The sequence below is a fragment of the Nicotiana sylvestris genome, chromosome 6, assembly GCF_000393655.2.
Source record: "Nicotiana sylvestris chromosome 6, ASM39365v2, whole genome shotgun sequence".
In the NCBI taxonomy this organism is placed as follows: domain Eukaryota; kingdom Viridiplantae; phylum Streptophyta; class Magnoliopsida; order Solanales; family Solanaceae; genus Nicotiana; species Nicotiana sylvestris.
This window is the reverse complement of record NC_091062.1, coordinates 111,542,512-111,614,600: the sequence shown is the minus strand read 5'-3', so window position 1 is coordinate 111,614,600 and position 72,089 is coordinate 111,542,512. Positions and strand designations below refer to the sequence as shown.

General features: G+C 38.1%; 1 protein-coding gene, 1 long non-coding RNA gene and 1 pseudogene across 2 annotated transcripts; all 3 read left to right on the top strand.

Annotated features, from left to right (window-relative positions):
* The first annotated feature begins 14,716 nt into the window (after positions 1–14,716).
* On the top strand, positions 14,717–56,790 carry LOC104242477 (bifunctional monodehydroascorbate reductase and carbonic anhydrase nectarin-3-like; annotated as a pseudogene).
* Positions 56,791–57,590: 800 nt separating this feature from the next.
* Positions 57,591–59,708, top strand: LOC138870020 (uncharacterized). Its single transcript, XR_011400192.1, has 2 exons — positions 57,591–59,077; positions 59,397–59,708. It is a non-coding gene; the product is annotated as an uncharacterized lncRNA (long non-coding RNA).
* Positions 59,709–60,835: 1,127 nt separating this feature from the next.
* LOC138871103 (secreted RxLR effector protein 161-like) lies at positions 60,836–61,600 on the top strand. Its single transcript, XM_070148958.1, has one exon. The coding sequence runs from the start codon at positions 60,836–60,838 to the stop codon at positions 61,598–61,600; it is 765 nt and encodes a 254-aa protein (XP_070005059.1).
* The last annotated feature ends 10,489 nt before the right edge of the window (positions 61,601–72,089 follow it).

Below are 72,089 nucleotides of genomic sequence, written 5' to 3'. Positions count from 1 at the left end.
GGAGTGAATAGATCAATTGTGTAGGAAGCAATGGCAACAATAGAGTAGGAAGACGGAGTAGGGAAAAGAGAAGTGAGTAAAGAGAGGATAAACATTTAGGGACACTCGCATGCCTGGCTAGGATTCTTGTACAGTTTTTATTGGGTATCGGTGATAAATAAATCTTTATGTTTCACCAAAAACAAAAAAAAAGGAATTTGAACTTCATAGCTTGAAAGAAAATACTCTTTTTTTTTGTTGAAACAAAACAGAAGTACTTTTTCTACAACATGAAAAGAAAGTGTTCATTTTATTGAAGTGAAAAAAAAAATACTATCTCAACAATATGAAATGAAATTACTCTTTTTGTTGAAATAAAAGAAAAAAAAATTCTACAACATGAAAAGGAAGTACTAATTTTGTGAAAAGAAAATAAATTTTTTACACCATGAAAAGAAAGTACTTATTTTGTTGAAATGAAAGAAAATACTTTTCTACATCATAAAAAGAAAATACTCATTTTGTTGAAATAAAAAAAATACCCCATCTACAACATGAAAAGAAAGTACTCTAAATAATATTTCTATTTAGGGTGGGGGTGGGGTGAGGGTTTGGGGCAGGGTAGGGATTGGAGTAGTGTGTGGTGGAAAGTTCTAATTTTATTATTTTTCTTATTATTCTTATCATTGTTAGTATTATAAGATAAAAAACTATCAAATAAAGTTCTAAATCTAAGTTGAGGAAAGAAATCATTAGGCATGAATTAGTAGTTATTTCAAAACATAAGAAAGTTGAGAATATTACAATGATTTGGGTCAATTTGGGCTGGTTGGGTTACGACCTATTGTTTAGCCCATCTTGACCCAGCTCATCTTAACCCAAGTGAACATTGGGCAGGGTTGGACAATAACTCATTTAATTAATCAGTCCATCTTGACCAGCCCAAATACAGTCCAAACAGCCCATTTGCCACCCCTAGTCAAAATCATCTTTTTTTGGGAGGGATTTTTTCATTCTTATACACTATTTGAAACTTTATTATCCATATTGTCCATGTTTAGTTAATTACCCGGCATAAACAAGTTTTATTTACAAAATATATATAATCCATCTTAAAAGGCTTACAATCCATTGTATGTCTTCATATAATTACGCCCATTTCCTTTTAAGGGAGAAGTGGTTTCAGGTATCTTTGATTGGCTGTGGTCCACACCCTCTGTTACGGAATATATGCTCTACTTATCAAAGCAAAAGGCCGACCGTTCTCGAGAATATTACAGAGTGTTTTTGCAACTTGATATTGTGAAAATGTACTTTGTATAGTATGAATAAGATATCACCCTTGTCAGCTGCATCCATTTTTTCATGAACGGGAATAGAAGAAACAAGGTTGAAGTTATAGACAAGCACAAAATTCTAAATTAGAAAGAAAAAAAGAAATATTGCACCTTTATTTCATAGCCTCACTTTCATTTACCGCCTGGATTTCTTAATCTTTTTCTCTTTCAAGGAATATGTATTTTTGCTATGTTCACCACTCTATAAATTGTATTTACTTTCTAGAGTTTTCTGTGAGCTACCAGAGATAAGCTGTGTAGTGAATATGAAATAGCAGCTTCCTTGTTCTGTTGCAAAGGTAGGAACTGGTACTTGATTGATAATTTAGTTATCAAGATTCGACAATTCTAAGCAATAATCCTAAAGTTGTAAAAGGCAAAGGATAGGAGAGCTTCTTTATTTGTTTTGTACATTGTGTAATGAAGGTTGATCAGAAGATAGGGTTCCGGAAGCAAGTCATTTTGCAGTTTTGTTGTAGTTTACTGTAGGCATACAAATTAATGTGCATTTGAACTCACTTGATTAAAGTGGCATGTTTCCGAGTTCGATATCTCTACACACGAAGTTCAGACTTTACCGCATGACCATTTTAGCATTGGCATACGTCAAACATGCCCCTCAAAATGCGCCTTTTGAGTAATACAGTAAAATGATTACCACCTCAGACAAAGATAAGACTTTAAAATTGAATCAGTATTCCTTCCAAAGCAATAATAATACAGGAAATGATTTTTGTTAGGTTTCAATTTATAAAATCAGTTTTATCTGTCTCTAACTCTCTATCTGTACAATTTATTTTGTTGTCAGTTTGTTAACATATTATAAATTCGTTTATATGCACACAATTTATTTATGGGAATTTTTTCGTACACTATCCAGCTAAATATAACTACAATAACATACAACTTAAATACAAGCTTTATATAAAATTTATACAATATGTCTTTTGTATATTTTGCATCTGATTTATACATAGTAAAAACAAATTTCATACAACTAACTATATATTATAAAATTTATCTACAACTTATCTACAACTTTCCCACATTATTTCTACCCAGTTAAATACAACTATAATAATATACAACTTAAATACAAAATTTATACAAAATTTATACAATATATCTTTTGTATATTTTGTATCTGATTTATAAATAGTAAAAATAAATTTCATACAACTAATTATATATTATAAAACTTATCTACAATTTATCTATAATTTTCATACATTATTTCTACTCAGTTACATACAACTACAATATCATAACTTAAATATAATTTTTATACAATATTGGTCAACTTTCATACAATAGTTAAATAAAAAAATATATAAACAATAGAATAAAAATTTTCTACAATTTCGTAAATATAATGTATATCATGTCTTCTTCTCCGAGTTTCAATTTGAAATTCAGCCAAAATCAAGTCTAATCTTCACCAAAATACCCTCAAAATTGAGATATAAACTCCAAATCATAGTCCCAATTGTTTGCAACAATACCCAATCCAAATAAATAATGGTTTTTGAAAACCCAAATTCGAATTCAAAGCTTCAAAGCCTTTTAATAGTTGTCAATGGTGGAATTGTTGCTCTTTTTTCCTTTGCTTTACATTACTGAAATTAGGGATTGAGAGATAGAGAGAGACATAGAGAGAATTCCCAATTCTTTGTAACAACACCCAATTCAAACAAATAATGTTTTTTGAAAACCCAAATTCGAATTCAAAGTTTCAAAGCTTTTTAATGGTTGTCAATGGTGAAACGTGGGTGAGTGCAAGATACGTGGGGGAGGGGGTGGGATGTGGAGAGAGAAACGTGGAGGAGTGGAAGATACATTAGAGTTATTTTAGGACGCTAATTATTATCATTAATTCCCTTAAAATGTACATAAATGGTAATTAGGTATACAAAATATAATTATAATAAAACTTGAGTAGGGAGGATAATATAGTTTCATATAGTGTATAGGAATGTAAAAATTCCTTTTTTTTGAGCTTCACATTACCTTAATCTCCCTATAAATTGATCGAGGAGTTCTCAGAGTTTGCTGTGATGACCCAAAGAGGGTCATCACCTGTTTTCTTACCCATTATGTGCTTCTGAGGCCTTAAAAACCTCTTTTTTAGTCGTTTCGAATTGCGTGCATAGTCCGGACACATAGCCGGAAAGCTTAAATATGAAATTCTGTGAAAAATGCTAAAATTTGATATTAAAATGAGTAAATTTGACTCCGACCAATATTTTGTGTAAACGGACCCGGACCCGTGATTTGACGGTCCCAGAGGGTCCTTAGGAAAATATGGAACTTAGGCGTATGCCCGGAATCAAATTCCGAGGTCCCAAGCCCGTTTAATGGATTTTTGAGTAAAATTGTTTTTCTGAAATTTATAAAGAAAATTGAAATGAAAATTGGTTAGAACGTGTTGGTATCGGGCCCGTATTTTGGTTCCAGCGCTCGGTACAAGTCTTATATGTAGTTAAAGATATTTCTATGAAGTTTGGTTGAAATTGGACGTCATTTGACGTGTTTCGGACTTAAAACTCTAAATTTGAAAGTTTATGAAGTTTGAAGAAAAACTAATGATTTTGAGGCTTGATTCGTTGTTTTTGATGTTATTTTGGCGAGTTGATTGCACGGTTAAGTTCGTAGGATGTTGTTGAGTTAGTGCATGTGATTGGTTAGGAGCCCCGAGGGCTCGGAAGTGTTTCGGAGGTGTTTCGGAGTAGTTTTGGACTTAGAAAGATTGCAGGTTTTTGGCTTCAGCAGTTGCAAGCCATTTCTACTTCGCATTCGCGACGCATCATCCGCGTTCGCGAAGCTCTGAATTTTCCTTTCATCGCGTTCGCATTCCTGCCTCGCGTTCGTGTAGAGTTATTTGACTCTGAGGACTCAGCTTCCTTTTTCCTCTTCGCGTTCGCATATACACCCTCGCGAACGCGTAGTCTTGCAGATCCCTTTCATCGCGTTCGCATGAAGGTCCACGCGTTCGCGTAGCCCAATTCCTGGACCCCCTGCCTTTTCTCTTCGCGTTCGCACTCTTCTTATCGCGAACGTGATGGTCTGCCAAGTTAACCCTTCGCGAACGCGATCTTCCTTCCGCGAACGCAAAGGGCAATTTTGCCCAGTTATAATTTTTAATCCCAGAACAATGTAGTTGCGGGGTTTTCATAAAAACACACGAACTCCTTCCTCTCCAAGGTCCTTAGGCATCCATTGAAGCTCTCTTTCACCAACACTTCTTGGGTTAGTAAATTTCAACTCATTTTCTTCATTTTCCATCAATATCTATTGAATTTCTAAGCCTAAAACATGTAATTTAGGGTAGAATTGGGGGAATTGGGTATAGTTAGGGCTTTTTACTTTTTCTTGATTTAGACCTCATTTTGGGGTCGAATTTGAAAATAAAGTATATATTCGGGCTCGTGGGTGAATGGGGGATATGCATTTGGTCCGAACCTTGTGTTTTGACCAAGCGAGCCCAGGGTCGATTTTTGAGATTTTGGGAAGAAAGCTTGGAAATCTATAATTAGGCATTGGGTTTGTTTTGTTTAGCATATATTGATATTATGAAGTCATTATTATATAGATTTGATTGAGTTAGAGCCGAATTCGAGAGGGAAAGCGGTTGTTGTGGATTGATTTGGCCGTGGAAGTTGAGGTAAGTGTTTGGTCTGACCTTAGCTTGAGGAAATAGGAGTTGAGTCTTATTTGCTACTTGCTAATTATCGAGTTATAGGCATGGTGACGAGTATCTATACATTGGTGGCTAGCATGACCTTGAGTCCTTATATTGCAAATATCCTGGTTTTGTTATAACTTCCATACTTAAATTGATGATTTCTATATGTGGTAAAGAGTATGTGAAAGGAAATTGTGATCTTTGAACTTCGTGGAGCGTTGGCTCGAGTTGAAATACAAATTGTGAAGGTATATGAGATAATTAAATTTTTGGAGCATTGGCTCAAATGATAATATGAACTATGAGATGAAAGTGAAATAAAGAGAAAGAGTTATTGGTTTATTCCCTTCCTGGGACGTTCCGTTGTTTTGTTGATTTTCTCCCTTGCCGGGATATGGAAACTCATTGATATTGTTCCCTTGCCGGGATTTAACTGTTTAATTGCATTCCCTTGCAGGGATTTCTATCATTATTTGTTTACTTCCTTGCCCCTTATTTGTGATTGTTGTTTGGGTAAGGAAGAGTGATAAAGCACGAAGGGTGATGTCGTGCATTGTTTGATATTGTGAGGAAAGAGTGTAAATCATGAAGGGTGATGCCGTGCACTGCTTGATATTGTGAGGAAAGAGTGTAAAGCACGAAGGGTGATGTCATGTCGTACGATATACCATTCCATACGGATATTCATTGATTATACTGTGAGGAAAGAGAGTAAAAGCATAAAGGGTGATGTCGTGTACATGATTATTGATACGATTGATTTGGTGAGGACGAGAGTAAAGCACGAAGGGTGATGTCGTGCAAGTTTGTGATTTCTGATTCTTATTGATATTCTGGCCTTGTTGTTTCTTTCTTTATCTGAGATTACTTATTTGAAACTGTTATCTCCCCACAGCATGTTCCCCTTCCTTTATTAATTGGTTACTTCCTGTATTTCTTTTCCGTTGTATATATATATATATATATTCGAACTACACAGGTTTACTTGGTTGTCTGGTTCTAGCCTCGTCACTACTTCACTGAGGTTAGGCTGGGCACTTACCAGCACATGGGGTCGGTTGTGCTGATACTACACTCTGTGCTATTTTGCACAGATCCAAGTTTTGGACAGCAGCAACAGTAGCGTGGGAGCAGGCCTTCAGTCTAGCGAGACACCGAGGTAGCCTTGCAGGCGTCCGCAGGCCTGGCGTCTCCCCTATCTTTTACTTTAGACTGTTATCTCATTGTATTTGAGACAAACAGATATATTTCTTTCAGACAATGTATTTAGTATTCTTAGAAGTTTGTGAGTATTGTGACACCAGTCTTGGGTAGAGGCTTATGTTGAATTCTTCCGCATTTCTATTCAGCTTTTCGTTAATTTAAGACTTCTGCTTATTTAGTTAAATCGGTTGCTTTTATTTTAATGCTGATAATTATTAAAAAGGATTATGTTGTTAATGATAAAGTAAGTAATGTTTGGCTTGCCTAGCTCCCAATAGTAGGCGTCATCACGACTCCCGAGGGTGGGAAAATCCGGGTCGTGACAAGTTGGTATCAGAGCTCTAGGTTACATAGGTCTCACAACTCACGGACAAACTTAGTAGAGTCTGAGGGATCGGTACGGAGACGTCTGTATTTATCCCCCAGAGGCTATATAGTTAGGAAACTTCACATTTGTTCTTTCCTATTTTGCGGTTTTGTTTCTCAAATACTGATTGAATTTCTACTCTGTTCTTTCGTAGATGGTGAGAACACGCGCTTCCTCATCTACCGCTCAGCAGCTCGAGCCCCCAGCAGAAGCTCCCGCCAAGGGCAGAGGGCGAGGTCCTGTTAGAGGCTGAGGTAGGGGCAGATCTCAGCCCCGAGCAGCAGTACCAGTGGCGGAGCCTCAGGTTGATTTCGAGGAGGAGGTTTTAGCCCCAGCAGTTCCGGTGGGCCTGGCTCAGGTCCCAGAGGGGTTCATTGCCACCCCAGTTCTTTAGGACGCTCTAGTCCGATTAGTAGGCCTTATTGAGAGTGTCACCCGAGCGGGTTTGCTTCTAGTAGCACCAGCCACTTCTCATGATGGAGGAGGGACTCAGACTCATGCTACACGCACTTTGGAGCAGGTAGCTCCCCAAGTTCAGGTTTCAGTGGTTCAGCCAGCTATGGCAGTTCAGCCGGGTATAGTGGCTCAGGTCGGAGATGGAGCGACTATGTCCGCCGATGCTTTGTGGAGTCGGGACAAGTTCACCAAGCTCTTCACTACTACATTCAACAGTGCTTCTTCTGAGGATCCCCAGGATTTCTTATATAACTGCCACGAGGTTCTTCAGAACATAGGTATTGTTGAGACCAATGGGGTCGATTTTGCCGCCTTTCGCCTATCTGGATCCCCCAAGACTTGGTGGAGAGATTATTGTTTAGCCAGACCAGCAGGGTCGCCGTCTTTGACTTGGGAGCAGTTTTCAGAGTTGTTCCTGGAGAAGTTTCTCCCCATTACTCAGAGAGAGGCTTTTCGGAGGCAGTTCGAGCGCCTCCAGTAGGGTTCCATGACGGTCACTCAGTATGAGACCAGGTTCATTGATCTAGCTCGACATGCTCTTGTTATACTCCCCACCGAGAGAGAGAGAGTGTGGAGGTTTATTGATGGTTTGATCCAGCTGATTCGTCTCCAGATGGCTAGGGAGACTGGGATTGAGATCAGCTTTCAGGAGGCGGACAACGTGGCCCGCAGAGTTGAGATGGTTCTATTACAGGGAGGTGGTCACGGGTCGGATAAGAGGCCCCATCATTCAGGCAGATTCAGTGGTATCTCGTCTGGAGGCAGAGATTCTTATGGTAGAGGCCATCCTCCTAGGCCCTTTCAGTCGGCTATCCAGGTCTCTCATGGTACTTTAGGTGGTCGTGGTTCTCAGCCACATTATTCTGATCAGCAGCCTTACAGTGCACCACCAGCACCTATCAATGCACCGCCGCTTCAGAGTTTCCGAGGTGGTCATTCAGGTCGACAGGGTCAGTCTCAGTTTCCTCAGCAGCCAAGGTCTTGCTATACTTGTGGTGATCCAAGTCACATTGACAGATTTTTCCCTCGAGCACCAGTAGTTCGTAGCATCAGGGTTCTCGTGCCATGGTACAGGCACCAGGTGTTCCACAGCCCGCCTAGCCAGCTAGAGGTGAGGGTAGAGGTGCTAGAGGTGGAGGTAGAGGTCATAGAGATAGAGCTCAGGCCGCCAGAGGTGGAGGCCAACCAGCAGTCGGCGGTCCTAGAGAGGCAATTCAGGGTGGTGGGGCCCAGCCCCGATGTTATGCTCTTCCAGCCAGGCCAGAGGCTGAGTCTTCAGATGCAGTCATTACAAGTACTATTCTGGTTTGTGATAGAGAGGCTTTAGTATTATTTGATCCCGGGTCTACGTATTCGTATGTGTCCTCTTATTTTGCACCGTACCTGGTTCTGCCTAGTGATCCACTGAGTATTTTTGTTTATGTGTCTACACCAGTGGCTGATTCTATTGTGGTCGATCGAGTTCATCGTTCCTGTATTGTGGTGATTGGGGGTCTTGAGACCCGTGTTGATTTGTTGCTTTTAGATATGGTCGACTTCGATGTTATATTGGGGATGAACTGGTTATCCCTGTATCATGCTATCTTGGACTGCCATGCTAAGACCATGACCTTAGCCTTACTAGATTTGCCCCGTTTAGAGTGGAGAGGGACTCCAGGTCACTCTACCTGTAGTGTTATTTCGTATGTGAAGGCTCGGTGTATGGTCGAGAAGGGGTGTTTGGCTTATTTGGCTTTGGTGCGCGATTCTAGTGTTGAAGTTCCCTATATTGATTCGGTACCCGTGGTTTGTGAATTTCCTGAGGTCTTTCCTTCAGACCTACCGGGGATGCCATCCGACAGGGACATTGATTTCTGCATTGATTTGGCTTCGGGCACCCAGCCCATTTCTATCCCGCCGTATCACATAGCCCCGCTAGAGTTGAAAGAGTTGAATGAGCAGTTGCAGGAATTGCTTGGGAAGGGTTTCATTAGACCCAGCGTTTCGCCTTGGGGTGCGCCGGTGTTGTTTGTGAAGAAAAATGATGGTTCGATGAGGATGTGCATTGATTACCAGCAATTGAATAAGGTTACAATCAAGAATAAGTATCCACTGCCAAGGATTGACGACTTATTTGATCATCTTCAGGGTGCCAAGGTATTTTCAAAGATAGACTTGAGATATGGTTACCATCAGTTGAGGATTAGGGCATCCGATGTCCTTAAGACAGCTTTTCGCACTCGGTACGGGCATTACGAGTTTTTGGTCATGTCGTTTGGGTTGACATATGCCCCAGCAGCTTTTATGGACTTGATGAACCGAGTGTTCAAGCCTTATTTAGACTCATTCATGATAGTTTTCATTGATGATATATTGAAATACTCCCGCAGCCAGGAGGAGCACGATCAGCATCTTAGAGTGGTTCTTCAGACTCTGAAGGATAGTCAACTATATGCAAAATTTTCAAAGTGTGAGTTTTGGTTGAGTTCAGTTGCATTCCTGGGTCATTTCATATCAGTAGATGGTATTCAGGTTGACCAAAAGAAGATTGAGGCAGTCAAGAACTGGCCTAGACCAGCATCAGCTATAGAGATTCGAAGTTTCTTGGGGTTGGCAGGCTACTATCATCGGTTCGTGGAGGGGTTCTCATCTATTGCAGCCCCGATGACCAGGTTGACCCAGAAGGGTGCCCAGTTCATATCGTCGGATGAGTGTGAAGCGAGCTTTCAGAGGCTCAAGACAACTCTGACTACGACACCGGTATTGGTTTTGCCCACAGGTTCAGGGCCTTATACAATCTATTGTGATGCTTCCCGTATTGGGCTTGGCGTAGTGTTGATGCAGGATGGAAAGGTTATTGCCTATGCTTTGAGGCAGTTGAAGATTCATGAGAAGAACTATCTAGTGCATGATTTGGAGTTGGCAACCATTGTTCACGCATTGAAGATTTGGAGGTACTATCTGTACGGCGTGACGTGTGAGGTGTACATTGATCACGAGTCTTCAGTACTTGTTCAAACAAAAGGAGTTGAATTTGAGGCAGAGAAGGTGGTTGGAATTGTTGAAAGATTATGATGTCACCATTTTATATCACCCGGGGAAGGCCAATATGGTGGTCGATGCTTTGAGTAGGAAGTCAGCTAGTATGGGCAGTCTTGCTTTTATTCCGGTCAGTCAGAGGCCGCTTGCTTTGGATGTTCAGGCTTTGGCCAATCGATTTGTGAGGTTTCTGAGCCTAGTTGGGTGTTAGCTTGCACGGTCGCTCGTTCTTCATTATTGAAGCGTAACCGTGATCGGCAGTTTGATGATCCCCATTTGTGTGTCCTTAGAGACACGATGCAGCGTGGAGGTGCCAAGCAGGTTACCTTAGATGATGATGGAGTTTTGAGATTGTAGGGACGAGTTTGTGTGCCCAATGTTGATGAGATTCGAGAGTTGATCTTAGCGGAGGCCCATAGTTCCCGGTATTCGATTCATCCGGGCGCCGCGAAGATGTATCAGGATTTGTGGCAGCATTATTGGTGGCGTAGAATGAAGAAGGATATTGTGGCATATGTGGCGCGGTGTTTGAATTGTCAGCAGGTTAAGTATGAGCATTAGAGGCCTGGTGGTTTATTTCAGAGGATTGAGCTTCCCGAGTGGAAGTGGGAGAGGATCACTATGGACTTCGTTACTGGACTTCCGTTGACCCGGAAGAAGTTTGATGCAGTTGGGGTCATTGTTGATAGGCTGACCAAGTCAGCAATTTTCATTCTGTGGCAGTCTCCTATTCATCCGAGAGGTTAGCTGAGATCTATATCTGGGAGATTGTTCGCCTTTATGGTGTGCCGGTATCTATCATTTCGGATCGGGGCACGCAGTTTACCTCGCGTTTCTGGAGAGCAGTTCAGCGAGAGTTAGGCACCCAGGTGGAGTTGAGCACAACATTTCATCCTCAAACGGACGGGCAGTCCGAGCGGACTATTCAGATATTGGAGGATATGCTCCGAGCTTGTGTTATTGATTTTAGAGGTTCATGGGATCAGTTCTTGCCTTTAGCAGAGTTTGCCTACAACAACAGCTACCAGTCGATTATCCAGATGGATCCTTATGATGCTTTATATGGTAGGCAGTGTCGATCTCCGGTTGGATGGTTTGAGCTGGGAGAGGCTCGGTTGTTGGGTACAAATTTGGTTTAGGAGGCCTTGGACATGGTCAGGATCATTCAAGATAGGCTTCTTACGGCTCAGTCTAGGCAAAAGAGTTATGCAGATCGCAAGGTTCGAGATGTGGCTTTCATGGTTGGTGAGCGAGTATTGCTCCGAGTGTCGCCTATGAAGGGTGTGATGAGATTTGGGAAGAAGGGCAAGCTTAGCCCTAGGTTCATTGGTCCGTTTGAGATTCTTGATCGAGTGGGAGAGGTGGCTTATAGACTTGCATTTCCGCCAAACTTATTAGCCGTAAATCCAGTTTTTCATGTGTCCATGCTTCGGAGGTATCACGACGATCCAGCACACATGTTAGATTTCAGCACTGTCCAGTTGGACAAGGACTTATCTTATGAGGAGGAGCCGATAGCTGTTCTAGACCAGCAGGTTCGTCAGTTGAGATCCAAGAGTTTCCCCTTTGTTCATGTTCAGTGGAGAGGTCAGCCTCCCGAGGCATCGACCTGGGAGTCCGAGTCTGATATGCGGAGCCGTTATCCTCATCTGTTTCCCGACTCAGGTACTTCTTTCTTCTGTGCGTTCGAGGATGAACGGTTGTTTTAGAGGTGGAGAATGTGACGACTCAAAGGGTCATCACCTGTTTTCTTACCCATTCGGAATCAAATTCCGAGGTCTCAAGCCCGAGAAATGGATTTTTGAGTAAAATTGTTTTTCTGAAATTTATAAAAAAAATTGAAATGAAAATTGGTTAGAACATGTTGGTATCGGGCCCGTATTTTGGTTCCGGCGCCCGGTACAAGTCTTATATGTAGTTTAAGATATTTTTGTGAAGTTTGGTTGAAATTGGACATCATTTGACGTGTTTCGGACTTAAAACTCTAAATTTGAAAGTTTATGAAGTTTGAAGAAAAACTAGTGATTTTGAGGCTTGATTTGTTGTTTTTGATGTTATTTTGGCGATTTGATCGCGCAGTTAAGTTCGTAGGATGTTGTTGAGTTAGTGCATGTGATTGGTTAGGAGCCCCGAGGACTCAGGAGTGTTTCGGAGTGGTTTCGGACTTAGAAAGATTGCAGGTTTTTGGCTTCAGCAGTTGCAGGCCATTTCTTCTTCGCGTTCGCGACGCATCATCCGCGTTCGCGAAGCTCTGAATTTTCCTTTCATCGCATTCTCATTCCTGCCTTGCGTTCGCGTAGAGTCATTTGACTCTGAGGACTCAGCTTTCTTTTTCCTCTTCGCGTTTGCATATACACCCTCGCGAACGCGTAGTCTTGCAGATCCCTTTCATCGCGTTTGCGTGAAGGTCCACGTGTTCGCGTAGCCCAATTCCTGGACCCCCAGCCTTTTCTCTTCGCGTTCGCACTCTTCTTATCGCGAACGCGTTGGTCTGCCAAGTTTACCCTTCGCGAACGCGACCTTCCTTCCTCGAACGCGAAGGGCAATTTTGCCTAGTTATAATTTTTAATTCCAGAACGGTGTAGTTGCGGGATTTTCATAAAAACACCCGAACTCCTTCCTCTCCAAGGTCCTTAGGCGTCCATTGAAGCTCTCTTTCACCAACACTTCTTGGGTTAGTAAATTTCAACTCGTTTTCTTCATTTTCCATCAATATCTATTGAATTCCTAAGCCTAAAACATGTAATTTAGGGTAGAAATTGAGGGAATTGGGTAGAGTTAGGGCTTTTTACTTTTTCTTGATTTAGACCTCGTTTTGGGGTCGAATTTGAAAATAAATTATATTTTCGGGCTCGTGGGTAAATGGGGGATATGAATTAGGGCCGAACCTCGTGTTTTGACCAAGCGAGCCCGGGGTCGATTTTTGAGATTTTGGGAAAAAAGCTTGGAAATCTATAATTAGGCATTGGGTTTGTTTTGTTTAGCATATATTGATATTATGAAGTCATTATTGTATAGATTTGATTGAGTTGGAGCCGAATTCGAGAGGGAAAGCGGTTGTTGTGGATTGATTTGGCCGTAGAAGTTGAGGTAAGTGTTTGGTCTGACATTAGCTTGAGGGAATAGGAGTTGAGACTTATTTGCTACTTGCTAATTGTCGAGTTATAGGCATGGTGACGAGTATCTATACATTGGTGGCTAGCATGACCGTGAGTCCTTATATTGCAAATATCCTGGTTTTGTTATAACTTCCATACTTAAATTGATGATTTCTATATGTGGTAAAGAGTATGTGAAAGGAAATTGTGATCTTTGAACTTCGTGGAGCGTTGGCTCGAGTTGAAATACAAATTGTGAAGGTATATGAGATAATTAAATTTTTGGAGCATTGGCTCAAATGATAATATGAACTATGAGATGAAAGTGAAATAAAGAGAAAGAGTTATTGGTTTATTCCCTTCCTGGGACGTTCCGTTGTTTTGTTGATTTTCTCCCTTGCCGGGATATGGAAACTCATTGATATTGTTCCCTTGCCGGGATTTAACTGTTTAATTGCATTCCCTTGCAGGGATTTCTATCATTATTTGTTTACTTCCTTGCCCCTTATTTGTGATTGTTGTTTGGGTAAGGAAGAGTGATAAAGCACGAAGGGTGATGTCGTGCATTGTTTGATATTGTGAGGAAAGAGTGTAAAGCATGAAGGGTGATGCCGTGCACTGCTTGATATTGTGAGGAAAGAGTGTAAAGCACGAAGGGTGATGCCGTGCCGTACGATGTACCATTCCGTACTGATATTCATTGATTATACTGTGAGGAAAGAGAGTAAAAGCACGAAGGGTGATGTCGTGTACATGATTATTGATACGATTGATTTGGTGAGGACGAGAGTAAAGCACGAAGGGTGATGCCGTGCAAGTTTGTGATTTCTGATTCTTATTGATATTCTGGCCTTGTTGTTTCTTTCTTTATCTGAGATTACTTATTTGAAACGGTTATCTCCCCACAGCATGTTCCCCTTCCTTTATTAATTGATTACTTCCTGTATTTCTTTTCCGTTGTATATATATATTCGAACTACACAGGTTTACTTGGTTGTCTGGTTCTAGCCTCGTCACTACTTTGCCGAGGTTAGGCTGGGCACTTACCAGCACATGGGGTCGGTTGTGCTGATACTACACTCTGTGCTATTTTGCACAGATCTAGGTTTTGGACAGCAGCAGCAGTAGCGTGGGAGCAGGCCTTCAGTCCAGCGAGACACCGAGGTAGCCTTGCAGGCGTCCGCAGGCCCGGCGTCTCCCCGATCTTTTACTTTAGACTGTTATCTCATTGTATTCGAGACAAACAGATATATTTCTTTCAGACAGTGTATTTATTATTCTTAGAAGTTCGTGAGTATTGTGACACCAGTCTTGGGTAGAGGCTTATGTTGAATTCTTCCGCATTTCTATTCAGCTTTCGTTAATTTAAGACTTCCGCTTATTTAGTTAAATCAGTTGCTTTTATTTTAATGCTGATATTTATTAAAAAGGATTATGTTGTTAATGATAAAGTAAGTAATGTTTGGCTTGCCTAGCTCCCAATAGTAGGCACCATCACGACTCCTGATGGTGGGGAAATACGGGTCGTGACATTTGCTCACCTAACTTACAAAACATTTCAATAGTTGAAGATACAATGAGGATGGCAGTAAAAGCTAAAATGTTGTTCATTTCGTTTCTTTTCCTTTCAAGTGTATTTCTTGCAAGATCTGGAGAAGTTGGTAGGTTAAGATCACTAGAAATAGCATCTCCTGTGTCTTTCCAAATCTGTTTTTTATTTTTAGTTTTAGCGCATGCCTTTTTACTTTGGAATATAATTAACTCATACAAATTGAGAGTGTAAATAATTTTTGCACTATCAATATACTTAACATATCTTATATTTTTAGGCTACTAATGCACACTTTTTATAAACAGTTACTAGTAGTTATTATCTTTTAGATCGATGACCACTTAGCTAGTGCAAAAAATATTTATTGTGTTAGTGTACAGAGTTAAAACTTTGTTTATGTTTGGGCAATTGTAGATGATGAGAGTGAATTTAGTTACGATGAAAAAAGCGAGAATGGACCAGCTAATTGGGGCAATATTCGTCCAGATTGGAAAGACTGTAGTGGCAAATTGCAGCCTCCTATTGATCTTTTTGAGTTAAGGGCTGAAGTAGTTTCAAAGTTGGGAATACTTCAAACGGACTACAAACCATCGAATGCCACCCTCTTGAACAGAGGCCATGATATAATGGTAAGAAGAAAAAAGACTACTAGCTACGAGTATATAATAATTGCATATTGTGAAAACAACACTGCTCATGATGCAGTTGAGATGGGATGATGGAGGATACTTGAAGATAAATGGAACTCAATATCAACTCAAACAATTGCATTGGCACACACCTTCTGAACACACTGTTAATGGAGAAAGGTACGTACTTCCTTGCAGGCCCTTGCTTATGCATATATTCTAAGTTTTTTTTTTTAAAAAAATCTTATTTTCATGACAATTTCATTTATATTAACAAATGCAGGTTTAATTTGGAGTCTCATTTGTGGTACATGAAAGCAATAATGGAAAGTTTGCTGTTATTGGAATCATCTACGAGATCGGATTATGGCCTGATCCCTTCTTATCTATGGTAAACAAGAATTATATTTTATGTAACACAAAAATATTCAAGGACAATATTTTATTTTTTTAATATAAAATAATTTAATTTGTTGTAGAAGGTCACTTGCTTTATGTTTCAGATTCTTAATATTGCTTTACTTCTGATCACAGATAGAGAATGATTTGAAAGTTCCTGCTGATAAAAAAAGGTATAGAGAGAGCCACTGGAACTATTGATCCAAATCAAATAAAATTGGATGGCAAACAATATTTCAGGTATATTGGCTCCCTTACAACACCTCCTTGCACCGAAGGTGTTGTCTGGACAATTGATAGAAAGGTAATCAAGTGTTGCCTTTCTCCTTATCTATCTCGATCTATATCTATGTCTATCTATCTTACATAAAGTATACAAATTATTTATAAGGTAAAAGAAAAATTAAATAATTAACGAAAGATATTTTAATAACAAGAATAATAAATTCATTTTAATACTGATAAATCGTGCAAACGAATATTTTATACGTAAATATTACTAAAACATTTAGATATAATGTGTTCGAATAATTAAGAAATCTATATCTATCTATGTATATATTAAAGCAAGAAAGTTACCATATATAATTGACATTATGGTTAAGCCAAGTGGCAAGCTAATAAAATATCAATAGTTTATGGTAACTTTATTCTATATTTGACTATTTTAGTTATATATATATATATATATATATATATATATATATATATACATACATACATACATACATACATACATACATACATACATACATACATACATACGGAATTTGAATTAAAAGATAATTTTAAATTTATAGATAAATTTCTAAAATTCAAATTTAATTAAAAATAAAATTTATCTTTTTTTTATCATGTTATCATACTTAATTCGGTTAATGATCATATGCAATCATGTTAGGAGCTTTTTTATTTTTTATAATTATTTAAATACTACTTTGCCTCTAGCAAAAAAAAAACTACTCCATATAACTATAAAACTCTTTCACATTTAAAATCTTATAAGTATAGTTCTTTGAAACACTGTAGCTAGATTTGAATAAAACGAAATTCTTTTAAAATAAATATAATATACAGGGTACACGTCTATGTTTATCTAAATAACAAAAAAGAGTTTACAAAACCAAATAAAAGTTTACTTACATATATAATAAAATAAACATACATGCTGGAGAAAGAAATATCACAAAATCAGTCAATATTAAAAAAATAAAATTGTTTCTTTTTTCTTCTTGAAGAATACTTGTTTGAAGAGTCAATTTGTATAAATGAACATCAAACAAATAACAAAACTTTGGCTATACAATTGCAATCATTAATTTTAATTTAGCACATTCAAGGAATTGAAGGGTATAAGCTGAAAGCCCTTCATTTAGCTGTGGTCAAGCCAATATTACAAGGGTATAATATTTTTTTTGTTGAAGAATATTAGTTTTGAATCATTAGATTATGTGAAAGGTTTTTTTTCAAACTCAACAAGAGATAAATTGATTTCTAATTGATAGATTCTATAGCGACTTTTAAGTGTAACAAAGAGTATATATAAAGAAAAAATTGGTACAACGTGATATATATTTTTTTTAAATGTAAATAAATTATTTTGATTTTTTTTTGATTTTTTTAATTCAAAGATAATAAAAAGACAAGATATTTTTGAATATTAGTAGGTAGTTTTAAAATTATTATAATAGAAGTTATATCATGGATAAACTCAAAAAACCGAAATCTTATGGAATATTTACATAATATCCGGCCATATTTATTGTTTACTTCTTATAGCTAATATAAATAGATGATATACCGACAACACACGATTATACACATATTATATATGAATTATATATAAATAACACATCTTTCAATATTTTTAATTTAAGTGGTCAGGTGAGCACCTATTTAGCTGATTAGATAAAGCCAAAAGAAAAATATGAAATAATTTCAACCAAAGACTAAAAATATAATTAAAGTTCATATGTAGACAATTTTTATTAAAACTCATCCTTTTATAGTGAAATAAATTATTTTTTTGTAACAACAGAAATAATGACATAAAAAATAAGATAAAAGAAAATAAATATTGAAAAAAATATTAGAAAAATCTAAAAACGAGAAATAAAAGATGACAACAAATTTCTTCTTATGTTTCATCTTTGTTGAGTATAAAATTTTTTAAAGTTAATCTCATCGATTTCAAATATATTTTTTTCCAACTCAAATATATAGATTATAAGATAAGGATATTTTCGATTTTTTTTTAATTTACATTATGTGTCGTTTTAAAAAAATCACTATTACTAACAAACTCATATGATATTTGAATTTGAATTGGAATGCAATTTGAGTAGTTTGGATTGAGGTCAAGCCAAGTATGATGTCGAAAGATAAACTACTCGACAATTTTAAGACAATATATGCAATGTTTTATAATAATAATCAACTAATTTAACATTTAATAATTCAAAGAATAATTTATATACATATATATATATATATAAAGAATAAATTTTTTGTATATATAGGATATTAAAAATTCAAATTCTGGGGCTAGAGATATCGATAAACTTAAAGTGGAGTCATACTGAAATAAATACGGTCAAAGAATCATTTAAATTTTTAGATAGCTGATTAAAGTGAATTTTAAATTAAGAATAATATCTTCACTTGCATCATTATAAAGATAATTATTATTATAATATATATAAAGTTTTAGAAATTGAAATTTCAAAATAGAAATATTTTTTGAAAGATAAAATCATTCCAACTAAGAGTTCAAGTCATAGTATAAGAGTCAGGTCGTAATCAAAGAATCGTTTATATCATGTCAACCTTTGTGCTTTTCCATAAATATGAGTTACTATTTCACTTTGTGGCTATTTTTAAGTTCCAATGACACCAATGAGAATAGTGCAAAAATAAAATTATCACTACGAGAATTGAGAAAATGTTTGTGTTTTTTCATATAGTGTTTCTTAATTAATATCTGACGATTATCTATAATTATTTAGAAGGTTTAAATGTTAAGGTTATTTACATATAATTCAAATAACTCAGATATTTAACATGGTTAATGTCAAATATCAAAATAAATTAAAAAAAATTCACTAGCTAAAGAATTTTTTTATATTTTTAGATAGCCAACTGAAATGAGTTTTGAATTAAGAATAATATTTTCAATTACATTATTATAAAAATAATTATTATTGAAAAATAATGTTTTAGAAACTAAAATTTTAAGAAAGAAATATTTTTAAGAGATATCAACACACCAAATAAGAGTTCAAGTAGTAGTAAAAGAGTTCAGTCTTATCCAAAGAGTCATTCATTATCTCAACATTTGATTGTTTTGCCATAAATATAAGTTATTATTTTGCTTCCTGACTATTTTTAGGATCCAATGACACCGGCAAGAATGATATCAAAAAAGAAAAATAGAAGAAATTGTTAAATTTCTTCATGTAGTTAATATCCAATGATTATCTATATTTACTGAAAAAGTGTAAATTTTAAGATTATTTACATACAATCAAAATAACTTAAATATTTGACATGAATAGTGTCCGCGCATCCACGCGGGTACTAATACTAGTCTATATTATATTAAAAGGAGAGTAGTTTGCAATGTGGTTAAGCCAAGTGACAAGTTAAAATGAAGTCACTTGGCAATTTTAAGACAAAAAAAATGGATTATAAATGGAAAAATATTTAATGAAAGTAGTAGTCTAAGATTTTCTGTAAAATGAATTTCATTCTTTAATAAATCAAAGCCAATTATTTGAATATTTAAACTAAAAATATTCTATTTTTGAGAATCCGTTGGACGTACACAAAGAGGGATGCAACTTTCATTAAGCAAACAAATATATTATAGCTATAGGTATCTTTACTTAAATTTGTATATAATTCAGTTATGTTAGGTATCCTTTTTTGAGAAAGAATCAACTAAAAATTTCGTTTTGTATCTTACACATTAATTTTAAGTTGAAATAATAATTCTATATTTAGTACAAGCTTTGTACTGACCTTATTTGCGAACAATATACATTAATATAGGTATCATATACATTAATATAAGTATTTTTAATTAAATTTTGTGTATAATTTATTATTTTTTAAACTAAAAATGTTCTCTTTTTGAGAATATGTTGGACGTATACAAAGAGGGATGCAATTTTCATTAAGCAAGCAAATATATTATAGCTATAGGTATCTTTACTTAAATTTGTGTATAATTCAATTATAGTAGGTATCCTTTTTTGAGAAAAAATCAATTAAAATTTCGTTTTGTATCTTACACATTAATTTTAAGTTGAAATAATAATTCTATAATAAGTACAAGCTTTGTATCTGACCTTATTTGCGAACAATATACATTAATATAGGTATCATATACATTACTATAAGTATTTTTAATTAAATTTTGTGTATAATTTATTCTTTTTCAAACTAAAAATATTCTCTTTTTGAGAATATGTTGGACGTACACAAGGGATGTAATTTTCATTTAGAAAACAAATATATTATAGCTATAGGTATCTTTACTTAAATTTGTGTATAATTTAGTTATGGTAGGTATTCTTTTTTGAGAAAGAATCAACTAAAATTTCGTTTTGTATCTTACACATTAATTTTAAGTTGAAATAATAATTCTATATTTAGTACAAGCTTTGTATCTGACCTTATTTGCAAATAATTTACATTAATATAGGTATTATATACATTACTATAAGTATTTTTAATTAAATTTTGTGTATAATTTATTATTTATAAACTAAAAATGTTCTCTTTTTGAGAATATGTTGGACGTACACAAAGAGGGATGCAATTTTCATTAAGCAAGCAAATATATTAAGCAAGAAAATTCTAATTCAATTGAATTAATTATTCAAGATGAAAATGTGCATACTCTTTTACATGTTGTTATTTTTTTTCGAGTTGTGATGTGTTTCTTCAACTTATGCGCCTTACTAGCTTAAATTTCTTTTCACATTTTTGATTTTAGGGAGATCGAATTCATGCAACTATTGGAAGAGCTGTTATGCGTATTTTCAAAACAAAAATACATGAAATGGGATTGTACGTTATGAAAAACTTTGTGGTTGGACCAAACAATCTAAAAATTAAGACCATCAAGCATATATTGAAACTAAAAATTACAGGGGTTCCATCAATTTTTGATATTGGGAACATATTGAGTTCCCAGTTGGTATTCTATTGTTTATATCCATATGAAATATATTATTATTGTTTAAGTTCTCACCTCAGCATAATCAACCTTTCCACCGGCTTCATCTATGGTTTGAATAACTAAATTTATTAGCTCTCCGCAATTGACCAGTCCCTTTTCTGCCTCAACTTTGGCTTTAGACAGTGTTAGGCTAATAGACAAAGCCCGTGGAATGGTAGAAAGAGTAAAAAGTTTCAATTACCACATATGCCAGACAATAATAAAGAGAGAGCCTTAGCAGGAAATCAGTTTTTGCATATGCATTGCCGCATACATTTTGATTCTGAATAAGCTAATGTTTGACATAATTCATGTTCCTTTATCATTGACTCAATACAAAGGATAACTTTTGAAAAATGCACTGCAATATATCATGAGCATTTGCTACAAAAATATTCCCTTAAGCACATGTTTCATATCAAGCAAATTGTATAGCATCATTATTTTTCGTGGAACATCCATATCAAACAAATTGTATAGTATCATTATTTTTTATAGAACATTTACTAGGAGATGGAATGAAAGTTTTACTTGAGTCTTAAAATATTTTTAATCTTTGATTGTAAAGATGGTATTAACACTAACATATTAAACTTTACGGTGTAGATCATTCTTTTTGATTATCCGCCCATCGCGGGGGTACTAATACTAATTATATTAAAAAGAGAGTAGTATGCATTGTGGTTAAGCCAAGTGGCAAGCTAAAATAAAGCCACTTGCAATTTTAGGACAACATTAATAACTAAAAATTATATATATAAACATAATTAATAGAAGTAGTTTAATGAATCTTATACATAATCTAAATAGATCTTAGACCAATCTAATCTATATATCTATAATTAAATTTATATGTATATTTGTATCTATATCTATATCTATATTTATATTTATATATTGATCTGCTCATAGATTTTTTTCTATATTAGCTAGAAATATGGAGGTGAAAAATTAATTAAACACTATAATAGAAAAAAATAAAAATATATAAAGACGTAAATTGAGATAACCTATAACTATTTATACTTTGGAGTAAGTTAAAATATAAAATAAAACTAAAATTTACTTAAGATATTAAGGATTTATTGAGTTTAAAAATTAAATAATTTCAAGCAGCAAAATAAGATCTTACATAAAGTATACAAATTATTTATAAGGTAAGAGAAAAATTAGATAATTAACAAAAGATATTTTAATAACAAGAATAATAAATTCATATTAATACTAATAAATCGTGCAAACGAATATTTTATACGTAAATATTACTAAAATATTTAGATATAATGTGTTCGAACAATTAAGAAAATATTTTTCTATGATTATATTTGAATTAAATTCAGCTAGTTTAAATTTGAAAGCATAACATAATTTTTTGAAAATATATTCCAATTAAGAAAATAGAATTATAAAAATTATTTAAATTTGAGATGAGAAAGTTTTTAAACTTTTATCTATATTATATTAGAATGGGTGTGGTAAAAATAGATACTTAATTCAAACAGGCTAATAAAAATTAACATGACAATGTAATAATATTAGGTATTGAATAATATAAAATCAAAAATAAAGAATAAATAGAGAAAAAAATGAAAATTCAGATTTTTTATCATAGGAAAAAAGGTAAAACTTATTTAAATTTGAGATAATTTTTTTTATTATACTAAGAAAAATTATAATATAAGTCCACATAACTTAGGTCTAATAGTTAAAATCAAAAACTAAAAAAATTGAACGATAAAAATAAATCAGAGATAATGTAAGGACATTTATAAATCATAATTTTAGAAAATAAAATAAAATAAATACACAATACTTTAAAATATTATTAAATTTAAATAATTTAAAATTTTTGAGCAATGTTTTTAAAACAAAATAAATATTTATTTCATAATTAAAAAAATTATATATTTATCTTATATTATTAAAAAAAAGTAGTTGATAATGATATTAAATAAATTTACAAGTTAGCGAAAAGCCGCATAAAATGTAATAAGACTATATATTAGATTAAAAAAATAGCAAAATTATGTTAAATTATTAGAAATTTACTATTAGAAATTAAAAGAAAAGACTATTTGAATTTGAGATTAGAAAGTTCTTAACACTATGATGTGAATGCTCAAATTATGGATAATACCACAAAATTGAAGTCTTACTTATGAAAAATAAAACAATAATAAAAAATAAATTTTTAAATTACAAAATAAATTTCTAATATAGGTAATTTTACAAAACTTAAATTTGTACCTTAAAACTAAAAAAGAAAGAAAATTTATGTAAATAAATAAAATGATAGTGAAAATATTATTACAACATTTAGATATAATATATTCAAACAATTAAGAAAATATTTTTCTATGATTAATATCTGAATCGAGTGCAGTTAGTTTGAGTTTGAATGCATAGCATAATTTTTTTTTTAAAATGCGGTCCATTTTAGAAAATAGAATGATAAGAATTATTTGAATTTGAGATGAGATTATTTTTTTGTTTTTTAAAATATTACGTAAAGAACTAAAATGACAGTAAAAATATTACTACAATATTTAGAAATAATGTGTTCAAACAATTTAAAAAACAAATTCTATGTGAGCACGTGATTTTTGCCCTACGAGAACTACTCCCAAAAATTCAAAATAAAATAGTTTTGTGTTGTTTGTGATATATTTGTATTTTTGTCCGTGCGTGCTTATTTCTACTTTAATTAAGAAAGATACAAAAATAGGTATTGCATGTGCATTTAGGATTTAATTTTACAATCAGGAATTAACGAAAATCACAAAAATGTGTATTTTTTACATTTTTAGCATTTAATGTCCGATTATGTGATTGTGTTTTAATTAGTGTTTGATTTTAGATTTTACTTATTATTAAGAGTCAATTAGTATTTTTTTTAGCTAATTTTGGTTTTTGATTTAATCTAGGATTTTGATTGTAAAATAGGAATTAAAAAGGAAAATAAAAGAAAAGGAAGAAATGAAGAATAAAGAATAAATTCGGAACTGGGCCGACTTTTTAAAATCAAAATCAGGCCCAAACAGATGCCCAGACCGGTCCAAATCTCAGAGACGTTCGAACGACGTCGTTTCAACGGCAATCAATCATAGCCGATGATCCTGCATGATCCAATGGCTCAAAAGCCGTCTCCCTTACCCATTCCCTGGCCCGACCCGTTACCCGATTCAAACCGACCCCCTACTTAAACCAAACGACGCCGTATTGGTTAATCTCCTTGATCCTAGCCGTTGATCTTAATTGATCTAACGGCCGGGATTAAATTCCCCACATGGTATATATTCCTAAATCATACCCCGCCCCCTAAACCAAACCCCCTTGCCCCATTGTCCCTCTCAGACCTCTCAGAGACGACCCCTCGAAACCCTAGAGCCGCCACCCCGCCCCTTCGCCGTAAACCCGGCGGCGCCGGCTCCGATGGCCATGAAAATAACACCCCTTGACCACCTGACCCTCCCCTCCACAAATCCACACTCGGCTTGCTTCAAATCATCCCCGAGCTTCTCGAATCTTCAATCAAAGAATCAGCCTAAAACCTCACCTCCTCCGATGACTACCAAATTCACACCCCTGAAACTTCTAACCACCCTCAACACAAATCCCTACCCCTTTAACCTCGAATCATCCCGGTTCATTTCGAATCTTCAGTCGAAGGTTCGAGCAAACCCTAAAACTACCCAACCAGCCCCAAGTTCACACCCCAGCTCCACCTGACCTCTTTCGTTCCCAAACAACCCTACCGTGGCTCGAATCTTACTAGAACTGGTCGGATTTTAAATCGATTGAAGACCCCTAGGAGGATCAAACCTGGAGCCGGTCCGAGTGAAGGGGAAATTTGAGGTTCCTAATCGACTTCAGTCGAGTGATTTCAGTCGAGAACACTCGATTAAGGTCCGTTTGGACCTCAAAAAATTCGAGTCGAAGTGAAAGGGGAACTGTTTGGAGTTTCAGCCTGTAATTTTGAGGTATTTGTCTTCTTTTTCTTTTCCATTTTTGTTGTTTATCTGTTTGAGCCTCGTTGTATTTCATCATCCTTTTAATTTATTTCTCTCCTGTTTCGGACCTTTTTTTTCGGTCCAGTTTTCTTCTGATTGATTAACATACATTATAAATAGTTTCGTCGATTAATCCGTTCATGTTTGTAGTTTAGTAGTTCTCGTCAATTTGTTTTGGTTTGGTAATTGGTGTTGACTCGTTAATTTCAGTCACTTGTTGAAGTTAGTCAATTTGTCGATTTGTTTTTAAACATTTCTGATTTTCGCAATCGTTAAAATTAAGTTTGTCCGGTCGCTAAAATTAAGGATTAGTTCATCACAGTATTTGAATCGCTTAGTCGTTCGTCACATTGTTTTGAATTGCTTGGTCATTTGAAATGTTTTGAATTGCTTGGTCAGTTGAACTGCTTCGTCACAACTGTTGTTTTGGTTGTCACCTGAACCTACTGTGTCATGCCCTGTAAGGGTGTTCTGAGTCATTAAAAGCCTTGGCCTTTATTTTGTTGCTATTTGATTCAAGCCTAAGCAATTGATGAATCGAATCCTACTGTTTAGGGTCTAAAATGAATCTGACATTGGTTTGAATTCAGTGTTGGTATGATAATGTCAACTAGATAGTAGTGAGTCATAAGGTTGCATTCAGAACTTAGGAGAATTGGTTATAGCTGCAATTTCAGGGACTCTAGGAGGGTATTTTGGGATTTAAAAGGTTTGAGAATGGCCTAAATTTAGTGGTCTGACAGTAGGGTACTAAAGTACCAATAAACTAATGAATTATTTAGTAATAGTGGGGAACAAGGCTTAATGGCATGGGAAGTTGATTAAATAAGTTAAGTCACCCATATCCTTGGATTAAAAAAGAGAAAAACATGTAGTAGTGGCTGTCAGGGAATATCATGGGCAGAAACACTCTCTTAATTAGCTGAATGCTCCTAAGAGCTAGAGGGTTAAAAAAGTTTGGCTATAAAGGAGAGGAGCTGGACACAGTTAAAGAAAAGAGAACATTCTGGAAATCTTAAGGGTGTTGAACATTCTGAAAAACTGGAAGAGAGTTTTAAGAGTTAGTCTAGCTCAACTAGTGCTATCCCATTGAAACTGAAAAGAGCTTCAGCTTTAACTGTGGAGTTGTATTTTCGAGTTTTTCTTGATAACTGAATTCTAGGGGTGTTTCTGCTTGTGTTTTGATTGATATTTGGTTGCTATCAAGCTGTTTTGGGGTCAGTTACTGGGTGTTTGTGTTGTTATTGGTATTGCTAGGAATTTTAACTGGTTTCCTGAGCCGCTGCTGGTTATCTTTTGTTGCATTGATGTTGCAACTGATGTTTGCTACTGCTGCTGCTGACCTTCCTCTCTTCTTCTTCCCCATTGTATTCCTTCCAGGTACACATTTGTACACTCTTGGCTTGAAGTGAAATGAAGTGTTGACCAGGCTTTGTTCCTGTTGAATTCCTCCTGTTTAGATTTGTGCTCGAATAGAGTTTTCCTTTCTTTGTCTAAATATGTAGTTGACTGATTAATGAGTCATATGGTTGCATATGTATAATGTTTAGTTTTCTGTAATAAGACTGGTTCGTGTAAATGTACCTAACTGGACTGTATCTAGACCATGTGAGCTACCGTTTTTCCAAGTTTTTTTTTGGATTCAAATGAATTGAAGGTATCATCATATAGGTTCAAAGCTAATGAAATGGTTACTTGAATAATGTTAGCCTAACGTCAATTTTCAAATACTGAGGTATTTTCGACAGTTGTAAAAAGAGTTCAAAAATGGCTTGGTATTACATTTGGGTCTTCTAATAACCCATTCATCTAATAATGTTAGTTTAAATTAATCAAAGAATAGTTAGTTTGTTTTGATATTGCTGTGTGTCAATCTCGTGTTCAATTCATAATCTCAACTTTAGTATTATTAACTAATAGAACAAGGAACGATACAATCTCCCTTTGAGCAAGCTCGGTTGCAATTTTCCGTTTGCATTTGTCTTAATCTAATAACTAATAAGAGGCACGAGCTTAGAGACGAACTTAATAGAAAAATGTAGTCACTTTAGGATTGTCCTTTTAAAATAAACGAGATGAGCCTCGCCTAGTAAAACGCATAGATTGCGGGGCCCTCACAAATGTATGTATTAATTACTTAGAACTCGGGATCGGCCGCTTAGCGAACTTTATGACCTTTTTCCCAAAATAACCACACGTTAATCTATTTAGGCGCGTACTTTAAATAACATTACCTTCTCAAATTCGGGTGCACATTTATGTGATCCAAATCCAAATCCCAACGGAGTCGAAATATGTCGACAACCACGGGTACATTGATGTGACGTGGTTCGAGATACGTCTTCACAACGTTGCAATTCTCTGTTAAAATAATAATGATAATAATAAAAGCAGTAAAGAGTTAAAACTTGCATATAAGCTCATAATTGTTAAAGTCATATAAATAAGCCGAATTTGACAGCTGAGCGACCGTGCTAGAACCACGGAACTCGGGAATGCCTAACACCTTCTCCCGGGTTAACAGAATTTCTTGTCCGGATTTCTGGTTCGCGGACTGTAATACAGAGTTAATTTTTTCCTCGATTCGGGATTCAATCGGTGACTTGGGACACCATAAATCTCCCAAGTGGCGACTCTAAATTAAATAATAAATCCCGTTTCGATTGTCCTTTAATTGAAAAAACTCCCTTTACGCCCCTTTGCGGGGTGTAGGTAAAAAGGAGGTGTGACAGCTCTGGCGACTCTGCTGGGGATGGAACCCAGAATCTCTGGTTCAGGGTTCAAGAATTCGAGCCTGGAATAATTGTTATTATTTGGCTTCATTTATTATTTGATCTTATTACATGTTTTGGCCTAAATGTGCAAAATGTTGCTTTTATCGCCTTGATATTATCTGAACTGTATATAAACTGCTACGAAACCGTTCTCTTCTCACCTCCGGGGATGTGCTTACTGGTTGAGACTCCCTATTCTGTTAGTGTCATACCCTGAAATAAGAAAGAGGCCGAAAAAGTTACAAAGCCGGACGATCTCGCGGGTCCCCGGTACGTAGCCCCCTCCTCGACTCGAGTTGTCCGCTCGGGTACACAGTCTAGAACAAATACTCAGGTTACGAACCTAGAATAACTCAGCTTCATGCCGGATCCCTAGTAGGAACGTTTGTTTGTATCATGTGCATTTGACTTTGGAGGCTCAACACAGGGGTTGGGTCTGTCTAGTACAGATGTACCAAAATGACAAAAGACCATCCTGATACATCCAACTTGCTACATGTGCATTTGTTTGCTTCGGACTTGCATGCTGACCGGCTTTTGAATACTTTGAGGAAAGAGAGATAGAGGTAGTTAATCGCCTGTTTTGAAAAAAAGCAATGTCCAAATAGCGTCAAAACTATGTCGAATTTTTGAGAAAATGAAAAAAAAAGGGGTTTTGTTTATGAAAAATGGTTTTATTTGCCATTGAAAAGAGTCTTGTTTTTTTTTGAAAAGAAGTTTGTTTTATCTACCCGAACTACGCCGGTTTGATTCTCACAAGGTGCGAGATACGTAGGCAACCCTCATCGGGTCCAACCTCCCCTTTACAAAAATGTCAAAATTTTAATTTTCGTCATAAATAAGTCGGGTGACGCCGTTTTTGTCAAAATAGCCGAATGTTCCCAAAAGGGACGCCGGAAGGCTGACTTTGCATAAACGGCCACTAGTAGTCATTTTTTGGATTTTTGACCGGTTGACTCACCCAGCCTCAAAATCTTCATTCCCGAAGTGCTGAAAGGTCGTGTTCGGAACCGGATCTTTCTTTTAATCTGTGAAAAAATAAAAATAGCCAATTGGTTGAGTCAAATAAATTTTATTTTTGCTTAATCACCTTAATAAATGTGCAGGATGAGCACGATGCAAAATGAACCTTTTTTAATAATGACTAAAATCCCTTTCAAGTTGCGGCTATGGTGGGATGATTTAGGTGGTGAAGGGCAAGATGAGGTCAAGAAATATCTAAAAGGTCTTACGGGTTTATTGGAAATCTAGCCTCGGGGGGATATCATAAGAGCTTTGGTCACCTGTTGGGACCCGGCACACAATGTCTTCCACTTCTCCGATTTTGAACTCACCCCGACTTTGGAGGAAATAGCCGGGTACATCAGAAATGCTGAAGTTCCGTTGAGACAAAAATACCTGGTTGCTCCAAGAGCTGTCACTGTGCATCGGTTTTTAGATTCGTTAAAGATACCCAGGACGGTCCATAACCCAGATTTGGCCGCAGGTTTTTGTAATCTGCACTTCATATACAACAGATACGGTCATGTCGGAGGATTCAACAACCCGGGTAACAAGTTATGCAACAAAAGTAACAGTCAGAAATGGGACGAGCATAGACGAGTGGCTTTTATGATAACCTTTTTGGGCCTTTTGGTATTTCCAAGGAAAGACGGAAACATTGATCTGAAAATAGCCGGGGTCGTCAGTACCTTGCTCACTCAAGATGAAAGCACTCTTGCGCCTATGATAGTATCTGATATCTTCCGAGCTCTCACAGCCTGCAAAGCCAGAGGGAACTTTTTCGAGGGGTGTAACTTGTTGCTACAAATATGGATGACTGAGCATCTCTGCCACCGTTCCCAGCTCTTGAGTTATTGTTCCTCGAAGAAAACTTGCATAGAAGAGTTCTACACAAGAATCAAGGGGGTCAGTCTACCCGAGGGAGTTACGGCGTGGACATCATTCTTTCGGACCCTCACCGCCAGCCAAATACAGTGGACACTAGGATGGTTGCCCGTTAACGAGTTCATCCATATGCCGGCAGCTAGGACCCACTTTCTATTGATGGGGCTCAAGAGCATTCCGCCTTACACGCCATATCGGGTTTTGAGACAACTCGGGAGATGCCAAACAGTGCCACAGGAGGAAAATCTCAGTGCTCAAGTAATTGAGATTAGCCCTGACGGACAGTTCCCTGAAGCAAGAGTCCGTCAAATCTGGAGTGAATGCCAATATTTAAAAGCAGATACTTGCGTGCAGGATCAGGCCAAAGGCGAAGTGGCGCCAGGATACCTTGCTTGGTACATGAGAGAACTTGAGCACGAAAGGCCGGCTAAAAGACCCCATCTCCAGGAATTCATCAAGGCGTCGCAAGAACAGTGGGATTGGTTGGCTAAAGAGCACGAGTACAGGGTTACAATAGGCAAGTTGGAGAAACAAGTTATAGATTTGAAATTTGAGAAAGATTTGCATATCGCTGCAGATGAGGGAGAAAAGAGAAAACTAGCTCAGGAAAACGAGGTCCTCAAAGCTCAAATCCAGGAAATGAAAATAGCTACCAGAAACCCAAAGAGAAGTCGGGCTGATGAAAGGCTCATAAACGGTCTAAAGAAGAAAGTCCTCGAGTATCAAGAAGACATGGAAAAATCTAAAGTTGGTCTAGCGAGAATCCAGGTGAAATGGATAAAGAAGGCAGAAGAGCGAACACGGTCTATGCAACAAATGAAGAGGGACTACGAAAGGAACATCGCTATATTGAGAGAAACAATATCCACTCTCAAAGAGCGGATCTTCAGAAAAGCCCAAGATGCCAGAGCAGATAGGAAGCGCTACTATGATCTAATGGCCCGAATGGAGAAACAGATGAATGAGTTTCAGGATCAACTCCTTTACAATGCTCAAATGCTGGGGACGCGAAATCAACAAATAGAGCGATTGCTTATGGAAAGGGACAGAATCAAGGGAAGAATCGACGATATCGGGCACTACATCACCATAAAGTGCCTAGCTTGTGAGGATATGTCCCGTACCACCTTCTTTGCTTCAATAATGATTTATGTCCACCAGATCATGGAAGATTTGAAAGATCTGCAAAGGGGCCTTGCACCAAAGCCCGCGGCGAGGCCGAACGACGCCCCGCGGGCGCTAAAATTCAAAACTCTGAAACATTCATAGTTTGAGTCTGTATTTTCCTTGTCTTCAGAGTCTGTTGTCCGTCGAAGTTTGTATTTCCCTTTTTGGCATAAAGTCTGTAGTCTGTATCAAGTCTGTCAATTTCCTTTCAAAAATGTTTTGCCTTGTAATAAAACGTTTTGCTAGTAAAGGTTGAAAAATCCAAAAATGGTGTCTTTATTTTCCGCACTTGTGGTAGAACTACGCGCGGTCTAATTCATGCGGGGATATGATACGTAGGCAATCCACATAAGATTCGACCACCACTAAAAAGAAAAAGAGAAAAGGCAAAGTGAATAAAAGAAAGGAAAAGAAAGAAATAAAAAGAGAGATAAAGAAAGTTTCAGAAACACTTAAACGAGGCACAAACAAAGTAAGCCGGAATGACGCATGCGGTCGAAGCAAAGACATGTTAGAAATGGTTAAACTGCCTAGGAACATTGCATCCCCCAACGTGAAATTGCAATATGTGTTAAACTCTAACACTAACAAGTTTGTTGTCCTTCCAGAGATTTCGAACCAGTTAGTTTGTTAGAACGTTCTGGCAGATTACCATTACCAAACAAGATCCAAAGGGCCCATACTAAAAAGCATGACTAGTTCAGACCAAAGTGTCGAGGATGAAAGGACGGAGAATCAAATGCTGAAGGAGGAAATGGATAAGATGAGACAGGAGATGAAAGAAATGCAGCTGGCCTTAGCTAGGGTACAAAAAGTGCCTAACCCTCCCGTTACTCCCACTCTCCCACCAGGACACACGCCGGAATACCCTCCCCCGGCCCTTCGACAAGCTTCCCCAGTCACCAATACTATCAGGGAAGAAATGCCTATGATCCCCAAGCTTCACAACCCAATCAGAACCCTCCTCCACCAAATGTTCCTGTTTTCGTGGCATCCCCACCAGCCATGCTGCAAAGATCATCCAGCGAGCTGTTGTTTCAGGCTCACGATAACCAATATTACCCCCTGAACCAACCTTCAAAGCACTCGAGCCTCATACTTATAATACTCACTTCGAGATCCCGGTAGAGACTAAAAAGCCGGCTAAGAGCCCAGAGCAAGATGAAGTGCTTCGAAAGTTTAAAATCCTGGAGCAGTCTTTCAGGAATATCCATGGGTTAGGCAACCAAGATAGTGTGGCCTACAAAGATCTGTGCCCATTCCCCGACATTCAATTGCTGGCAGGGTTCAAGATGCCAAAGTTTGATCTATACGAGGGGCACGGTGATCCAATGGCACATCTGCGAGGTTTTTGCAATAAGATGAGAGGGGCCGGGGGAAAAGACGAGCTGTTGATAGCTCATTTTGGTCAAAGTCTAAGCGGGTCTGCATTGGAATAGTACACAAAACAGGATCCTAGCAGGTGGTACACCTGGGATGATCTGGCACAAGCCTTTGCAGGCCACTTCCAATACAACCTTGAGATCGTCCCTGACCGTCTCACATTGCTGAAACTTGAGAAGAAGCCCGAGGAAAGCTTCCGAGAATTTGGGTTCCGCTGTAGAGAGCAGGCGGCAAGAGTTGATCCTCCGATGAGAGAGGGGGAAATGGTGGACTACTTTCTGCAGACTCTGGAGCCAACTTACTTCGGTCACCTGGTGACATCAGTTGGAAAATCTTTCAACGAAGTAGTAAAAATGGGCGGTATTATTGAAGAGGGACTTAAGTCCAACAAAATCCTAAGCTATTCGGCGATTAAAGCAACCACTCAGGCCATCCAGAGCGGCACGGGAGGTGCGCTCAGAAAGAAGAAAAGGGAAGATGTTGCAACAGTCAAGGCAGGTACTTGGTCCAGATCCAGAGGTCCCCCTCACTACCAACCTAGACCCCATCACTCAAATTACCCACACATTCCATACAGCCCTCCACAGCCCTACTACCCACCACAAGAGCCACATTTCTCTGTCCATCACGCCCAAACTTACACCCAGCCTCCGGCTCGCCCGCAATGGCATGCGCTGGCTCCCCAGAATACATATCCACCTCCAAAAAACACATATCCACCTCCACAAAACACATATCCACCTCCACAAAACACATATCCACCACCAAGGGCCTACAGGAATCCTTCGGGACCAGGTTTCTGTGGGAATCAGACTTTCAGGAATGAAAGGGTGCAGAGGCAGAGAACATTCACTCCGCTGGGAGAAACCTATACTACTCTATTCCATAAATTGAGGCAGTTAGGCCTATTGAGTCTTGTGGAGCCCAAATTGCCAAATACCCTTCCCAAATATCTGGACCACTTGGTAAGCTGTGAATATTGTTCGGGGGATCCTGGGCATGATACTGAGAAGTGTTGGAAGTTGAAGACTACCGTACAAGATCTTATTGACACAAATAGGATCGAGGTTCAGGAGCCAGAGGCACCTAACATCAATGAGAACCCATTGTCGGCACACCATGAAGCCCATATGATCGAACTAGTGCACGAAGGAGGGAAGCTCAAGAAGCCCTCACAAATGGTAATGATGATCCGTTCCAGTCCGAAAGAAAAGTCGATCAGTGGAAAAGTGGTAGTACAGTCATAAAGGGTAGAAGGCAAGCCAGTGGTGGTGATGGGGAAGAGTTCGTCTGATGTTGCCAAGAATCCAGAGCCGGTCAAAGTAACAATGCAAGGGATATCAAGCAAGCCAGTAGCCATGAAGGGGGCATGCATAGGACCAGTTGTTATCAGGCCAGTAATGCAGTTGCCGATAATCAGCGAGAAAGCTGTACCATGGAGCTACAGTCAAGTAATGGTAATGCATAAGGGGAAGGAAGTTGTGGAGGAAATATGTGAGGCACAGGGGTTAACTCGTTCGGGAAGGTGTTTTGCTCCCGCAGAGTTAAGAAGGGTCAATCCAGTAGCGACAAAGAATCCAGTTACCGAGGAAGAGCCGGAAGAATTTTTAAAGAAAATGAAGGTGCAAGATTACTCCATTGTGGAGCAGTTGAGGAAGACCCCGGCACAGATCTCATTGTTATCGTTGTTGATCCATTCAGACGAGCACCGCTGGGTATTGATGAAAATTCTGAACGAAACCCATGTTCGGGATAAGATATCTGTGAACCATCTGGAGAAAATAGCAAACAAGATTTTCGAGGTCAACAGGGTCACTTTTTCAGACGACGAGTTTCCCGTGGAGGGTACAGAACATAATAGAGCCCTTTATTTGACCGTGAAGTGCAAAGACTCGGTAGTCACTCGAGTACTGATTGATAATAGTTCCAGTGCCAATATCTGTCCTTTGACTACATTGAACAAACTGAAGGTCGATGGTGATAGGATTCACAAGAACAACATCTATGTTCGAGGGTTTGATGGTGGTGGTACAGACACAGTGGGTGACATCATACTTGAATTAACAATTGGTCCAGTCGAGTTCACCATGGAGTTTCAAGTGTTAGACGTGGCAGTGTCATATAATCTTCTGTTGGGGCGACCCTGGATCCACGCCGCCAAAGCAGTGCCTTCTACATTACATCAGGTGGTCAAATTCGAGTGGGATAGGCAAGAGATCGTAGTACATGGGGAAGACAATGCAAGCGCCGTAAGTGATGCCATCGTACCCTTCATAGAGACTGATGATGATAAGGGACCGTGGGTTTACCAGGTTTTCGATACGGTTTTAGTGGACAAAGTTCCCGAAGGTGAAAGCATCCCACTTCCCAAAATAGCAGCTGCAACTGTCATGGTAGCCTCGGAGATATTGAAGAACGGGTTTGTGCCAGGCAAAGGTTTAGGGGCTGATCTTCAGGGTATTGTTCAGCCGGTTTCTTTGCCCAAAAATATGGATACCTTTGGGTTGGGGTTCAAGCCTACAGTGGCAGATATGAGACGGGCCCGCAAGTTGAAGAAAAGAGTCTGGGTCCTTCCCAAGCCAATCCCGCGCCTATCCAGATCATTTGTCAGAGCAGGTATCAGAAAGTTGTCGGTCCCGAAAGTTCTCGGACCACTGATTGGGCCAGATGGAGATTTGAATGAGGGCTTTGAAAGGCTGTTCGCCGATGTCAACATGATAGAAGCTGGAGAAGGGTCCAGTAGGTTAGATGTACAGTTTGTGGGGCCTAGGGAAAATATCAACAATTGGATGGCTACTCCCCTTCCTACTCGGAGGGAGTCTTGGTAGTGGGCTCTGATTTTTCTTTCTTATTTTTTTTGGATTATTCCAGGGTTGTAATCTAGTTTTGTTTTGTATTCGGCAAAGTGTGAAACTCTGTTATCCCGTATTTTAATAAAGTTAAAGCTTTTCTCTTCTTATTTTGTTTTAATTTTGTTTTCTTCTTTTCTCTTTCTGAACAATTCTCTTTATATTGGTTCTAATGACATGGCATGCACAACAGATCTTCAACTTAGTCTAAAAAATCAATCTGATTCCGAACTAATTGTACAAGAGGTCGATTATGATGATGAATCGGAATACGATGAGGATGAAGCCTTCGAAGAGATAAACAGAGAGTTAAGCCAGTTTGAAGAGAAATCCAAGCCCAACTTAAATGACACAGAAGCCATCAATTTAGGGGATGCAGATGATATCAGGGAAACTAAAATAAGCATCCACATTGCACCGAATATCAGGGAAGAACTAATCAAAGCACTTATTGAGTTCAAAGACGTTTTTGCATGGTCGTATGATGACATGCCGGGGTTAAGCACGGATTTTAGTGGTTCACAAATTGCCCATTAACCCGGCATGCCCTCCCGTCAAGCAGAAATTGAGGAAGTTCAAAACAGACATGAGTGTGAAGATTAAAGAGGAAGTAACCAAGCAGCTGCAAGCAAAGGTTATTCGGGTCACTCGATATCCTGATTGGTTGGCTAATGTGGTGCCAGTGCCGAAGAAAGATGGGAAGATCAGGGTGTGTGTCGATTACCGCAATCTGAACAGGGCAAGCCCAAAGGATAACTTTCCATTACCCAACATCCATATCTTGATCGATAATTGTGCCGGATGTGAGATCAGGTCTTTTGTGGATTGCTATGTTGGGTATCATCAGATTCTGATGGATGAAGAAGATGCGGAAAAGACGGCTTTCGTTATGCCGTGGGGGACTTATTGCTACCAGGTAATGCCATTTGGTTTGAAGAACGCTGGGGCAACGTACATGAGAGCAATGACTACTGTGTTTCATGACATGATACACAAAGAGATTGAGGTATACGTGGACGATGTGATCATAAAATCCAAGCATCAGGAAGACCACGTAGCAGACCTAAGGAAGTTTTTCCAAAGACTTCGAAGGTACGATATTAAGCTCAACCCGGCCAAATGTACATTTGGTGTTCCATCTGGAAAGCTGTTGGGATTCATCGTCAGTCGGCGAGGCATTGAGTTAGACCCGTCAAAGATCAAATCCATCCAAGATTTGCCACCGCCGAAGAACAAGACAGAAGTAATGAGTCTGTTGGGAAGGTTGAATTATATCAGCAGGTTTATTGCTCAACTCACAGCAACTTGTGAACCCTTTTTCGGCTACTGAAGAAAGATGCTGCGGTAGAATGGATGGCAGAATGTCAGGAAGCATTTGACCAAATCAAAGGATATTTATCAAATCCACCTGTGTTGGTTCCACCTGAGCTGGGAAGACCATTAATTCTTTATCTAACGGTCCTGGAGAATTCGTTTGGCTGCGTACTGGGGCAACACGACATTACAGGAAGGAAGGAGTTCTTTCTTTTCATTACTGATTCCAAAAGAGGGGTGTGAAAGAATAAATAAGGCTCAAAAGGGGAAGCAAAGGTTGAAGTATTTAGATGGAAGAACAAATTGCCTCCATCATTTCATTCTCCGATACCATGCCAAATGCAAACAAACAACAATTACAATTAATAGAAATCATACATAATATCTCTTAACTGCGTCAGAATTGATAGCCATGTCGACGCATTTCCTTTCGATATCTGTTAAACATAAAGCACCATTGGACAACACTCTAGTTACAATCAATAGCCCTTGCCAATTCAGGGCGAACTTGCCCTTTGCCTCTGCCTGATGTGGGAGGATGCGTTTCAGCACTTGCTGGCCCACTTCAAACTTCTGGGGACGCACCTTTTTGTTGTATGCTCTTGCCATTCTCTTTTGATATAACTGGCCATGACACACAGCTGCCAATCTCTTTTCATCAATCAAGTTCAACTGCTCCAAACGGGTTTTGACCCACTCGTCATCATTAATCTCAGCCTCAGCGACAATCCGAAGGGATGGAATTTCAACTTCTGCCGGTATCACTACTTTAGTTCCGTATACCAACAAATAAGGAGTTGCACCTACTGAAGTACAAACAGTAGTGCGATAACCCAACAATTCCAATGGTAACTTCTCATGTCATTGTCTGGACCCTTCTACCATCTTTCTCAGTATCTTATTTATGTTCTTGTTGGCCGCCTCGACCGCTCCATTCACCTTGGGACGACATGGTGTGGAATTACGGTGTGTAATCATGAACTGTTGATATACTTCTTTCATCAAACCGCTGTTAAGATTAGCACCATTGTCCGTGATGATCACTTTTGGGATCCCAAATCTACAGATGATATGGGAATGAACAAAATCTACCACTGCCTTCTTGGTTACCGACTTGAAAGTTTTAGCTTCAACCCACTTAGTGAAATAATCGATGGTCACCATAATGAACCTATGACCGTTGGTAGCTACCGGCTCAATAAGTCCAATGACATCCATGCCCCAGGCAACAAATGGCCATAGTGTTGACATTGTATGCAATTCTGTTGGCGGAGAATGAATCAGATCTCCGTGTATCTGACACTGATGGCATTTCCGCACGAAACTGATACAATCACGCTCCATAGTGAGCCAATAGTACCCTGCTCGAAGAATCTTCTTCGCCAATACATATCCGCTCATATGTGGCCCACAAACTCCAGCATGTACCTCTGTCATAACTGTCGTGGCTTGACTAGCATCTATACATCTCAGCAATCCCAAATCTGATGTTCTTTTGTACAACCCTCCTCCACTAAGGAAAAATCCATTTAACAGTCGCCAAATGGCTCTCTTTTGATCTCCGGTGGCCTGCTCCGGGTATATCCACATCCTGAGGTATTCCTTGACATCATAGAACTATGGTTCGCCATCCAGTTCTTCCTCTAACATGTTGCAATAAGCATGCTGATCACGAACCTGAATATGCAACGGGTCAACATGAATTTTGTCTGGGTAGTGCAACATTGATGCTAAGGTGGCCAAAGCATCGACAATCTCATTATGAACTCTTGGGATGTGTCTGAACTCCACTGATCGAAATCGCTTGCTCAGATCGTGCAAACATTGTCGATATGGTATGAGCTTCAAATCCCTTATTTCCCATTCACCTTGAATCTGATGCACCAGGAGGTCCGAGTCTCCCAAGACCAAGACGTCCTGGACATCCATGTCTACAGCTAGTCGTAGAGACAAAATGCATGCCTCATACTCAGCCATATTGTTGGTACAATAGAAACGCAGCTGAGCCTTAACAGGATAATGATGCCCTGTTTCAGAAATAAGTACCCCTCCTATTCCAACTCCCTTCGCATTTGCGGCTCCATCGAAAAAAAGCTTTCATCCTGGTTCCTTGGTCATTTCCAACTCATCTATATGCATCACTTATTCATCAAGAAAATACGTCCTCAAGGGCTCGTATTCTTCATCAACAGGATTCTCAGCCAAGTGATCAACCAATGCTTGGGCCTTCATGGCCGTCCTCGTCACATAGACGATGTCAAATTCTGTGAGTAATATCTGCCATTTCGCCAATCTCCCTGTGGGCATAGGCTTCTGGAAAATATACTTCAGTGGATCCAAGCGTGAAATGAGATAAGTAGTATATGATGACAGATAATGCTTCAATTTCTGGGCCACCCAAGTTAGGGCGCAACATGTCTTCTCGAGTTGAGTGTACTTAACCTCATAGCCTGTAAACTTCTTGCTGAGATAATAGATGGCTTGCTCCTTCCTTCCTGTAATGTCGTAAGAAAAACAAAGGAATTGGGAACTACGTTTGACCTGATTCCTCAAAAAGGATACGTAGGCGCCTCACAGCTCGGTCATAGTGTAACAAAAATAAAAATCCCCAAGCAAGAAACTGGGGCAGAAGTTGTGTTTGTAATTTTGGGAAGGAAGTTTGATTCCAAGAGTTGTAATGTTTTACCCATCAAAATTATTTTGAACCTTTTGATACCCCTTTTCTTTTAGCCATACACAAAAACTCATATTGATGTCCAAAAAAGACCTCCCGATCAGTATCCGAGAAGTGGCAAGTCATGCAAATAGAAGTCGGGAATAACACTCTGATCCCCAGCAGAAAAGAGGATCATAAGCTGGAAATGAATTGATAGCCGAAAGAATCCCCAGCAGAGAGAGTCATATCAGTAACACTCCAATCCCCAGCTGAAAAAATAAAATAAAATGAGAGAGTCTTATCGGTGAAAACCTCCACAGGCACCATAAGGCGACAAAAGTTGTGAGAAATAAAACGAGAGAGTCTTATCGGTGAAAACCTTCACAGGCACCATAAGGCGAGGGGAGTTGAGGGAAATGAGAGAGTCTTATTAGTGAAAACCCCTCGAAGGGCACTATGAGGCGACAAGGGGTCAAAAGAGGCCAACAAGATAAGATTGACGGAAAGGATCCGTCGAGGCATCAAGCAGTGCAAAGATGTTGAGTCGATAAAAGAATTGGGCGCTTACATATCCCCAACAAAGTAAGGCCATCAGAAAGATTGATTGATATAAATAGACTGGGTTGGTTAATCCAAAATGCACGACGTGATCATTGGGATCGGTTGTACCCTTCAGATAAGTTCTTTTCCTTTTTTTTTCTTTTTTTTTTCTTCTCCCCAACATTTTTCAGAAAACTATTCTTCTCTTATTTTCTTGAATTCATCATTTTTTCTTTTTAAAGACTTTATCTCCCCAGCAGTTTGTTTTTGAAAAGGATTTTCAAAGCTTATTATCAGTTGCCAAGATGGTGCAAAAACACAATGTGGATAGGACGGGCCAAAGATAATGCAATGGAATGAGAAAGACGTTCGTTGCAAGACCAAATGATGGATTGGTCTAGGATTTCGGGGAGAGTATGGAGAAAAGTGGGAACCAACAATTGGTGAATAAAGAATCGTCAAGAAACAAGAGCATCCCTGGCAGATTATCGACCAAGTTCCAAGAGGTTTGGACAACACGGAGCAGGGAAAGAAGAGGGGGAAAACCATCCCCAGCAGGAATATGATCGCCAGCAGGAATATCATCCCTAACAAATAATCTCATCCCCAACAAGCTTTGGGGCAGAAAATTTTCTTTCATTTTGAAAATTTTCTGGAAGTCCGGTACCCACTTGGGGAAGAAGAAAGATAACACAAGTTTGGGGAAAAATGGTATCCCCAGCAGTTTTCGGAAGAAGGCCAAACAAGTTTTAAAGGAAGCAATTTCGGAAGGAAGATAACACAAGTCATAAGGGAAGTAGTTCCAGTGGAAGGAAAGCACCAACTTTAAGGGAAGTAGTCTTTGAAGGAGGAAAATAACATATTTTTGAATAAAACACCAGTGTTATCCCCAGCAGTTTTCAGAGGAATGAAACACCAGTTTTGAGGGAAGCAGTTCTGAAATAAGATAATTTCAAGTTAGAAGAAAAATGGTTCAGGAGGCAGGAAGGAGCAACAGCAATAAAACGCATTTCTTAGAAGTCATTGAAGGCAGGAGCCCACCTGGAGAATGGAGGTGCTATATTTTTAAGAAGTAGTTGAAGTCAAGAGCCCGCCTGGAGAATGGAGGTATTATGTTTTGGGAAGTAGTGAAGTCAGGAGCCCGCCTGGAGAATGGAGGTATTACATTTTGAGTTGTAGCTGAAGTCAGGAGCTCGCCTGGAGAATGGAGGTTGTTGTCATTTCAAGTTGAAGTTGAAGTCAGGAGCCCGCCTGGAGAATGGAGGTTGTTGTCATTTCAAGTTGAAGTTGAAGTCAGGAACCCGCTTGGAGAATGGAGGTGTTATATTTTTGAGTTGTAGTCGAAGTCAGGAGCCCGCCTGAAAAATGGAGGTGTTATATTTTTTAAGTTGTAGTCGAAGTCAGGAGCCCGCCTGGAGAATAGAGGTGTTATATTTTTAAGAAGTTGTTGAAGTCAGGAGCCCGCCTGGAGAATGGAGGTGTTATGTTTTTAAGAAATTGTTGAGGTCAGGAACCCGCCTGGAGAATGGAGGTGTTATATTTTTGAGTTGTAGTCGAAGTCAGGAGCCCGCCTGAAAAATGGAGGTGTTATATTTTTTAAGTTGTAGTCGAAGTCAGGAGCCCGCCTGGAGAATAGAGGTGTTATATTTTTAAGAAGTTGTTGAAGTCAGGAGCCCTCCTGGAGAATGGAGGTGTTATGTTTTTAAGAAATTGTTGAGGTCAGGAACCCGTCTGGAGAATGGAGGTGTTATATTTTTGAGTTGTAGTCGAAGTCAGGAGCCCGCCTGAAAAATGGAGGTGTTATATTTTTTGAGTTGTGGTCGAAGTCAGGAGCCCGCCTGGAGAATAGAGGTGTTATATTTTTAGGAAGTTGTTGAAGTCAGGAGCCCGCCTGGAGAATGGAGGTGTTATATTTTTAAAAAGTTGTTGAAGTCAGGAGCCCGCCTGGAGAATGGAGGTGTTATATTTTTAAAAAGTTGTTGAAGTCAGGAGCCCGCCTGGAGGATGGAGGTGTTATGTTTTTAAGAAATTGCTGAGGTCAGGAGCCTGCCCGGAGAATGAAAGTGTTATATTCTGGAGAAATAGTTGTTGTTGAAGTCAGGAGCCTGCCTGGAGAATGGAGGCTGCATTATCTTTAAATTGTTGTTGAAGTCAGGAGCCCGCCTGGAGAATGGAGACCGTATTATCTTTTAAAGTCAAGTTGGAGTCAGGAGCCCGCCTGTAGAACAGAGGAGTACATTTCAAAACGAAGTCAGGAGCCCGCCTGTAGAACAGAGGAATAAATTTCAAGTTTGAAGTCAGGAGCCCGCATGTAGCACAGAAGACTACACTCAATTTCAAGTCAAAAGTCAGTAAAGCGGAGGGTTACAACAAAATATCCCCAGCATAAATTCCGCTGCAGAAATCAGAAGGAAGGCTACAAGAGCAAGTTAGAAGATAGATAAGATGTTGTAATCCCTAGTTTAGTCTAGCTTCTTGTCTTCTTTTAGCACGGTGTAATAAGAAGGTCGGAAAGCAGTAGTAATAGCATGCAGTAGTAGTAACAGCAAAATTACAGCTTCATGGTAGTCCCAACTACCGAAATTTCCCGAACTACATTGACCTGATTCCCCTTTACCCAGGGATATGTAGGAAACCTTTGAAGCAGAGGTTCGGTCAAATCTTTCAAAAATGTTTCACACGGAGTAGCCGAACGGGCAAAAATCGCTCGTATACGCTCACTTTATCTTTGCACGAAAACTCTTTGTGTTTCCGGACAAAGAAGGGCAGCTGTGAGCACGTAATTTTTGCCCTACGAGAACTACTCCCAAAAATTCAAAATAAAATAGTTTTGTGTTGTTTATGATTTATTTGTATTTTTGTCCGTGCGTGTTTATTTCTACTTTAATTAAGAAAGATACAAAAATAGGTGTTGCATGTGCATTTAGGATTTAATTTTACAATCAGGAATTAATGAAAATCACAAAAATGTGTATTTTTTGCATTTTTAGCATTTAATGTCCGATTATGTGATTGTGTTTTAATTAGTGTTTGATTTTAGATTTTACTTATTATTAAGAGTCAATTAGTATTTTTTTTTTTAGCTAATTTTGGTTTTTGAATTAATCTAGAATTTTGTTTGTAAAATAGGAATTAAAAAGGAAAATAAAAGAAAAGGAAGAAATGAAGAATAAAGAATAAATTCGGAACTAGGCCGACTTTTTAAAATCAAAATCAGGCCCAAACAGATGCCCAGACCGGTCCAAATCTCACAGACGTTCGAACGACGTCGTTTCAACGGCAATCAATCACAGTCGTTGATCCTGCATGATCCAACGGCTCAAAAGCCGTCTCCCTTACCTATTCCCTGGCCCGACTCGTTACCCGGTTCAAACCGACCCCCTACTTAAACCAAACGATGTCGTATTGGTTAATCTCCTTGATCCTAGCCGTTGATCTTAATTGATCTAACGGCCGGGATTAAATTCCCCACATGGTATATATTCCTAAATCATACCCCGCCCCCTAAACCAAACCCCCTCTCGCCCCATCGTCTCTCTTAGACCTCTCAGAGACGACCCCTCGAAACTCTAGAGCCGCCACCCCGCCCCTTCATCGTAAACCCGGCGGTGCCGGCTCCGATGGCCATAAAAATAACACCCCTTGACCACCTGACCCTCCCCTCCATAAATCCACACTCGGCTTGCTTCGAATCATCCCCGAGCTTCTCGAATCTTCAATCGAAGAATCAGCCTAAAACCTCACCTCCTCCGATGACTACCAAATTCACACCCCTGAACCTTCTAACCACCATCAACATAAATCCCTACCCCTTTAACCTCGAATCATCCCGGTTCGTTTCGAATCTTCAGTCGAAGATTCGAGCAAAACCCTAAAACTACCCAACCAGCCCCAAGTTCACACCCCAGCTCCACCTGGCCTTTTTCGTTCCCAAACAACCCCTACCGTGGCTCGAATCTTACTAGAACTTGTCGGATTTTAAATCGATTGAAGACCCCTAGGAGGATCAAACCTGGAGCTGGTCCGAGTGAAGGGGAAATTTGAGGTTCCTAATCGACTTCAGTCGAGTGTTTTCAGTCGAGAACACTCGATTGAGGTCCGTTTGGACCTCAAAAAATTCGAGTCGAAGTGAAAGTGGAACTGTTTGGAGTTTCAGCCTGTAATTTTGAGGTATTTGTCTTCTTTTTCTTTTTCATTTTTGTTGTTTATCCGTTTGAGCCTCGTTGTACTTCATCATCATTTTAATTTATTTCTCTCCTCTTTCGGACCTTTTTTTCGGTCCAGTTTTCTTCTGATTGATTAACGTACGTTATAAATAGTTTCGTCGATTAATCCGTTCATGTTTGTAGTTTAGTAGTTCTCGTCAATTTGTTTTGGTTTGGTAATTGGTGTTGACTCGTTAATTTCAGTCACTTGTTGAAGTTAGTCAGTTTGTCGATTTGTTTTTAAACATTTCCGATTTTCACAATCGTTAAAATTAAGTTTGTCCGGTCGCTAAAATTAAGGATTAGTTCATCACAATGTTTGAATCGCTTAGTCGTTCGTCACATTGTTCTGAATTGCTTGGTCAGTTGAACTGCTTCGTCACAACTGTTGTTTTGGTTGTCACCTGAACCTACTGTGTCATGCCCTGTAAGGGTGTTCTGAGTCATTAAAAGCCTTGGCCTTTATTTTGTTGCTGTTTGATTCAAGCCTAAGCAATTGATGAATCGAATCCTACTATTTAGGGTCTAAAATGAATCTGACATTGGTTTGAATTCAGTGATGGTATGATAATGTTAACTAGATAATAGTGAGTCATAAGGTTGCATTCAACTTAGGAAAATTGGTTATAGCTGCAATTTCAGGGACTCTAGGAGGGTATTTTGGGATTTAAAAGGTTTAAGAATGGCCTAAATTTAGTGGTATGACAGTAGGGTACTAAAGTACCAATAAACTAATGAATTGTTTAGTAATAGTGGGGAACAAGGCTTAATGGCATGGGAAGTTGATTAAATAAGTTAAGTCACCCATAACCTTGGATTAAAAAAGAGAAAAACATGTAGTAGTGGCTGTCAGGGAATATCATGGGCAGAAACACTCTCTTAATTAGCTGAATGCTCCTAAGAGCTAGAGGGTTAAAAAAGTTTGGCTATAAAGGAGAGGAGCTGGACACAGTTAAAGAAAAGAGAACATTCTGAAAATCTTAAGGGTGTTGAACATTCTGAAAAACTGGAAGTGAGTTTTAAGATTTAGTCTAGTTCAACTAGTGCTATCCCATTGAAACTGAAAAGAGCTTCAGCTTTAACTGTGGAGTTGTATTTTCGAGTTTTTCTTGATTACTAAATTCTAGGGGTGTTTCTGCTTGTGTTTTGATTGATATTTGGTTACTATCAAGCTGTTTTGGGGTCAGTTACTGGGTGTTTGTGTTGCTGTTGGTATTGCTGGGAATTTTAACTGGTTTCCTGAGTCGCTGCTGGTTATCTTTTGTTGCATTGCTGTTGCAACTGATGTTTGCTACTGCTGCTGCTGACCTTCCTCTCTTCTTCTTCCCCATTGTATTCCTTCCAGGTACACATTTGTACACTCTTGGCTTGAAGCGAAATGAAGTGTTGACCAGGCTTTGTTCCTGTTGAATTCCTCCTGTTTAGATTTGTGCTCGAATAAAGTTTTCCTTTCTTTGTCTAAATATGTAGTTGACTGATTAATGAGTCATAGGGTTGCATAGGTATAATGTTTAGTTTTCTGTAATAAGACTGGTTCGTGTAAATGTACCTAACTGGACTGTATCAAGACCATGTGAGCTACTGTTTTTCCAAGTTTTTTTTTGGATTCAAATGAATTGAAGGTATCATCATATAGGTTCAAAGCTAACGAAATGGTTACTTGAATAACGTTAGCCTAACGTCAATTTTCAAATACTGAGGTATTTTCGACAGTTGTAAAAAGAGTACAAAAATGGCTACATTTGGTTCTTCTAATAACCCATTCATCTAATAATGTTAGTTTAAATTAATCAAAGAATTGTTAGTTTGTTTTGATATTACTGTGTGTCAATCTCGTGTTCAATTCATAATCTCAACTTTAGTATTATTAACTAATAGAACAAGGAACGATACAATCTCCCTTTGAGCAAGCTCGGTTGCAATTTTCCGTTTGCATTTGTCTTAATCTAATAACTAATAAGAGGCACGAGCTTACAAACATGTAACTAATTAGGACTTCTTCTCTTTTATTTTAGAGACGAACTTAATAGAAAAATGTAGTCACTTTAGGATTGTCCTTTTAAAATAAACGAGATGGGCCTCGCCTAGTAAAACACATAGATTGCGGGGCCCTCACAAATGTATGTACTAATTACTTAGAACTCGGGATCGGCCGCTTAGCGAACTTCACGACCTTTTTTCCAAAATAACCACGCGTTAATCTCTTTAGGCGCGTACTTTAAATAACATTACCTTCTCAAATTCGGGTGCACATTTATGTGACCCAAATCCAAATCCCAACGGAGTCGAAATGTGTCGACAACCACGGGTACATTGATGTGACGTGGTTCGAGATACGTCTTCACAACGTTGCAATTCTCTGTTAAAATAATAATGATAATAATAAAAGCGGTAAAGAGTTCAAACTTGCATATAAGCTCATAATTGTTAAAGTCAGATAAATAAGCCGAATGTGACAGTTGAGCGACCGTGCTAGAACCACGGAACTCGGGAATACCTAACACCTTCTCCCAGGTTAACATAATTTCTTGTCCGGATTTTTGGTTCGCGGACTGTAATACAGAGTTAATCTTTTCCTCGATTCGGGATTCAACCGGTGACTTGGGACACCATAAATCTCCCAAGTGGCGACTCTGAATTAAATGATAAATCCCGTTTCGATTGTCCTTTAATTGAAAAAACTCCCTTTACGCCCCTTTGCGGGGTGTAAGTAAAAAGGAGGTGTGACATCTATGATTAAACAAAATTTTAAAAATACAAAATAAATTTCTAATATTGGTAATCTTACTAATGAAAATTAAAAATTAAATTGTATCTTATAGCTAAAAAAGAAAGAAAATTAACTGCATCTAATACAAAATTAATTATAAGAGAACTCAATACATTTGGAACATTATAATCAAATAGCTTATGTATTAATATTTTAGACTAATTAAAAGTTACAATTTAAAACAAAATATGACATTATTTTGGCTCTAAGTAAAACATTAATATAAAAACTAATTAACATTTGTAGTAGGGAAGAGAATGTACATAAAAAATAGAGGTAGTGTGAGGATACTTATACTTTAAATTAATTTAAAAATAGATAAAATAAACTAATTAAATTATATTTAAAAATATTACTGATAAATGTAAATAATTAAAATATTATGATTAAATATTAAATAATACAATAACTATAACAAGAGAAAAAAAAGAATTTATGTAAAAGTGATATGATGAATAAGATATATTTGACTTCCAGATAAAAATAAAGTGATAATAAGAATTTTGTTAAGATAATATGATCTAATGTGCTCGAACAAGATAGATCACAATATGACATGTTTAGTATTCTTTAATATCGACAGCGGAACGAAATACAAGTACCAAAATCAAGGGGTTAGGTTGTTACAAATATATATTAAAAAGATTGGTTGTTCACTACGAGATTTGAACAATAATTTCATATCATGTTTCATAATTAAATTCTCATGTTATATAATTTTTATCTGAGAGATTTATATTTTAAGGTTATTTGTACATGATTCAAACAACATATATCACGATTTGAAATGATTTGTCCGCGCATCGCGCGGGTACTCATACTAGTTGATAGAAAGGTAATCAAGTGTTGCATTTCTCCTTATCTATCTATCTATCTATCTATCTATCTATCTAGCTATCTATCTATATCTATCTATCTATACTATATTAAAAGTGGGAAGCCCCTAAGCCTAAAGTTAAATTACAAAAATACCCATAAAAATGATGGAATCTTTTACCCATTTTAATATTAGTTAATAATAATATTCAATTGAAAAGAATAAAACTAATTTGAAGTGTTCATTTTTAGAATAGCTGTGTCCGTTCAATCGTATAATAACTAACCTTTTCATTCAATAATAGTCTTTAACCGTTGCAACCTTTAGAGTTAATGCTCCAATACATAGCCAACCGATGGGCATCATCGACAAACAGAGAATTCAAAGAGATCTTCATTTTGCCAACTTCTCATATGAATGATTATTCTGGTATAAATTTAACTAATTCATCTCATGCCATAAAAATTAAACTCCTTGCCTTTTAGTGGTATTTTTCTTCTACTATATATCTTCAATTTGGTCTAACCTCTAATGCTAAAGAGAATTGATTTCATATAGGGTCTGTTGAACACCACTCTATATTATCTCTATCTTTGCGGACTTGCTTTTCTCAAATGCCGTTACAGTTACTTGTGACTTGTGACTATCATTTTAGTGTTTATTCGGAGATTCTATCATTTTTATATGTTTCATAATTCTTTACAAGTTTTACTAAGTTTATTTCTTTTTAATACTTTATCTTTCATGTCATGTGACTCTATGAATGGTATATAATCAAAAGTAATGTCTTTAATAACATATAGTCTTCCTTAGAAAATATTTACATTTGAAATACCTAATTAGTAATTTCGTAAAAATTTTATTATATTAATCAAGAAAATATCTTAGTTTATATGATTAATGCTAAAGAGACCATTTGTTTTAAAATGTTTCTATTATAACCTCATGGACATATATATTTTGCGCGTTTATAATAAGGTTCATGTATTATAAATTTTAGACATACAAATTTTTTGCATGGGTATCAAAAGTAAAAGAAAATTATTGAAGATATGTTTAAATGTGTGACTCTTTGTCTGAAATCTTCATTTATATATAAGAATAGATCGATCTCAGCAGTTAAAATAAATCAACTCATGATCAAAAAGTAACTCAATAGAAGATCGAGCCAATGAACACAACACACATTTATTGATAGCCCAATAAAAGATCAACTTTTTGTCTGAAATCTTCATTTATATGTGTTTGAAAACTAACAACAATGGTATTTCAATATGTTATATATGCATAAAAGAAAAGAAAGATCTAACAACCTTACTTGACCTAATAATCGACAAGCCGACAACCATCCTCAAGGTCAGGAGTTACTTTTGTGACTATAGCCAATTGTCTACCTAAAAACAAAGGAATAGAAAACTTCGAGATTTTGAAATTTTTCTACGTTTTTTCATTCTTTAGCTTTCCTAGACTAAAGGAACCAAAAATACAATGACTATCATTAAAAAATTACTCCTATCACTCTACCATGCACGTTAAGATTGACATTAGGTTTGATAGCGACATTTCAATATGAATCGAGGTGTGACTGCCTATATACGCCTTTCCATAAGATTAAATTATCATGCTAACTGGATGGAGTTTTTCATTGTTTTACATTCTCCGATAAGTCATCTGAAATAACATAAGAACTTTTTTGAATCATTTAAGAGCTATTTATATTATTAATGGTCGTTTAGGTCGTGTTAATCCTAACCACTCTTCAGTGCATAGAGAAGCCGAAATGACTTTTACCAACAATACCTTTACAAAGAAATTTGACAATGACATTCGCATTTAAAAAAAAATTCAAATGGCTTATCCTTGGACGAGGCGAAAAATTTAGTAACCACACTATTTGGTGGTAATTCTTTATTAAAATTTATGAATTGTTTTTTAGCACAATTACTTTATATTTATCACTAAATTAATTTCATAATTTTCATGTTAGTAACAACGAAATTACTGTCACGACCCGGATTTCCCAACATCGGGGGTCGTGATGGCACCTACTAATGGGAGCTAGGCAAGCCAAACCTTAACTACTTGCTATGCTTCCCTATTGCTTCATTTAACAAACACAAGCCGATAACATGATAACAGCGGAACTTTAAATAATTAAGCGGAAGTCAACAATTAAATATCTTAAGTCTACGTCTATTACAACTTTTAAAACCTCAAATACCCAAAACCTGGTGTCACAGTGTCACAGACTATCTAAGATTTCTACATACAAGGTCTGAAGAAATAACAGTACGCTGTTTCTGAATAAAAGAAAATGAAACAAGAAGTAGAGATAGATGGAGATGCCAGGGCCTGCAGACGCATGCAGTCTACCTTGGATCTCCGGGTGGACTGAAGGAAGCACTTCAACTACTGTCCGAAAACTGCTCCTGGATCTGCACACATTGCAGAGTATAGTATCAGTACAACCGACCCCATGTACTGGTAAGTGTCTAGCCTAACCTCGACGAAGAAGTGACGAGGCTAGTACCAGACTACCAAATAAACCTGTGCAGTTCAAATGTATATACAACAAAAAAGAAATATAGAAAATAACCAGTCAATGTGGGAGGGGGAAACATGCTTTGGAGGAGATAACAGTTCCGAATAGAAAGCATCAAGTAAGGAAAGAAACAACATAACTCGAATATCAACAAAGAATCAGAAATCAACAATTTGCATGGCATCACCCTTCGTGCTTTTACTCTCGTCCTCTCCAAAGAAATTTTATAATAAAAGTATGCACGGCATCACCCTTCGTGCTTTTACTTTTGTCCTCACCAAATCAATCATATAATAAAGATGTGCACGACACCACCCTTCGTGCTTTTACTCTCTTTCCTCACCATATAATCAATGAAAATCAGTACGGAATGGTACGTCGTACGACACGACATCACCCTTCATGCTTTAACAATCTTCCTCACCCAAACAATAATCACAAGAAAAGGGGCAAGGGAATAAATAAAATAGTAATAGAGATCCCAGCAAGGGAACCACATCAATAATCTCAACATTCCGGCAAGAGAGATAATCAACAAAGCAACAATATCCCGGCAAGGGGACAATTTATTAACTCTTTCTCTTTCTTTCACTTTTATTTCATAACTCACTTTACCACTTGAGCCAATGCTCCAAAGGGTTCAATCATCTCATATACTTTCACAATTCATAATATAACTTGAGTCAATGCTCCAAAGGGTTCAATCATCTCATATACTTTCACAATTCATAATATAACTTGAGCCAATGCTCCAAAGGGTTCAATCAACTCATATACTTTCACAATTCATAATATAACTTGAGCTAATACTCCTCGATGTTCAAGAGTTACAATTCCTTCCACAAACTTTCCACAACAATTAGAAATCATCACCAAGGCATGAAGATACAACGAAATCAAGATCTTCAAAATTTAAAGACTCACGGTCATGCTAGACACCAACGTATAGATACTCGTCACCATGCCTATACGTCGTACTCAACAATTATCAAGTAGCAAATAAGACTCAACTCCTAATCCCTCAAGCTAAGGTTAGACCAAACACTTACCTCGATGCCACGAACACAACTCAAGGTTCAATTATAGCTTTACCCCTTGATTCCACCGCCAATTCGTTCGTATCTAGTCACAATTTACTTAATTACATCAATAAACGCTAAATGAGTCAATTTGAATGCATGAAAATGAGTTTTCCAAAGTTTTACCCAAAAAGTCAAAATTGCCCCCGGGCCTACGTGGTCAAAACCCGAGGTTCGATCCAAAACCCGATTACCCATTCCCCCACGAGCTCAAATATGTAATCTGTTTTGAAATCGGACCTCAAATCGAGGTCCAAATCCCCAATTTTTGAAAAACCTAGGTTCTACCCAAAACTCCCAATTTCCCCCATGAAAATCTTTGATTTTAAGTTGAAATCATGTTAAAAGATGTTAATGATTGAAGAAAACTAGTTAAAAACGACTTACAATTGATTTGGAGAAGAAATGTTGTTTGAAACATCGTCTCTTATGTTTTTGAGGTCTTAAAAAATGAAAAATAACTGAAAATCCCGTCTAAATATACTGCCCTCAGATGCCCTGTGCGGACCGCACAAAATCAACCGCGGCCGCACAGGCCTTCCTGTGTTCTGCAGTGACAGATCTTAGTATTTTGGCCATAACTTTCTCTACAGATGTCCAAATTATTATTTCTTTACCTTTATAGAAACTAGACACAAAGGGCTACAACTTTAGTGTTTAAGTCATCTCAAAATTCCTTATGAATCAAAAGATATAGGCTTCCAAAGTCGAACCAGTGCAGTGTTCTTCACCGCAGACCGCACCAAAACTAGTGCGGCCGCACAGGCCCTCACCGCGGTCCGCACAAAATCCAGTGCGGCCGCACAAGCCCCTCCGTGGCAGAATTCCTTTTTGTGCGGACCGCACTGGTCGGTTCAGAAGCCTTCCACCTCTCTGAACCTGCAACATCTATGTTTTTAAGCCTAAGACATCCCGGAACGTACCCGAAACTCACCCGAGCCCTCGGAACTCCAAACCAAGTGCACACAAAACCTCAAAAATATCCTACGGACTTATTCGTATAATCAAATCATCAAAATAACATCATGAACATCAAATTAAATCTCGAGATCAATGAAATTTTCTCAAAACTTCTTTAAACATAAATTTTGTAATTTAAGTCCGAATCACGTCATATGGCATCCGTTTTTCATCAAATTCCACAGAAATATCTTAAATCATATATAAGATCTGTACCGGGCGCCGGAACCAAAATACGGGCCCGATACAATCATGTGCTAATCAAATTTCATTTCAAATTTCTTTAAACAATTCCAGAAAACAATTTCCTTTGAAAATTCATTCCTCGAGCTTAGGACCTCGGAATTTGATTCCGCGCATACGCCCAAGTCCATATTTTCCTACAGACCCTCCAGGACCGTCAAATCATGGGTCCGGGTCCGTTTACCCAAAACGTTGACCGAAGTCAAATTAGCTCATTTTATAATCAAAACTTATCATTTTTCACAGATTATCATATTTAAGCTTTCCGGCTACGCGCCCGGACTGCGCAGGCAATTTCGTTTTAAAACAAGTGATGACCCAAAGGTCATCACAATTACTTATCGGAGAAGGATGAAGTAGGAGAAGAGAGATAATAGTTACAATTAAAGGTAAGTTAGAATTATATAAGTTTTCATGAAAAATATTTAGTTTTTTGTACTATATAAATAAGATAATATAATTTATGCAATTTCAAATTTGAAGGGGAGTCTTGGCATAACTGGTAAAGTTGTTGTCATGTGACTAGGAGGTCACGGGTTCAAGTCGTGGAAATAGCCTCTTGAAGAAATACAGAATAAGGATGCGTACAATAGACCCTTGTGGTTCGGCCCTTCCCCGAACCCCGCGCATAGCGGAAGCTTAGTGCACCATGCTGCTTTTTTTTAGTAAATTTTAAAATTACATTCTAGGGAGATTTTTCTAAAAATTACATGTATCTAATTGAATATTGATTGTTTATCTTAGTAGGATCACATGATCCAATCATTTTGACCTAGACAAACAAACTATTGTACAATAATTTACATTGATCATTAACATATATACTTTATTTTGTCATGTATAATTATTTACTAGAATATTTTCTTTAATAATATTGATATTATTTTACAAAATTGTGTATTACATGACTCGGACATACACGTGCAACGCACGTGCAGAGAAACTAATAAAATTAAATGTAACTACGTATATTTTAAAAATAATATATATAATTTTACCTTTTCAATTTCCCAGGTAAAAACTGTAACCAGAAGACAAATAAAACTACTCCAGCAAGCTGTTCAAGATAGGGGTGGGCGTTCGATATTTCGGTTCGGTATGTAAGAATTTCGGTTCGGTATTTCGGTATTCGGTTTATCAATTGTGTATACCAAATACCATACCAAAATATTTCGGTACGGTTCGGTATTTACTATTTTGGTTCGGTACGGTTTCGGTTTAACAATCAATGAATATTGAATAATCAATGCTAAATTGCTAAATGCTAACGCCTAACCTAACAGTGCACAACTGCACATGCAGTCATGCACAATTGGAACTTGGAAGAGGAATCACAAATGCAGTGTTTTCAGTTTTCACAATCAAAATTCTAAAGTGTTTGCACTTTGCACAACTGCACAATGTGCACAAGTTTGAAAACACTGAAAAGCCTGCACAGTGCACACTGAAAACACTGAATGTTCTTCACAAATTTGGAAGAGGAAGCACAACTGCACATGGCTCATGGCTGAAAGCCTGAAACAAGAATAACATATTATTCTGCAGACAACAACTTCACAATCTGGCAACTGCAGATGCAAACTTGAACGCCAGATCTGGCAATCAACTTAATAGTTAACACGTAACACTCACAGTGCAATAAAAACACAGTCCAAACTTAAACACATGTCAGCTGAACACTTAAACTGTTAAACAGTTAAACTGCAGATGCTAACTTGCACAACTGCAGTCTGCAGATGCTAAACACATTAACCCAGTGCAATAAAAACAGTCCAACAAATGCAGTGTTTGCACAATCGAAATTCTAAAGTGTTTGCACTGACAGTGCAATAATTAGTTAAAAACACAGTCCAAACTTAAACACATGGCAGTTGAACACTTAAAACTGTTAAATATTTACACTGCAGAAGTGCAGATGCTAACTTGCACAACTGCAGTCTGCACAACTGCAGTCTGCAGATGCTAAACTGCAGTCCAAACTGCAGTCTGCAGACAACAAACTTACGAACTTCTCCGTTATCTTCTTTCACCACAAAGTATTCCCAAATATCGGAGCGTTGAGCAGTAGCACGGGGCATGATTGCACTTGAACTTGAACCTAAAAATAATATAAATCATATGTAGAATGCTAGTAGAGTCATTATTTTCCATATCTAAAGATGCAAGTTGCAAGATGCAAATAGAGTATTAAACTTACCACTCAAGATGCAAGTTGCAACTATACATCAAACAATGCTAGTAGTGCTTCCATTATTTTCCATATCTAAAGATAATACGACCAAATATGTCATACAAATGAAAAGGCATGATATATTATTTTGAATTAAAATACACACAAAATATTAAAGCTTACCAAACTCGAGTTCCTCAAGATACTTCAAGTCTTCTTCAACACTAATAGGATTCTTCTCTTCTCTAATCCAATCTTGCACACAAATAAGAGCTTGCACACATTTAGTAGTCAATGAACTTCTAAATGAATCAAGAATATGGCCACCAGTGCTAAACGCGCATTCCGACGCCACACTAGAAATTGGAATTGCCAACACATCACGAGCCAACTCCGAAAGAATAGGAAATCTAGGAGCATGTGTTTTCCACCAACTCAAGATATCAAATTCTTCACTAAAATATCGACACCGTGCTTTCCCAATTCTTAGATGAATTAGCAGCATAAGCTTGTTTACAATATCGACACCGTGCTTTCCCAACCCCATTAACCTCAAATTTATCAAAATGGTTCCAAACGTCAGACCTAGGTTGCATTGCTTTCCTTTTCTTGGAATCTTCACTATCAATGTTGTTGGTGTTACTATCTACCGTAATAGGTAAACTTTCAGTAGAACCAACATCACTTACTTTACTTGTATCTTCCATCTATACAAAATTAAACAAATATAAACATAAATTAACAATCAACAAATTAACTAATAACTACCTTGCTATCAATAACAATCAACAAATTAAGTACCTTGCTACCTTACAAAATTAAACAAATACAAGTATTATCTACCTTGCTACCAAAGTAACATGAGTTTTCTTATGTGTGCACATTATAAGTCTAGGATTAGCATTTTCACTTTTCAGTGGTTTTTAGTTATCTTCAAGTATTATCTTTTCTGACTTTTTGAATATCAATAACAATTTCCTGTAACTTAGAATTTGCTGTAGAAACATTATTCTTGATAGTTTCTAAGGTCTTGATTACATCAATCATAATTGTTACACCAATTCTTGATAGTCACTGACAATAGAGCTGATGTTACACCATACTGTATTTCATGATTTTCAAATTAGGAGTCTGCTATTGTTAGTTGCTCATATGAATATGATATGGTAAAGTTCAAAAAATCAGACCTAAACAAGGTAATACAACCAAAAGAAAGAGTATGAACGTGATACAAATGATATTTTCCTACTAAAGGGAAAAGCTCGGAACATCAGTTCATTCAATCAGCAATACAACCAAAAGCAAGCGAAACATACCTTTGAAATTGAAATTGAATCGAGCTCGGAAGACTGGAACAGGACAGCAGCGTCTTCGACACTTCGTTTGCCCGGAATCGAATCGAGCTGGAAATCGCCGCCTATAACCCTAAAATAGTTTGATGCAGAAAATCAGAAATTAAATCTCAACAAAAACCTCAGAGAGTAGTCGAGTACTGGGATGAGATCATGAGAATGAGATGAGACTTACAAAACTTACAAAAGTAGTGAAGTTAACCGGTGAAGATGAGATGACACTCGAGCTCGAACGTCGACCGGTCGTAACTCAACTCGCAGACTGATATCCTAGAGTCGCAGTCGATTCTCGTCTTCTTCTTCTCGTTCTCGATGATATCTCCTAAGCACCGAAGGCTGAAGCAGTAAGCAAACCCTAATACCCTATCTCAATCTGGAATTCTCGATGATATCTCTGACTCCTCCCAGCCCTAGACCCCAAATGTATTAACACCAAAACTCTGAGTGTTGGACTGTTGTGTTGAGTGTTGGGAAAACGTCTAAGACTCTAAGGTAGAATTGGGTTTGGGGCAGGGGCACAACTGGGCCTGGGTGTGGGCGTGTGGGTTGTGGCCCAAAGTCAAATAAAATATGTAATTGGGTTTGGGGCTTTGGGCTGTATTAATATTACCAAATTCGGTATTTCGGTAAACCGAAATAATTCAATTATAAAACCGAACCGAAATACCGAAATTCAAGTACCGAATTAGACCGAAATACCGAAAAAACCGAACCGAAATACCAAATTAATTTGGTTCGGTTCGGAATTCGGTTTTTCGGATTTTATGCCCACCCCTAGTTCAAGACGTGAGTTGCTACCCTAAAACTTTTAGCAAAAATATTTTGTTTCCTAATTATATTATCACTTATACTCTTATTAAAAAAAATTCATGAAAGACTTAATTGTCTGATCCTAAAACTCTATATAGTTTTAATTTTAATTTCAATTTGTATTTTTAAAGGGTGGTTCTTCAACTAAAAAACTCAAGAATCTACTTGTATATATAAAAATTCAAAGGCAGTGTGCTATTAACTTTCTTGTTTGTTTTCTCCAAGGGATTTGAATCCAACGCTAGACCAACTCAACCAGAAAACAAACGTTCTATCAACTCAACATACCATTCCTTTGGTATTGAAAAGCAACAGTGAAATAATTCTCTATATCTATTTGTTATCGACGTTATTGTCTATTGTACTAGTACAACATGATATACTTAACAATTTCATTCAGAAAATAAGGATAAAATAAATGTCGACGAAATAGCTGGTTTAACATTATGTATTTCGTGCTCTTACAGACGTTACTTGTTTGTGGGCATATGATAAATAAAGAAGTGTAACGTTTACCTGAATCGCTCGTATGTGTATTTTATGGGTCAGTTGTTGGATAATAGAATTAAGATAATACGTATACCATTTGAAAGAAAAAACTAGAACAGGGAATCGCAAGTTCCACAATTTTTTAGCAAATAAAATTTTAGAATGTCTAAGGTTTGATAATTGATATGATCAGCAACTTCACAGAAGTAATCGTTCAAACAACAAATTGTCAATCTATTAGATGGTTATACGATTCCATATATTATTGATCATATGTATACGTAGTTCGTTCATGAATGGCATGACCCCTTGGAATCCAATAAATACGCGAAATACATAAACGGGCCTATTTATGTTGTCCCTAACGACAAGTCAGACAATTCAACTGAGCCATTTTCAGCTAGACACTTTATTCATTCACAAAAGACGATTAACTAACACCCGACCCTATCAAACCCCATCGCGTGAAATACACTTGTTGAACAATGAGCGTGTGAAAGTAAAGTTCAAGCTGTTGCTGAAATATTCCAGCTAGGATCTAGCTCATGTTAAGTTAGTCAAGCTATTAGAGGTGTATGTGTAATAGTTAGGTAGTTAGTTAGTTAGTTACAGCTATAAATACAATGTACATGTAGTAGTTAGAGTACAATTCCTTTTCCAGAAATACAGAGTATTTCTGCATCTTCTCTGATTCGATCCTCTTCTTCGTCTTCTCTCAAGCTGCAAACTCCATTTTCATCGAAGTTATCATGGTATCAGAGCCTGTGACAGCGATCGCTGGCACTCGATAGCTCAGCTGTCTTCATTAGATTCTCTGATTCTCTCAACTAAGTAGGTGAATTCACGTGATGGAACTCAATTGAAGCTAGGGCTTGGGTTATCTATTGTTTCTCTCCTTATCTAGCTAGAGATGGTGATTGAAGATGCAATCAATGGTGCTACTCTTGCTAATGCTACTGAAACCTCAAATCCAGTGAATGCTACAACTGGAGGAAGTTTCTTCCCTACAATCGACCACAATCCCCCCTTGTACCTGCAACCAATCGACACACCAGGTAGTTCTTTGATCTCTCTTAAGTTAATTGGGTCTGAAAACTGTGCATTGTGGAGTCGTGCTATGCGAATTGGACTGCTAGGGAAAAGCAAGCTAGGGTTTATAGATGGTCGATATCCTAAGTCTAGATTTGCTCCAGAATGACATGATCTATGGGAAAAGGTAAATTATGTTGTCCTTTCATGGATTATGAATGATGTTAGACCTGGTTTGCTAAGTAGTATGTTGTATGCATCGAGTGCATATAAGGGCTGGGAGGATTTGAGATAGAGGTTTGATAAGGTGAATGGCTCGAGGGTGCAGTTTCTTCACAAGGAAATCCACTCATCGAGTCAGGGTACTTGACAGTGGCTGATTATTTCTCTAAACTTAGAGACTTATGGGATGAGTTTGATGCAATTATGCCATATTCAGGGTGACCATGTCCAGAAACTAAGAAGTATTCAAAGCACTTTGAATATCAAAGGCTACTTTAGTTCTTAACTAGATTCAATAAAACCTACACTCAAGCCAGAAATCAGAACGTGATGATACATCCAACTCCTTCCTTTAACAAGGCATACTCCTTGATTATTGATCAAGAGATCCAAAGGAACTTTGCCAACCTTACACAAATTGTTCAAACCTCTGAGCATTTGGAAGGAGCTGCTTTGTATAGTATCAAGGGAGCAGGCTACACTGGAGGTAATCTCAAGTCTAAGAAGAATCTGCTGTAGTGTGAGTATTATCACTACAAAGGTCACACAAAGGTAAATTGCTACAAATTGATTGGCTATCCACCAGATTTTAAGTCAAAGAAGAAGGGAGGTAATTCAGGTAATTTTGCAAACTATGCTTGTAATTCTGATGCTAACTCAACAACAGCAAACTATGTGAGAAGTCCAACTCCACCAACTTTACTTCAGACACAACAACAAGGAAGGAATGGTCCCACACCAGCTGATATTCCTATGACACAGTCATCAGCTCCATTCTGTACACAAGAACAGTATCAGCAGATCATTTAACTACTAAATAAGGGATGTGATGACGGGCCATCTGTAAAAATAGTTGCTGCAGCAGGTACTATGAAAGCTCTATTCACTTGTTGTGTTAATAAAGAGTGGATAATAGACACAGGAGCAACAGATCATATGGCATCTGCCTTAGAAATGTTGAAAACTTTTAAACAGATACCTGAATCTTAAAGGAGTAAGGTTCATTTACCCACAGTTGATGTAGCTTTTGTATCCCATACAGGAAAAGGTTCTGTGTTTGAGGGTTAGGACATATCTAATGTACTTTATATCCCAAATTTTAAATACAACCTAATGTTTGTGTCTAAGATTATAAAGGAACTACAGTGTTCAACATGTTCTTTCCTGATTTCTGCATCTTCTAGGATCTTTGGAGTGGTCAGGTGAAAGCGAATGGTAAGGAGGACCATGGACAATATGTGCTAAAGAAGAACTCCACACAGCAAGGTTCACCATTAGAAGGAAATAAAAGTGGATGTACAGCTAGTCATTCTTTTACTACTAGTTTACGGTGGCACAAAAAGTTAGGACATGAACCTCTTGATGTAATAAAAAGACATGATATGCTTAGACATGTAACAGAGGGTGAGCATAATACTTGTAATGTTTGTCCTCTAGCTAAACAAACAAGACTGCCCTTTCCATTGAGTAATATAGTATCAAAATCTGCTTTTGAATTGATTCATTGTGGTATTTGGGATCCTTATAGAGTACCAACCTATGATGGTAAAGGTACTTTGTGACCATTGTGGATGATTTCACAAGATACACTTGGATATTTCTGATTTATTCCAAGTCAGACACATTGATAGTGCTGAGGAATTTCTTTGCCAAAGTACACAACTTGTTTTCTACTCAAGTGAAAATACTTAGAATAGATAATGTATGTGAGTTCTTCAGTACCGAGTTTACTAGTTTATTACTAGATAGGCATTGTCCATCAAAGTACTTGTATGTATACTCCTCAATAGAATGGTGTTGCTGAGAGAAGGCATAGGACAATTCTAGATATGGCCAGATCACTCAGATTCCAGGCCTTAATACCTTTAAGATTTTGGGGAGACTGTGTCGAAACTGCTTTGTACTTGCTCAACAGGCTCCCCTCCAAAGTCATTGGGTACAAGTCACCTTTTGAGAAGCTTTATTTGCATTCTCCTTCCTTGAATCATTTAAGAGTGTTTGGATACTTATGCTATGTAACCAGTCGCCATACACATGATAAGTTTTCCTCTAGGACAATTCCATATGTGCTCATGGGATATTCTCCAACTCAAAAGGGATATGCACTATATGATCTACATTCGAAGTCATTTTTTGTAAGAAGAAATGTAGTGTTTCATGAAGACATCTTTCCAAACAAGTACATAAGAAACTCAGGAACTCCTTTATTTCCAGTCTTGGACCTATTATCCCCAGCATTATATCAGCCTAATCCTAGCTCCTCTATTCTAATAGAACCCACTGAGGCTGCATTTGAAGCACCAAGTCCCACATCTCCATCCCAGGGGGAGATATTAGTGCAAGAAGGAGTAACTGACCTGATTTATTGATCACGGGCAACAACCATCTTCATATGTGTGGATGATTTATTGATCACAGGCAACAATCAAGGCATGTTGGATCAGACTAGGAAAGATTTGTAGAACAAGTTTAAAATGAAAGATCTAGGTGAGCTGAAATTCTTCCTGGGAATTGAGTTTCCTAGGTCTAAGAAGGCATAGTGACGAGTCAAAGAAAATATGCTTTAGAGCTCATTTCTAAATCAGGACTGAGTGGAGCAAATCCTGTAGGAACTCCACTAGAGATGAACCAAAAACTGACCTCTGTGTACTATGATACTTGGTTGCACAATCACAATGTAATTGCAGATGAAAAACTAAAGGATCCTAGTATCTATCAGGGACTAGTGGGAAGACTACTATACCTTACCATGACTAGACCAGACCTGGCATTTGCAGTTCAAGTTCTCAGCCAATTTATGCATTGTCCTAAAGATCCTCACTTAGAATATGCTCTCAGAGTGGTGAAATATACCATGGCAGAACCTGGCCTAGGAGTTCTAATGCCTGCAGAGAGCATAAGCAAGCTAACAGCCTATTGTGACTTAGATTGGGGAGCTTGTGTGGAGACAAAAAGGTCGGTTACAGGTTATCTAGTGAAATTTGGTGGTTCCCTTATCTCTTGGAAGTCAAATAAGCAAGAAAATGTTTTTAGGAGCTCGGTTGAAGCTGAATTTAGAAGCATGGCATCATGCACTGCTGAGATTACTTGGCTTGTGGGGATGTTTAAAGAACTGGGAATTCATGTGGATTTACCTGTTCAGCTGATGTGTGATAACAAACCTTCAATAGAAATTACAGCAAATCCAATTTCCCATGAAAGAACTAAGCATATTGATATAAACTATCACTTTGTAAGAGAGAGGATCATACATGGCTTGATTAAGACAGAGCATGTATCTACAAAGGAGAAACTGGCACACCTGCTTATAAAAGGCTTGGGCAAAGCACAACATGACTATCTACTAAGAAATCTTGGAGTGAAGAACCTATTTCAACCATCAGCTTAAGGGGGAGTGCTGAACAATGAGCGTGTGAAAATAAAGTTCAAGTTGTTGTTGAAATAGCTAGGATCCAGCTCATCTTAGGTTACTTAAGCTATTAAAGGTGTATGTATAATAGTTAGGTAGTTGGTTAGTTAGTTAGTTAGTTACAGCTATAAATACACTACATATGTAGCAGTTAGAGTACAATTCCTTTTTTCCAAATATATAGAGCATTTCTACATCTCTGATTCGATCCTCTTGTTCGTCTTCTCTCTAGCTGCAATCTCCATTTTCATGGAAGTTAGTAACACTCCCGGAGACGCGAGTTGCCTACGTAAATTAAGTTTTTTTTTCCCCTAAAAACAATATAGAACCCACCTATTTTCACACCTCCTTCTCCTCCAATTTTCTCCTCCACCATTCGATACCCTCCTCTATCCAAAATTACCTCTGCCTCTCCATCTTCTCTTCCTTCACTTCACACTTCAACACCCTATTTTCTAGCTCTTAAATCATCCCTTGCATGACCTAAATGACTAATAACGTAAATATTGTGAAAATATATTCAAAAAATGTGCTCTCACTCTTACCAATTATATATGTCTAATGCTATAAAAAATTTAGTTTTTCATATTTATGCATTTTCTTTCTCAAACCTATAATTTTCTTGTGCCGTGTACAAACCATTTGGATTTCCATGGCTTGATTTCTGTTTATTCAGTTTTTTAAATCTGCGAAATTTTTTGCTAACCAAGAGAATTTATGGTGCAGTTTTTGTTCTTATCCATATTACCCACTGTGACAAAGAAGAAATTAAAGTGTGCAATGAGCATTACAAGAACACAGAGGTCATGGAAGACGTTTTTTTGGGAAGAAGAAAGAAGGGTGTGGGTAGATTTAATTAAAAAATATTAAGGTTTTTAATAAGAGGGTTACTATTCTAAAAAAATCACGTGTCAATTAACGATTGGTTTGTTTGACACGCCATTTGTGATTTTAACTCACGCATGAGGTTTGTTAGACTCGGGTGTTTAAGAGACACACATTTGTGAATGAATGAAGTGTTAACTGAAAATGGGCTCAGTTGAATTATCTAACTAGTTGATGGAGTAACTTAAAGGGGTTATTTATGTATTTCGCCATAAAATACTAATATATACGCGATGCTCTTTTGTTTGGAAGAAATAGAGATAAGTGATATTTGCGGAAAGCACTACTGAGGGAATAGTAGGAAGAATGTGAAAGACTATAAATAGATCAGAAGGGCAGAATGTGTACTGGAACGAGTTGCTATCTTCCGGAAGAAGGGTAGACAGAAGAATAAGGCATTTAAAATATTATTCTCCCAATTCGCAGTTTATCTAAGATTAATTACTTTGGAAGAAAGTCCTTAAATCTTTTTATTTTCACATTTTAAATAAGGAAGTCCTTGACTGAAACATGGAATGATGCCCCTATAGACAAGGCAAATCTTTCCAAAATAATTTAACGTACATGTTTTTACACTTCTGATTTTTTTCAAGTAAATTAACCTTGGGTAAGTTCTTGAAAAACTTTCACTTTCTCGTGAACGGTGTATACGGTCAAAATTGGGCCAACTCGATTTTGCTATTTGATCGAGACAAGGGGGTTGCATCGAGGGTAGCCTCGTAATGAATCAAACCTGAGCTCGAAGACGAGGCATTGAGTCCAAAAATCGAAGTGTCCGTTGAGACCGAGGCCAGCAACAATCGAGGCTAAGCATGACCAATTTCGAGTGAAGTAATAATGGAAAGGCGAAATATCCGTAACCGGACGAAGATCACAGCGAAAATCTTGGAACATATCAAATCAAGGGCGATTATTTGTACCAATCATAGGATTTACTTCCGTAGTTAGAATTGTACCATAATTAGGAATCATCTACTACATAAAGGGGAGTCCCCGTCATTTGTAGAGATCTTATATTCATGAATATTAAAGCAATATAATATTTCTTTCTTTTTCTTATCAACTTAATGTTCTTTAATTGTTCTTACTTTATTAAGCTCGAGGGTTCACCAACTCGAAGTTATTGACCAAACGCTGGTTTGCTTTGTATTATTGTCAATTTACATTATTTATCTCTATGTTTATCAATTGGTATTAGGTGAAATCACATATCCTTATAATCACATTACAAGTTTAATTGTTATCCAGTTTTTAGGGTAACAGTTTGGCGTCCACCGTGGGACTAAGGATAATAGTGATTGCTTAGTATTAATCTTCATAACACCTGCTGCTTTTACACTTGCTCTTGTAAGTGTCTTTGATTTCAGGAATCATAATGTCAAACTCTCAAGTAGTGCCCACTCACACAGACACCGGCCTTGGTTTTCATGGCGAGAACGAGCACATAGTCGCCCCGGAAAACGGAGTACCTTCAATCAATCTCGATGGACCACAGGCTGTAAATCCAATCGATGTCGATTCTTGTGTTGCGATTCATGGAAATTTAGGCACCGATCCTGAAAATAGCGTTTGCAGAGATGCCTGGGCAGCCGATCAAAATGCACAGGGCGGTGAAGAAGGCGGGATTAGCCTTCGAATGATATTTGAAATGTTACAAACTCAGCAGGCTGCAATAGCGCAACTCCAGAATTGGGTACCAAGCAGAATCGAACTCGATACATCACAAGAAGTTGTTCATAGCGTCGAACTAGTATAAGAGAAATTGTATGATAATGGATCGGGGACTGATCCTGCCGTTATGAAGATGCTTGAGGAGCTCACTAAACGGATAAAATCAGGTGAAAAGAAAATTGAGGCTGATGACAAAAAGGTAGAAACGTACAACTCATGAGTTGACCAAATACTGGGGGTACCCCTGATCCTAAAAGGTTTGGATTCGAAGAAGTTCGTGTAGAAGCCTTTTCCTCAAAGTGCGGCTTCAAAGCCTTTTCCTAAGAAGTTCCATATGTCGGACATCCCCAAGTAGAACGGGACCACCGATCCTAACGAACACATCATTTCATACACACACAGAATAAAGGAAAATGACTTAGAAGATGATGAGATTGAATCCGTTTTGCTGAAAATATTTGGAGAAACTTTATCAAAGGGGGCAGTGATATGGTACCACAATTTGCCGCCAAATCCATCAATTCTTTCACCATGCTCGCCGACTCATTCGTAAAGGAACATACCGGAGCAATAAATGTTGCGACTTGGAAGTCGGACCTCTTCAAAGTGAGACAAAAGGAGAATGAAATTCTAAGGGAATTCGTATCTCGATTTCAGATGGAACGAGGGACCTACCCCCGGTTACTGATGATTAGGCTATTCAAGCCTATACTCAGGCTTTGAACGAGCGAAGTTCGGTAGCATCACGTTAACTAAAGAAGAATTTGATTGAATATCCAACAGTGACCTGGGCTGATATGCATAATCGGTACTAGTCAAAGATCAGAGTCGAGGATGATCAGTTGGGAGCCCCGTCTGATTCCGTTTACCCAAATAGATCTGAAGGCAGGATTCAAAGAGACATCGATAGAGAGCCCTGATCGAACAAAGATCGGTATCAACCATATAGCGCAGATCATATGAACAACGGATCATGACGTAATCCCGTTCGAAGTGATCGAAAGAATGATCGAGGTCAAAATTCCCAAGGTCATGAGTAAGAGTAGCTTCGATAAACATGTCGAGCCTAAAGAAGCACCACGGTTATCTGAGTACAACTTCAGCGCCGATGCTTTAGGTATTGTATAAGCCATTGGACGAATCAAAGATACTAGGTGGCCCAGATCCCTACAAACCGATCTAGCTCAGAGGAATCCAAATCAAATGTGCTAGTACCACGGAACCCATAGTCACAGAACCGAAGACTGTAGACAGTTAAGGGAGGAGGTAGCTCGATTATTCAACGAGGGTCACCTTCGAGAGTTCTTAAGTGACCGAGCAAAAAATCACTTCAGAGACAGGGATGGAAATAGGAAAAACGAACAGGAGGAACCACAACACATGATGCATATGATCATCGGTGGGGTCGATATCCCTTAGGGTCCGACATTTAAATGCACCAAAGTCATAATCACAAGGGAGAAGCATACCTGGGACTACTTACCAGAAGATACCTTATCTTTCAACGATAAGGATGCAGAAGGGATCGAATAGTCTCACAACGACGCACTAGTAAGATCTATCCTTATGAATAAAATTCAAGCTAAACGTGTGTTGGTTGATCCAGGTAGCTCGGCGAATATTATTCGATCGAGGACCGTGGAGCAGCTCGGCCTTCAGGATCAAATCGTGCATGCAGCTCGAGTGCTCAATGGTTTCAACATGGCGAGTGAAACCACTAAAGGGGAAATAATGTTGCCAGTGAACATGGCTGGAGCTATCCAGGAAACAAAGTTCCACGTGATCGAAGGTGATATGAGGTACAATGCGCTGCTCGAAAGACCTTTGATCCATAATATGAGGGCAGTATCTTCAACGCTTTATCAAGTCTTGAAATTCCCAGCACAGGAAGGAGCAAAACGGTGTACGACGAATAACCAACAACCAAAGAGATGTTTGCAATCGACGAGGTGATACCTGTATCGACTCTAACATCAACAAAAGGACCAGAATCAAGGGAAAAGCAGAAGGTCCAATAGCAACCACAAGCTTAGACTAGATCGGAATAACAGGAAATTATCGAGGATGATGATTACATAATACCTCGAACCTTCGTAATCACCTATGATTCCGATGCCACAAAGTCAACAGTCGAAGAAGTGGAACAAGTCATACTGATCGAGTATCTGCCCGATCGAAAGATATACATGGACACCAGGTTAACTCTCGAGCTCAGGAAAACTTATTAAATTCCTTATTAAAAATATGGATTGTTTTGCTTGGTCCCACCTTTACATGACATGGATCCCACCAGAGATCACCACTCATCGATTGAGTTTGGACCCGAAGTTCAGAACGGTAAATCAAAAGAGAAGGTCATAGCCCAAGGTAAAGCATGTATTCATCAAGGACGAGGTAACCAAACTCCTCAAAATATGATCCATCCGGGAAGTAAAATATCACGAGTGGTTAGTAAATGTAGTTGTAGTCCCTAAGAAGGGGAATAAACTTAGAATGTGTGTAGATTACAAGGACTCAAAGCATGCCTGAAGGACTCTTTTCTACTACCATATATCGATCGCGTGATCGATGCCACGGCCAGCCATGAGATCCTCAGCTTTCTAGATGCCTACTCTGGGTACAACCAAATACAAATAAACCCAGAGAATCAGGAAAAAACTTCATTTATCACTAAGTATGATACTTATTGCTATAATGTAATGCCGTTTGGGCTAAAAATGCTAGTGCTACCTATCAACGCCTAGTAAATCGAATGTTCGAAGAACAAATAGGTAAATCAATATAGGTTTATATTGATGACAAGCTAGTTAAGTCCCTGCGTGCAGAGGACCATTTGACACATTTGCAGGAAACCTTCGACATCTTGAGAAAATACAACATGAAGTAAACCCCAAGAAATGCACATTCGAGGTCGGTTCAGGCAAGTTCCTCGGCTTTATGGTAACAAATCGGGGAATCGAGATCAACCCTGATAAAATCAAGGCAATTGAAGACATCACAGTCATGGACAGATTTAAGGTCGTACAAAGACTAATAGGACAGATAACTGCTTTAGGCCGGTTCATCTCGAGGTCTTCTGATCAAAGCCACAGGTTCTTCTCACTTCTCAAAAAGAAGAACAAATTTACTTGGACCCCGGAATGCCAACAGGCATTGGAGCAATTAAAGTGATACTTTTCGATCCCACCATTTCTTCATACTCTGAAGGCGGACGAGTGACTCTACTTATATTTGGCAGTCTCAGAGGTCGCGGTAAGTGGTGTCTTAGTTCAAGAAGAACAAGGTATGCACATTCCTATTTACTATGTTAGCCAAACTTTAGGTGAAGTAGAGACCCGGTACCCATACTTAGAAAAATTAGCGCTTGATCTAATAAGCGCCTCTAGGAAATTAAAACCATATTTTCAATGTCACCCAATTTGTGTTGTAACCACTTGTCCCTTTTGCAACATTTTGCACAAGCCCGAGTTCTCGGGCTGACTGGCCAAATGGGCTGTCGAAATCAGCGAGTACGATATCGAGTATCAACCCCGAACGACCATCAAGTCTCAAATCTTAGCAGACTTTGTGGCCGACTTTACACGAGCCCTCGTGCCCGAGGTCGAAAAGGATCTATTGCTAAAATCAAGTACATTTTCGTGGGTGTGGACCTTTTTTACCGACGGTGCCTCGAATATGAAGGGGTCCGGGCTAGGAATCATTTTGAAGCCACCCACAGGCAACGTGATTAGACAATCTATCAAAACTCCTAAATTGACAAACAATGAGGCCGAATATGAGGCCATGATTGTAGGTCTCGAGCTAGCTAAACATTTGGGAGCTTAGATCATCGAGGCCAAGTGTGATTCCCAGCTCATGGTTAACCTAGTCAACAAACCTTCGAGGTCCGAGAAGATCGAATGTAGAGGTACTTGGATAAATTGCAAATAACCTTACACTGGTTCAAAGAATGCACCCTATTACATGTACCTCGAGAATAGAATGGTGAGGCCAATGCCCTTGCAAACTTAGGGTCATCAGTCGAAGATGATGAAATTTGCTTGGAGACTGTCATACAGCTTTCAAAATCGGTGGTCGAAGAAGTCCACGCCGAAGTAAACTCACAAGCCTAACTTGGGATTGGAGGAAAAAACATATCGATTAGCTGAAGAATGGGAAACTTCCATCGGACTCTACGAATGAAAGTTGCACGATTTACATTGGCCGAAGATGGAACATTGTACAGAAGGACGTTCGATGGGCCGTTGGCAATATGCTTGGGTCCGGGAGACACTGACTACGTCATACGAGAAATCCACGAGGACACTTGCGGGAACTATTCCGGTGCCAAATCACTGGTTCATAAAGTCATCAGAGCAGGATATTATTGGGACAATATGGAAAAAGATACTAAGGAGTTTGTTCGAAAATGTGACAAGTGACAAAGGCATGCACCGATGATTCATCAGCCTGGGGAGTAGCTTCATTCAGCCTTATCCCCATATCCGTTCATGAAATGAGGAATGGATATTGTCGGCCCTCTGCCATCGGCCCCAGGTAAAGCTAAGTTCATTTTATTTATGACTGACTATTTCTCTAAGTGGGTTGAAGCATAGTCTTTCGAAAAAGTCAGAAAAAATGAAGTTATAGACTTCATATGGGTTCACATCATATGCCAATTCGAAATACCCGCTGAGATAGCATGTGACAATAGGAAACAATTTATCGGCAGCAAAATAATGAAGTTCCTTGAAGATCACAAAATAAAAAGGATATTATCAACGTCATATCATCCTAGCGGGAACGGACAGGACGAATCAACAAACGAGACCACCATTTAAAACCTAAATAAAAGGTAGAACGACGCTAAGGGAAAATAGAGAGAATTTTTTCCCAAAGTTCTTTGGGAGTATCGAACGACATCAAAATCTAGTATGGGGGCAACACCGTTCTCCTTAGTATATGGTGTCGAAGCTCTAATCCCGATCGAGGTTAGAGAACCTAGCATCACGTTTCGATACATAACAGAGGAATCAAATCACAAGGCTATAAACACAAGCCTCGAATTACTAGACGAAAAGCGGGAAGCCACACTCATTCGAATGGCCTCCTAGAAATAGCGAATCAAAAGATATTATAATCTAAGAGCCAACCTTCAACACTTCAAAATAGGGGACTTAGTTCTAAGAAAAGTCACCATCAACACTCGAGATCCAAACGAGGGGAAACCCGGCCGAATTGGGAAGGGCCATATCAGGTCCTCGGTATCATTGGAAAGGGTTCTTACAAACTTGGCACAATGAAGAGTGAACAATTGCCAAATAATTGGAACATATCACTCCTCAAACGATATTATTGCTAAAGTATGATTTTCTCCTTTTTCATTTGTATTTGACACTAACTTACCGTAGGTGTTCGATCGAAGCCGCCGAGAAGTTCTTCAACATGAAGACCTTAGGTTTTAAAGCACGTGTGGTTTTTATCCCAAATGGGTTTTCCAGCGAGGTTTTTAACGAGGCAACAATTATTTGTGCTACCTAGGGACAATTCAATAGTATCCAAGGCTTCTTTACAATCAATCTCGAATACTTGAGAGCATCATCCTCAGAGGTTATGTTCTCAAATAAGGTATTCCATATCAACAAGTCTCGATAGGTAAAAGTTTATAAAGGGCCAAACGGTCGAATGAACCGTGTCTTTGTAGATTAATCGAGCTACGATGACAAGACATGTACGCATAAATGATTTATTAAAAGAAGTACTTTTTCCTTATCAAATGTTCTGTGCCTTAGTGAAATTTCTACTTTACAATTTCGTGCTTACGATATATTGCGAAAATCGGCTCAAGATCCAATCGCAACTAAAGCTTGAGCAATTAACCACGTACTCGGGGACTGTCATCCAAATATCAACATGCTCGAATTATTAAACTTCGAAATCTTAAGACCTTAAAAAGGCAATCCTCGATTTTGTAGGCCACGACCACCCCACTTGGGGACTAATACTTCGAACAAGTTTTAAGTATAATCGAAAAACAAGCCCAATGGGCAAATAACAAGTTAAAGGCTACGGTCAAACTAACACGGTTCGGAGACGTCTGAATTCCGTTATCAAACAGGCCTTCAAATATTTTTATAAAACCAGTTAAAAATGGCTACCCTCGATAAATTTACATAGGGTTTCGATAACATCAACCCTCGAAAACCTTAAGAGGTACAAAATTGTTTGAACTCTCGAACAAACTTATGCTAAGGGATAACAGATTTTTTCGATAACACTGAATCCTAATGGGTACATATTTATACCATGCTAAGGCATAATAAATTTTTACATGATTAAACTTTTAAGCCGAAAAAGGAAAAAAAGACACTCTTTGAGGCCATATCGGCCCGATTCAAGAGCCTAAGGGCCATCACATTGTTGAGTTCGAGGACCCGCCCTCACTTAGCCAAAACCTAAGGGTTTTTCTATTCCAAGTTCGAGCAAGTACTCACTCGATTATGGAAACTATGGCAATCTGATTCCAACAAAATTTTCACAAGACCTAAAGTATATCAGAATTAACATAAGGCAAAAGCAAAACAGAGTTTCCACAAAACAAAAATCAGAGACAAATCAGAAAAAAAAAGGGTCTTTCATATATGCAAAGTATTTACAAAGATCGATCAGGGCCTTACACAAAAATCCAAAAAAAAAAAAGAAAAAATTCTAAAATGCCTAATCTTTCCCGAGAGCTTCATCTTCATCTTCTCCGCTCTCGAATCCGCTCGCACTCCCGGAGCATCATCATCAGAGAGAAAAGCTTTGGCTTCGTCCTCTAGCACATTTGCGTTCTCGATTTTGATAGTACGGTCAAATCCATGAGCATAAATCTCCTCGAGAGTCTCTCTCTGAGACTGACATTTGGCATGCTCCGCAACATGGAATGATCAAGCCTGAGCAACATCAGAAATCTCCTTTGCTTGAGCCTGAGTGACTTCGACATCAGCTCGGTAGACGGCCACGACCACCTCCGCATCGGCCTTTACTCTTTCTGCCGTAGATGTGGCCTTTGCAAGATCAGCGGCAAACCGAGTCTCGAGCTCCTCAATTTTCTTGGCTCCGGCCAAGCTCTCCTCCTTCATGCTTTGGAGTTGATGCTCAGCTGAAGATATCTGGACTCGATGAGATCGGTCTGCTCTTCATGAGTTGTTGCTAGTTTAGCTCGGAGGTCCCTGACCTCCTCTTCTTTGTTCACATAGATGAGTTTGAGGGTGTCTCTCTCCTACGTGATACTTTTGAGATCGGCCTCACATTGGTTCAGCTCAGCTCAAGATTTAGAAAATACTTCCCGATGAAGTGTCACGGCCTATGAAGAAAGGAAGGAAATCAGACGAAAGAAATAAAAGCAAACGTAAACCTAATAACAGGGGCTGAAGTCTACCTGGTTAAAGATTCACTGAGCCTCGTCAAAAATGATCGATGCATCCAGATCGGAAACATCATCGACCCCCGTGAAGTAGCCACAGAACAAGTCATCCCCTTCGAGGGTCGTTCCCAAATCGGGGGCCTCTATAGCCTGGGCCTCCCAAAATTGTCCCTCAGAAAGTGTGGGGAGGGGTGGAAAATCATCAATATTGATTTCCCCAAGCAACATACTTGGGGCACTATCTCCTTTTCGGATGACTTCAGAACCGGACCTTTCAGGTACACATGCCGATTATTCGTCACGGCGGGGGACATCTTAAGGATCAGATGACTCAGGGACTTTGCTCGGACCATCTTTCGAGATTTCCTCGATCCGAAGATGATCCTCCTTGACCACCACTGGCTCAGTTGCTTTTGAAGCCTCGGCGTTTCCCTTCTTTCGGGCCACCAGCTCATAATCAACATCTTCTTTCTTTTCTTCTTCATCTCGTAGTTTTTGGTCTACATCGGCAAAGAGAGCAGCAGT

Excerpts from the sequence above, each read along its gene's own strand:
- LOC138871103 (XM_070148958.1), top strand. The coding sequence starts at position 60,836 with ATGAACCAAAAACTGACCTCTGTGTACTATGATACTTGGTTGCACAAT.